Source organism: Pinus tabuliformis, chromosome 9 (genome assembly GCF_031772625.1).
Source record: "Pinus tabuliformis cultivar Carrire ecotype Pingquan chromosome 9, CPIR1, whole genome shotgun sequence".
Taxonomy (NCBI): domain Eukaryota; kingdom Viridiplantae; phylum Streptophyta; class Pinopsida; order Pinales; family Pinaceae; genus Pinus; species Pinus tabuliformis.
The window spans coordinates 1,227,181,115-1,227,253,203 of record NC_142307.1 but is presented as its reverse complement, the minus strand read 5'-3'; the positions used below and the strand labels follow the sequence as shown (position 1 = coordinate 1,227,253,203).

At 34.5% G+C, this 72,089-nt stretch overlaps 1 protein-coding gene across 1 annotated transcript; it reads left to right on the top strand.

The window, feature by feature from the left end:
- Nucleotides 1-15,493: 15,493 nt before the first annotated feature.
- On the top strand, nt 15,494-23,995 carry LOC149152961 (oxalate--CoA ligase-like; the record flags this gene model as incomplete). The annotated part of the gene is made up of 5 exons (XM_089443648.1): nt 15,494-15,745; nt 16,056-16,156; nt 22,291-23,258; nt 23,333-23,436; nt 23,551-23,995. Coding segments are annotated over 5 exons (1,644 nt in total), but the record flags the coding sequence as incomplete, so codon positions are not given.
- Between the last annotated feature and the right edge of the window lie 48,094 nt (nt 23,996-72,089).

Here is a 72,089-nt window from a genome sequence, read left to right as displayed (position 1 = left end):
ATTTATTCATCACTTAGAAATCTAACTTCCTAAAAATGCATGACCCCCTATGTCTACTTAATTACAATGATTTTCTCTTGGGTTGAATGCTCCTGCATTAGACTCCCAAAGTAGAAAATATTCATGATCTCTTGATCATGTTTCTTCTGGTATTTGTCTTCCTGGATCCCATACTTTGTTCTGTAACTGCTCAAATGCTTTGCTCCATTGCTGCTACTGTACTTCTATTGTCTTCTGCTCCGTCTTCTTCTTCTTGTCAATCAGGTTCAAACTCTCATTGATCATGCTTCCTGTTGCTACCATTTTCCTCCATTTGTAATGCTTCATCATCAGCGACCACATATCTTCAATCTCTGTCTCCAGTACATCCTTGGACTGGTCCATGCTCTGCTTCTTATCTTTGTCTCTTTCTCTTTGCTTTAGGTTGTTGTTGCTATCCACTAATTCTTCAATCTGTTGTTGGTTACTTTTAGTTTGTAGTTGTTGGTTCCTTACTTGTTCTTCTACTCTTGCTCTCGTTCCAAATTTTTCTTTGCTTGCTATGCTTACTTCTATGTTGACTCTTACGCTGACTTTTGCTATGACTCCTATGTTGGCTGCCTCCCTATCATCCTTACCCTCTTTCATGACTGAATCATGATTGTACAACACTCCCTCCAACAATTTAACATCTTTGTTCCATGGATTGAATTCTTCCACATAATCTTCTTCTCTCATCTTTATTTGGTTGTTAATCTTTTTCAAATCTCCTCCAGCATCTGCAACAAAACCTGCACTCACAAAACACTTGTTAAAATAAAAAACATAAGGCTTCTGTGCCTTATCTTCCTTTGGCAATAATTCAGTTTGTTGCTCTTTTTCGTTCTCCTTGTCAGTACATCAGTATGTTGTTTTGAATTCTCAAAAGAACTCATGAGACTATCCATTAGTCTCTCTTCCACACCAACCTATCCTAATCATGTCTTCCTTCTCTTGTTCACCGTAGTGAACTCCTTCCTTTGTAATCACACTGTCATACTCTGAATTTCTCAGCAAATATTCCAGCAATGCAATTTCTTTGTGACACTTCATAAGTATTTCATCATCACTTATGTTTGCTGCATTTATACACAAACTATTAGTTTGGAAATCATAAGCTTCAACATTATCAACTATTGCTTCACATATCAGCTCTTCATACTAAACTTCATCTCCTTCTTCCACAAGAAATTCTTCCTGTGTTGTCACAGTTTCAAATATCAAGGCATTATTAAGTTCTTTTTGCTGCAACAATTCACTGCTTCTCTAATTTAAGAGACATTCTTCATCCTCCTTTACTTCAGAGTTTTTATCTTTTAAAAGATACTTCTTCATATTTCTAATAGCTTCAACAGATTGCTCATCCTCTGCAGAACAATCCTTTATTAGTGTTCTTTCTCCCTTTGATAAGTCTTTTGCATAGACTTCTTCCTTCTTAACATCTTTCAGTAGATGTCCTTCTTCCTCAACAACTTCCGTGGCTATTTCCATTGTGCCCATCATCATAGTGAACTGATGATCCTTTACTATGTTTTCAACGAACATAGTCTCTTCTTCAAGTTTGCCTTTAATCTCTTGTTGTTTACCTTCTCCAAGAGCTATCCTTGTCTCGCCATCTGCATTAACATTCTCTTGTATTTGTTTTTCATCAATAACATTAATCAAACTCATTTGATTACCTTTCTGTGATAGTATTCTTTCATTCTTCATTAGAATAAGAACCTGATTCCTCATCTCTATGACAACTTCTCTAGACTCCTCCATAGACTTTTTCTTCTGTATGCAGTCAAATTCTTCTTCTTTTGAGAAGTTTTCTTTGTCACCTTTGACTTCCAGATCTTCATCTAATATGAAGATATCTTCAATAGGTTTATTTTCTCCTGCAATACCTGCCATCATACACAAACTATTAGTTTTAAAAACATAAGACCTTGTGGTCTCACTCGATGCTTCAGCCATCATATCCCCTTGCTGTTCTAAATCCTTCATATGATTCATAAATTCTTCGATTGTCTCCTCTTCAATCTCCTCAAGCCCTTCACTTGGTTACTTGATATATTTCTCCAGCTGTATATGAGACCTATCTGTCTCATCTTCTTCAAAAACAGAATTTAGATTCTACTTGTCTTCTTTCTGTTTTATGACAATATCATCAAATTTTCCTTCTTTACATGTTTCATCTACAAACATACACAAATTGTCAGATTTAAAACCATCATACCTTTTGGTCTCACTTGAAGTCTCAGTCTTCAAGTCTTCATCTTCAGTCAGCATCTCCTGATGTTGTTTTGAACTATCCTAAGAGTCCATGAGATCTTCACTTGACCTCCATTCTTTATCTTCAGTGTAGTCTTCACTTTCTCCAAGAATTTCTCCCTGTTCTGGTTCACAAATGTACTCTTCCATTTCCAACTCAACTTCCTTGAGTTTTTCCCTCAGCCACTTTACTTGCTTTTGTTGTAGCCTTCTCTGCATCTCATGCCATTCCACTGGCTTCTTCCTTAATACCCAACCTAGTCTCTGGTTTTCTTCAAGTATCCTCCTTAATGCATTGAGTTGTTCTTTTAACTCTGCAATCTCTTTGTCAATTTCCTCTTGACTCATCCTCTTGCCATTTGCTTTGGCATCCTCTTTCTTCATCTTTCTTTTGTTGTGGCTTCTCTCTGAACCTCTGCTATGACTATCAGTAGTCATCTTCTTCTCCTCTTTCTTCATGAGCTCCTTACTCATCTGCAACAAGCCTCTGCAACAGCTAGTCCTCCTCGTTGCAATCTTACCTCACTAAGCTCTCCTCACTCAGTCTTTTGGTAAGCACAGTCCTCTATTTGGAACCTCCTCTTGAGCAACACCTTTGCTCCTTCTAGGCTTCTGCAATCTCTCACTCTCTCTTGAGAACACTTTAGCTATCCTCTCTGTCCAATCTCTTGTTGGATTCTTCAGGTTCACTACCACTTTCCTTCAGAGTGTTTTCCTTACTCTCTCTTCAAGAACACATCTGGTTCTCCTCTCACAACTTCTCTTGTTGTCACCTGTGCATTAGTATATATACATACATTCTCAATTTAAACAGAACATAACATATTACCTCCTTCAAGATCCCAGCATGATTTTGTTTCATCCTTCCACCTATACTTTGAATGGATTTCCTCTATCTCTTTCATCTGCAAGTTCTGATACACATCACCTCTGTGTACCTTCCTTCTATCAGATTAGAATCTAATCCTTCATTCCCTGCATAAACACTTTAACACATATTCTGTTCTCAATTCTTTCTCATATAATTTCTTTGTTCTGTTTTGACCAATTGTTTCAACTTAATTCTACTATGATACCACTAATGATGCAAGGTTACCCCCGCACATACCCACAGTTTGTATAAAAATGCATAAATACATCAGTCTCAGGTATTTAACTCACAAAGGAGTCAAAAATTCACACCATACATGGTTAAGGCCCCTTGTCACTGGTTCCTTTGTATCAGAACTCATTCACCCCGCTGAAACCTCCTATCGGGACTTTAAACACTCCTCAAGCCTTTGGTTATGACTCTATTAGAGTCATCTTTCTAAATCCTTCTATCGGGAATTAAAACCCTCTTCAATCCTTTATAAAACCCATAAGCCCGCATGTATATCAACCTTTCCCTCTTAACCTTTGGTTAATATATATGTAACACATAAAACCCTTATTCAGTTATATTTCCTTATAAAACTGTTTACAAAGGAAAACCTGCATTACATACCTTTCTCCGCCTTTCGTACAACCTCTGCACAGTTATCGAGGTTATACCCTTATCACAATCGCAATCAGCTATCGGAACTTTCATAAGCCATACTTACATACCTCATCACCCCTCTGATTCTGATATGTGACTATCAGAATCGTTAAAACATTGCTTAAGCCTTAAAAGACTTATCGCAACTCTTTAACATGATACAAAGGAGATGCATTAACTTCCGCCTCGAACCATTTAAGGCGGACTTCAAATATATAAGCCGTGACTATATTTATCGTTAGGTTTGCCTCCTTCGAACCTTTCCACTATAACTTTCAATCTCTGCTAGCGCCTATATGTGATAAGCAATCACTTCTGGATCGTCGATCTGGACTCTCAATCCAACGGTCCAGGATCCATCGCATTATCGTAATCGCTCTTTATATACGCTAATCTGATCAGTCCTTACAGACCTTATTTGGATTAGACCACTCTATCTAATATTTCAAGTCTGGAACTCAATTCTGACTGTGTTTTGCGCCATTTCTTAGTGTAAACTGGGTTTTACACTTGCGGGACTTAATCTTTATGAATAATTCTACCAATGCGATATTTCACCTCGCTCCTCAGTGACATCATCTGGATCGTTGATCTTCCAGATCAAACGGCTCCTGTGCATCCCTCTTCACTTCTCTGTTCTTCCACTTAACTTAAATTTTACGCCATTTCTTCGGATTTCTATGGTTTTTGAGTTTCTTCAAGGTTTCGGACTTTCGCTTCCGTTGCACACTATCTCTGAGCTTAAACTCTCTAATGAGTTCTCACTTCGCTCCTTCTATCCAGAGCTTCACTCTGCCTCTTTAATTGGATTCTAAGATCCTTTTTTGATTCCTCTGAATCATTCTGCTCTCCCTGAGCATTCTATTGAACTCTATCTGTAACCTGTTACAAAACCTACGAGTTCACATGAAATCAATCATAAAACACTAAATTCACAAACTCTGACATAGTGAGGAATAAAACTCTGTATATATATGCATAACCAAAAGATTACATTCGAGATTTCTCTGTCTCGCACTGGCCTATTTTTCTGCCATTAATGGCCTTTCCCTACAACTCTACCCGTAGGCTTACATATATGCCAGTCAGTTCTATTGAACTCATCTTGGTTCGACTCCTAAATCTATTGAACCAACTCCTAGATGTACTCTATCCTCTATGTCCACTTCTAACTCATTAAATTCCTAAAAGCTCTCCTTAGTTCCTTGAATCATGGAATGCCTAAAGTGTCATAATTGACTTTAGACCCCTTTTTCATTATTACCCACTCACGTCCCTCCTATTCGAGAGTATTTACAAGATATCTCACACATCTAATTTATTCCTATTCTATGCACTCAAAATCCTAATATTACATTTATTCATCATTTTGGAATCCAAGTTCCTAAAAATGCATGACCCCCTATGTCTACATAATTACAATGATTTTCTCTTGGGTTGAATGCTCTTGAATCAATGCTGAAGATGTTACCCAAATTGATGATGACGACAACCCTTTACCAAATGTAGGATTGGTTGGCATACCTTTAGATGACATTGTTGCATGTGATGATGATGATGATGACGACATTGATCCATTACCCCGTGAGGCTCAATCTTATAGGGATCTCCTTGATATTGAAGATCATACTATATGATCATAAGCTTTGTATTTTTGTTTCTATATTTTGGCTATTGGGCATTTTGAATTATGTAATACTTTAGGCTTTTGCCTTTTTAAGTTTTTTTCTAATATGAACATCAATATGATTTTAAGTGGCTTTTAATTTTGCTTTTAACTTTTTATGGCTATCTCTTGAATGATGAATCATTTAGAAATTTAATTTGATATGTACATTTAATCTTTACACTTTAAAAAAAGTAATATATATTAAATTTTAAATTTTAATATATTATATTATTGCCATTCCCAATTTGACCTGTCCTGTAAATTTTGGCAAAGCTTCTGGATACTCCTTCCCACATATCCAAAATATCCACATACCGGAATCTAGTGCAACATAGGTTAAAAGTAATGGCGTGACTAGAACTTCAATTAGATTAAAAGTTACAAAATTGCCTATAAAGAAACCTTAAAATTTAAACTAGATTGAAAGTTACAAAATTGTATATAAAAGAACTTCTTGAATTATGATCTTTACGAAGTCAGGATTCGCCATTCGAGTGCAACTATGCAATGGCGCGGGAAAGTGAAGTCACCCATCATAAAGCAGTAGCCTTGGACAGCGTACAACTCTGCCGTTATTGCCCTTCGTATATGTAGTATTCCTGCCGTTACTCAATTAGTAAAATTGTAAATGAATTGGCAATTGATGTAGTATTCCTCCAAATCTATTACAACCAATTCTGATTTACAAGAATTCTGAATGATGTATACGTGAAGCAAGATCTTTTCAAACTGAAATACTTTTCTCCCAAGTCTTGGTGATAATTCTCTTTACCATGCAACGAGGGACCACTGTCATCCTGTGTCTTTTCAGATGACATACACGATTTGTAGGGAATGTATTGCATTAGCATGATGACAATTTTTGTTTTCTAACTATACAATTTGACAAATTTAGGAAGGCGAATGTGGGACAAAGTAACAGAATTAATCATAACTTAGCGCTTAAACGGTATATTCACCAACCGATTTACTACCTTGGTTTACAAACCTTTGCTTTTACGATATCATAATCATATATTTGAATGATATTTAAAGGTAGGCCGTATAGAGACCAAATAAATATGTGGATAAAAGCAGAAGGTGTCATTAACGATTATGAACGTAACCCGTATGCAGACCAAATAAACATGTGGATAAAAACAGATCTTTTCGTTAACGATTATGAAATGAAAAGATATAATAAATCAATGGCCGTGGAAAATTTCCATGTAATATATGGAGATACTTTTAAATATAAGTAATCCTAATTACGCAACTTCATTGACATTATAGAAAATTTCTATAAACATTCATAACATAGGGAAGAATTTTGTTTCATTAAATTAGTTTTAATTTATATAACTTATTATGGTGATAAAAATGAGTTGGATGATGAAATTATTATACTTAAATTATACTTAAGTTATTATGGGAATAATAATGGATTTTAAAGTAATAAAAAAAATCGATATATATAAAAGGTTTAACTTTGTTATATTATTGAAAATCTCAAAATTATGATTCAACTCCACTCTAAGAAGCTAGAAAGTTTTTCTTGCAAAGCGAATTAAGAAAATAAGAAGCTATGATATTATACCATTAGAGGACATTAACTACATACAACATTGATAAAGGTTTTCAACTAACTGAGGATGCTAGTTTGAAGTGTTTGTCACCAACTTGGTTTTACATTTGAACAAGAGTTCAATAAGAAATGATATTACTGATATAATTTAGAATGATTTATCATGTGCACATGATGCATCAATCTTTGTAATGAAGGTTTAGGACGTTTGAATTCTAAATCAACATCTCTTTCATGACAATCTCCCTACAATATAAGATGGTTTTTTTAATCCGCCCATGCCGATGTAATAGGCACTAAAATAGTGCATTAATCTCAAGGAAGGTGATGATAATGTTATAAATATATTTGTTTCTCCATAAACTAAGATAAAGATAGCATTCTACATCATATATACATTAGCATAACATTTTGTCATGAATCTGATTTTGGAAAAAAATAACATAACAAGAGGCTTTTTTGTTCTTTATGTATAAGTGGATGAAGAACATATAACGAATTGAAAAATCTAAACCATTCAAAAAGTGAAATTGGCTTTCTCAAATCTTAATGGAGAAAATTTGAATGAACAAACGCAATGAAAAATTTAATTTCACTTTTCTAAAAAAAAAAATGAATTTTATAGCCTATCAACATTGAACCAAGCATCACATGCTCCACTTCTCACTTATTATTATTCTCAATGGGACATTCATATATTGGACAAATATTGAATAATATAGTTTGCTAAGATATTTCATTATTGTGTTTCTTAACATTGACACCAGATAACTACACTTAGTTTCTAAAATAATTTTTAGCTGATCAACGTGTTATCGCAATATATTCTCTTAACCTAATGCCTCTACTTTTATGGATATAATTTCGACTTTTTAGATTTAACAAACATGGATGCATTTTCTTTTATTTAAATTATTGTTGGAACTTTGTCAATGAAATAGATCTTACAATCAGTTGGATAATTTCATAATGAAAGTCCCTGTCGTCACACTAGTATGGAAGAATCACATAGAGTTCCAAAAAAATGGATCCCAACAACCAAATCTAAACTCGTTTAAGTTCAGATATATCCATTTTAGGATGAATAAGGTTCCATCAGCATTCAACTCACTTCTAACACACATCCTCACACAAATGAATGCAATGGTGGACATGTGGGCTAATAACCATGGGCGCCTCAAATCTCTTTTATATCCAAATATATAATACTTGAATATATAAAAAAATATATATATTTGGAAATTCAACTTTATCTAGTGGAATCATATTAAATATTCACATAAAAGAGGAGCAAATTTTTAAGTATAAATCCGCTGGGAAGTAAGATTAGTTTTTTATTGTGATAGTCGTGTCGTACACTTTATAGTCTTGTAGTTATCTAAATAAATAGTGATCAATAATAAGTAATAAATACTAAGAAATACTATTAAGTAATAAATGTTAGTTAGTACGAAGCAACGAAGGTTGAACAATAATGTTTTCCATTAATTGTTATTCTACATGTCAGAAACTACCACAAATAGTTAATGGCTTTGTTATACCTATTTATGGACGGCCTAGGTTGCAGGTCGCAAGAGACTTTAACTTGGAAATTTTTTATTGAAAGGGTTTTCCCTAACAAATCATTTTTAATGATTGTATTTTTTTCATTAGTACAGTTTTTTTAAGACATTTTTGTCTCATTTGTTAATGCAGAAGTACTTTTCCACGCTTCTAATTCTACTTAATTCATTTTAATGTATTTGGTATTTTTAAAGTTACTTTGATTCCCAATGTTTCCAATGATTTATACTATATATCATTCATTAATGAATAAGGATGTGGTATATATTCTCAAAATAAAATTGGTGGGTTTTAGTTAATTTAAGGAATGCAAATTTTGTTTGGAAAGTCATACTAGTATGAAGATTAAAGTCTTGAGGATTAATAATAGTAGTCATTTTTGTTTTTCAAAGTTTGTTATGTTTTGTATGAGAATGAAATTAAAATAAATAACACAATTCCATATATCGCTTAATATAATGGAGTTAACATTTACATATTTTTTATTATTTATAACAATATTTTTTGATTTAGAAGATTTAGAGATACATTAGATGGATGTGAAAAACAATGTTTCTACATAGTGACTTGGAGAAGATCTATATGATGCAGCCATAACACTATATTATATCGCTTAGTATAATGGAGTTAACATTTACATATTTTTTATTATTTATAACAATATTTTTTGATTTAGAAGATTTAGAGATACATTAGATGGATGTGAAAAACAATGTTTCTACATAGTGACTTGGAGAAGATCTATATGATGCAGCCATAACACTATATTGAAAATAGGTAAAGCGTCATTGGTTTACAAATTAAAGAATTCTTTATCATCTTAAATAGTCTCCCAGAATGTGGTACCAAAGTTTAATTATTTTGTGTTGGGATTGGGATTTTTGAGGTCCAAATTATAGTATTGTTTATATTACAAAATTGTGATGGGTATTTCTTTCTTATCACTTTGTATGCAAATGATACATTTTCTTTTGTAACAATAAGGATGTGATTCATAATTTAAAGTCTCATATTTGAACGCAATTTGACATGGACTTTCATACCAAAAAAATTATCTTAGAAATAAAGGTCAAGAGAGACAAGGCCAACCTAAAGATTTAGATGAGCAAGAGTAAGTATGTAAACTTTGTACTGCGACATTTTATCATGGTAGATTGAAAGCATTAAATTTTTTTAATTTTGTGAGAAGTCACCTGTGGACATGGGGGATATGGTTTTTGTTCCTTATTCTAGTATAGTTAGTAGTCTAGTGTATATTATGGCTTATACTAGACCGACATTTCCTAAGTAGTGGGTGTCTTGAGTTGTTTCATGGCTAATATTAGACATGAACATTGGGTTGTAGTGAAGACACTTTTTAAGTATCTATATGTTACTTCAAATACTTCACTTTTTATCGTACTGATATTTCAAGTGACCAACACTTAGTGGATATATAGGATTATGCGGATTTTGATTTTGAAATGGATGTAAATAGAAAAAAAGATACTAGTATATATGTGTTTGACTATTTGATGGAGTAGCAAGTTGGATGAAGACATGACAAGTCATGATTTCACTGTCCACTACTGGAGTATATGGTAACTACTCATGCATATAATGATTCCATTTGCCTTATGAAATTGTCTCCAAATGTAGATACAAGTTCAGAAGATAATATAATTCAATGTGATAATAAAAATGTCATTTGTCTAACTAAGAACTAGACCTTTCATGCAAGAAAAATCATATTGTTATCTAGTATCATTTAATTTGTGACATGGTAAAGGATAGAAAGGTGAATTTAGAGAAAGTTGATGCTAGGGAATGTTGACACATACTATAATGTTGTAGATACATTGATAAACTGGTTAGTATGAGAAAATTCAAGTGACGTTGTGAGTTTATGGGCCTCGCTACTACTACTAATGAACTAACAATTTGGTGTATTCTCATTTTGAATCTTGCAAGGTATATGACAAGTTGGAGAACAATGAGCTAGGTGTATCATACTCTTTGCAATTTTGTAGTAGAGAAATTACCTCAATAAATATTGATAATAGTAGGTAATAAAACACTAATGAATATGAGGGAATAAATATTGATTACTAGTATGTTATAAATATTGATTAGTAACATGTAATGAATGCTGAGAAACAATGGTTTCCCAATTAAATTGTCGACAGCTTTAGAATGTAGAATTGGAAAAACATTAATTTTTTATAGTTATTTTATGCCTATTTATTTAGTTCATTAGATCGAGGTAGTAAGAACCTTTAACAATTCCTATGTTGCATAAATTTCTCTAAAACCTTTAGTACCCTTGTTGAGAGCATGGAGTCATTGTAATGCATTGCAACCATTTACTAGTAGTTAAAAGATACATTGAAGATGTTGTGGAGTTCGATTTTCCTCTTCTACAAATATTTTTTTTCTCAAAAATTAGTAATTAATAGTCATATGGTTTTTAGTTATTTATTATTTTAATTGTGTTTTTCTAATTTCATGCACATTCTTATTTTATAATTAGCATAAGAAGCATATTATATACCTATATTTCCTTTGATATTTTAGTCTTAATCATTATTGTAAACACTATATCAACTCCATGTAAAGAAGAAAACAAATTATTAGATATTCTTTTTTTTTTAATTAGAAAAAATGAAAATTGGATTAGTTTATGGGATCATACCCAACAAACACCATTATAACCTTTAAATACCTTCATACACTCAAATTAAAAAAAATATTTAAACTTTTATTTTCATAATATATATAATAATTCATATCACAATCATCACCAACTAAACAATATATTAGAAGGAGAAAAGACAATAATGTGATTTCTTTAAAAAAAAATCTCATTTTATAGATGTTCCATGTTTCTAGTATCTTCCCTTCCATTGAGATATCCACATCCACTTTTATGGCTAAATAAATGATATGTCAATAACTAATATATAAATATAATTCAGTTTCTTTAGTAAAGATAAGCTTATGTTTAGTTGAAACACATATTCTTAAAATTTAAATATAAACTATTCATCAAATCTAACTAATCAATATCTATGTAAATATAAATATAACTGGTTTTATTTTATAAACATAAATATAACTGGTTTTATTTTTGATTGTATATATTTGAAATAAATAAATATATTAGATATCATTTTTGAGATTCAATCACATTAATTAAGTCATTCATCTATAACCATTTCCATGAAAATTAATCATAACTAACTAATTTCTTAAATAAATTAAAAAACATAACTAAATTATTTAAATAAATAAATTCATTTATATATTTAAAAATATAATTCATTTATATATTTAAAAATATAAATTTTAATTATTCTTGAAATAAATATGTGGTATTATTCTTGAGGTATGACATTAAGTACATTCCACATCATTACAGACGAAGAACAATCACTTTTATTGGTACTTGTTAATATTCAATTAATAATACTACTATTTGTAATATAAATATGGTGCAGAAGTTTGTCATATTCGAATTGAGCAATAATCCTTTTATCTTTATTTTTCTAAGTTGTAAGTAAGTTTTGAAATAAAATTCCATGAAGATTTCATTTGATAATTTAGGAATTTGAATCAGTATATGTATTATTAGAAATCATTTTGATAATTGAAACATATCTAGAAGATAAAAATGACAACCCATGTACACATGGTCAACAATAGTGTTTCAAATTTTTCAACAATTATAACTTTCGCTGAAAATGTGGCTTTGGATATAAAAGACATTCCTTTAACCATTAATTTAGTTGAAAACTTGGCTAATGTGAAAATTGGATATAAAGACACTGTTAATCTTCCTTTTGACTATTATAATGACCAATTTTAAAATTAGATACTAAAACCTCATTAATGTTACCTTCAACCATTATAATCAATATTACCTACTTCAATTATCTTGTAATTGTTCTTAAATTAGAATAAATATTATTTCATCCAAAATATAAAATATTACTCTCAGATATTTATTTGTTAAAAAGACAATGTCTACAATTACTAAATATTTATATCATAATCTTTTAAATAAAATAATGTTATTCTTTTATATTGATCTTTATAATATAACAGAATTTGTCTTTTTCATACATTCAATCTATTCTATAATTATTTTTGAGAATATATATATATATATAATTTGAATTATATATATATATATATATATATATATATATATATATATATATAAAATTCAAATTATATATATATTTTATTATATATATATATATATATATATATATATATATATATATATATATATATATAATTCAAATTATATATATATATATATATATATATAACTAATTTAATTATAAATATTAAATAGTGTACATTTATATAAATATAATTTATTTAAAAACCTATTTTAATTTTTAATGATTACCTGCGAAATAAAAGATCCACAATTTTATATTTGTATAGTAATAAAAATAGATAGTATAATTTAATATTATTTTTAAAATGATAATCATTATTATAAAGTTATGTATTTTTTTACAAATCAAATTATTTAAAATATTATTTATTTTAATTTATTAATATAAAAAAAATCAATTAATAATAATGATAATTTAATTTTAAAATTACTAAAATTAATATAGGAAAACGTTGGTTTATAAAACCAGAAATTAAAAACTTCATTTACATAATAATTCAAATGTTAAATTTATAAAAATATATTACTCATAACTATATAGTAGTTATCATCCGTATCAAAATTTAATTAACTCAATTTATAATCATTATCTTTTACTAAAATACTAATTAATATTATAATTTTAATTAAATATTAAATAATTAATTATTAAGTACATTATTTTATTTATATTGGTTTAAAAAAGTTATTTTTAGTTGGATTTCAAACTTTTGTGGTTAGTTATTGTTGAGTTAAATTTCAAAGTATCTACGATAGTGGTCATTGTACGTTTGGAATCCCAAATGGGATCCATCATTAAGGCTTTTTGAAAGAATGATAGAAGAGCTATAGTGGAAAATGAATAAATAGTAAGTTGCTGTCATAATAGCTTTTAAGAAATTCAAGGTCCAAGTGTGCAATTTTAATCCTTGTTTTTCGAGTAAATTAATATAATTCCATGTATCCCCTCATTATCCCCTCTTTATAGGGAAATAATATTGGAGTTAAAACCTGTGGTTAGTTTTTATTAAGTTAAATTTTGGAATATGCATAGTAGTGATTATCTTTGGTGGATGTTTCTAGTCCTAAAAAAGATCCATCATCAAAACTTTTTGAACGATAGAAAAACTATAGTGAAAAGTAAATAAATAATTGAAAAAACAAATGATAATTTTTATAGTGAAAAGTAAATAAATAATTGAAAAAAAAATATAATTTTTTATTTTTTTTAAAATAAAATAATAATATTTTGTCTTTTTAAGCTTGAACGTTGATAATTTCACATAAATTTAAATATTTAAATCACACGAGAGAAAAGCAGGAAGCATAAATCTTTAGGTGGTTACCTACTTCAGAATCCGCACACCAAGTCCAACAACACTTTATTATACATCCTCTTTATTGCGATCCTCGTTATATACGAACGTGCTTCATTTTTATTGGGAAAATTCTGAACATTTTTAATTTGGATTTTCGCTCCGCAATTAACATGATAATTTAGTCATGCAATATTAAGTTTTAGCGAAATTACATTTTTAAATTGTATTTTCTAATATACAAATATAAATCATCATTATATATGAATTTGCTTCATTTTTACTTGGAAAATTCTGAACATTTTTATTTTGAATTTTCCCTCCGCAATTAACATAATTAACATAATAATTTGATAGATTATGGTACTGATATGTATAATTCCAAACCATAATTAATATGATAATTTGGTAGATTATGGTATTGATATTTATAATTCCAAACCATAATTAACCTGATAATTCGGGAGATTATGGTACCGATATTTATAATTCAAAACCATAATTAACATGATAATTTGGTAGATAATTAACACGATAATTTGGTAGATTATGGTACTGATATTTATGATTCCAAACCATTTTTTTTAAATAGAAATTTAAATTTTACATGAAACCAATGAAAGATACCAATAAAAAAAATTGATTATAGAATATAACGCTTAAGCCATACTTCTGGCCCTGCGCTTGATGAACATAATATTAATTATGTAATTATCTCACGGCAAGCTTAAACTACCGCTTTTGTCTCGTCTTAAACAATCGACAAATGTCAGCCCACGTAATGGTTGAAATCACGAAAACCACCATCGACACGCATGCAGCGATTTGGGAGCATAAAATAAAGAAAATGAGATGCTCTGGATGTGGAGCGAATGAGTGGGCCGCCTCCTTACGATTAACAACAAACATTATGATGATCGATCAAATTTAAAATTAAGTGGGTCATTTTATAAGCAAAAGAAACAGCGGTACTGGTGAGCAGAGTGAGGGTGAGGTTCAATGGGGCACGCTCCTTCTACCTGGCAACAAGACCGTGCTCCATCAAATGTTGGAATGGAAGGTGCAGCCAACTTAGAATTTAGGTTACCCCTCGAAATGCTGGAACGCATTTATGTATATAAATATGAAGGGGTGTGCCCTTCGAATGAAGACACAATATTGGACATTGTCCACATTGGACGTTTTCATAGTTTTTCAGTAACGTTCAAGTTCATCTCAGCTACTTTCGTTTTGTTTTTACTTTATTGATTGCCCTATACATTTTCGGATTTCTCCGCTTCAATATTTTCTCTGCCGTGAATTCCTGAATTCCTCCCTGTCCAGTGTCAACAGAGGGAAATTTATACCTCTCGTGTTGTCGGGATTTTGAAAAATTGTTGCTGGAGTTTTTACATCTGGTGGGTTATCGCTTTTATGTGCCTGATATTGCCAGTTGTGATAAACCTGTGAGCGATCCTCTCTCTATTCCTATTCAAAGGCAAGCAAAGGAGAATTCCGTCCTCTGACTCTGAGTGCGCTTCTAAACAATGCCTGCGACGAGTTTCCCCAACACAAGGCTATCATTCTGCCCGGGAAATTCGAAGTTACATACGCGGAACTGCAAAGGCTCGTCAATATCTGTGCCGCCGAGTTAAGAAACGCCGGGATCGGAAGAGGGGATGTGGTGGCTCTCACCTTTCCTAACTCTATTGAGGTAAAGATTCACGCTACGCTTTTCCCTTTGGTTTAAACAATATTCCTACAACTTTTTAACAGAATCTCTCAAGTCATTGTTGTTTTCTCTGTCTTTTATCCCAAGATTCCCTGAAATTTTGGTTTTCCTCTTTTATCCCCCCTTCATTCTGTTAGATCTCTTACAGTTGCAGATTGTGCCCGTTTTTTTTGTAATCTGCTGTTTTGAAGGGAAAAATAGTCATCATTAAAGGATAGTTTAGGTAATTTCATGACATGATGGGTCAGGTTCATATTTCATCGCTGAATATGTTAGTGCGTCTTTGGCGCAGTTCGTGATACTGTTCCTTGCGGTGATAAGGGCCAGAGCAGTTGCAGCACCACTGAATTCTGCCTACACTGAAGAGGAATTTGAGTTCTATTTAGAAGATTCTGTTAAATTCTAATTTTGAACACCGCGGCGGATTCTGGAAAACCACCCGGTCTCCCCGCACCGCCCTTCACCAAAGGCGGTATCCGTAGCTGAGGCTCCGACACAATCACACTCCGCCACGCGTCCTTAGTACGACGCCGAAAACCGCTCTCCCCGGACGCTAAAGTCCGTTTGTTTTGCGCGAGGTTGGCTCCTGAACCTCGTTGGATCAGCCAAGTGTTCTGGGCGCGCGATCTCAGCCGTCGATTTCCCGAAGGTGCACGGGCCTGCGTCAAATCACATTTTTGCGTGGATTGAAAGTTTTTTTTGTCGTTTTCCTCGTTGACCGCCGTGGAGGAAACGTTGTGGTCTTTAATGCATTTACGTAGTTTTGGTGGCGGCCTTTAATATAGTTATGGGCATGTGTTTAATATAGTTATGGGCACATTTTTTATATGTTTGTTTTACATATGTCGTAAAAAAAATGTCTATGTTATATAGTTTTTTTTGTGTGTTGTGAGTAGTGGCTACGCACTATAGTGCAATTTTCTTTCGTGAATGCACAACAGTGCGATATAGAAATGGATATGTAATGTCTTGATTTAGCCATTGAAGAACAGAGAGCTGTTTTTGTAATATCCACAGCAGTGGAAAATCTGTGACTGCAACAGAGTTTGTTTTGTGAATCCCTCTTTGCACAGAGGTAGAAATATGTAACAGAAAATTTGTTTTAATGGAAATGTTCTTTGTGACTGTGTAATGTTGTCTTATGAGTCATTTTTTTTTTGAAAGGATCCCTGTCAAAAGATCGTGGACAGAGTAAACAGAGCATCGTCTCTGTAGTGAATATTTAAATTGGTTTTTGGTATTTTCTCCATTGAAAAATAACCAACAGTGGTATCAGAGCAAGGCTTAGGCTCTTTAAAGAAGTTAAAGAAGCTGAAGGGAGAAGGTTGTTGCTGCAGCAAAACTTCTCAGGCAGACAGAAGACTCAGACAGCGAAGGATTCAAGTATTCCCCAAAAGCATTTCTCTAGTTATTGCTGAAGACAGTCAGTTGTTTTTTTAAAAAATCACAGTCAAGGATTTAAAACCATAGTTCAAGATGCAAGGAATGGCAAGCACAAGCATGGGTATGTTCAACACCCAACTCCCACACTTTAATGGGAATAACTATGACTACTGGTCTATAACCATGAGAGCTTTGTTCATCTCTCAAGATATATGGGAACTAGTAGAATATGGGTTTGAGGAACCAACAGATGAAACAACATTTAATAACCTAACTCAGGGAGAGAAGGACCTATTGAAGCTCAATAGGAAGAAGGATGCAAAGGCCATTGTCTTGTTGTATCAAGCAGTGGACCAGAGTATATTCCCAAGGATAACAGCAGCTACAACATCACACAATGCATGGAAAATCCTAAAAACTGCCTATCAAGGCATGGAGAGAGTGAAGACAGCAAAATTGCAAATGCTGAGAAAGGATTTTGAAAACTTGAACATGAAGGAGTCAGACAACATTGAATCATTCTTCACTCATGTGATTGGTGTAATTACACAAATGAGAACTCATGGAGAAACAATTGAAGATAGAAGAATAGTGGAGAAAATATTGAGGGTCTTACCCTCAAGGTTCGATGCCATAGTCACCACCATTGAAGAGACAAAGGATCTCTCAAACTATTCAGTTGATGAGCTACATGCATCACTGATAACTCATGAGCAGAGGTTGAGTAGGAATGAAAACTCATCCCTTGAGCAAGCCTTCAAGACCCAGATGTCCTTTGGAAGAGGAAGGGGTCAAGGAAGAGGAAACCGAAGAGGAAGAGGCAGAAGCCAGAACAGAGGTGGAAGGAACAGCCCGTCAAATGCACAAGGAAGAGGCAGCAATCCAAATCAGAACCAAGGTCAAGGCAGCAGCCAACAAAGAGATCAGTATCAGGCTCAAGGACAAAGGTATGATAAATCTAATGTTCAATGCTATTATTGCAAAAAGTATGGACATTATGCTAGTGATTGTAGAAAGAAACGGCATGATATGAACAGCAGACAAAATGCAAATGTTACAAGAGAAAACAACAGTCAAGAAAATGTCCTGTTAGCTTGTAACATGGCTGAAACACATAGTGAGGACATATGGTTTTTAGAATCAGGTTGCAGCAACCATATGACAGGGAATATAGCCCTCTTTTCAGCCTTAAATCAGAATTTGAAATCAAAGGTCACACTAGGAACTGATAGTAAAGTGTCTGTTATGGGAAAAGGGGAGGTAAAAATATTTACAAAGCAAGGAGAAAGGAAAACCATAGCAGATGTCTACTATGTCCCCGGAATGAGATGTAACCTCTTGAGTATTGGATAGCTTGTCCAAAAGGGTTACAATGTTTACTTTGTAAATGATGTGTGCACCATCAAGGACATACCACCCAGCAAAAGATGCATTGCTAAAGTGAAGATGACAAAGAACAGGATGTTCCCTCTCCGGATCAGGGCAGACTTGAAGAACAAGAAGGAAATGGCAGCAGTCACCCAAGAGGCCTTCCAAAGCGTGCCAAAGGATGAAAATTGGTTATGGCACTTGAGATTCGGGCATCTAAATTTTGGAGGTCTAAACTTATTGAGCAGAAAAGGAATGGTAAAGGGATTACCATTGATAGCGAAGCCAGACAGCCTTTGTGAAGGTTGTATATTGGGCAAACAACATAGAGAGAGTTTTCCATCAGGGAAAAGTGTAAGGGCAAAGGCACCCTTAGAGATTATCCACTCAGATTTGTGTGGACCAATGCAAGCTCCATCATTAGCTGGCAGCCTATATTTCTTGACATTCATTGATGATTTTACAAGAAAGACTTGGATATATTTCCTCAAGAACAAAAGTGAAGTCTTTGAGAAATTCCAAAACTTCAAAGCACTTGTGGAGAACCAAAGCGGGCTGCACATAAAAGTATTGAGAACTGATAGAGGAGGTGAGTATATCTCAAATGAATTCCTAAAGTTTTGTAGAGAAAATGGAATACATAAACAGTTCACAACTCGGTACACCCCACAGCAAAATGGAGTTGCTGAAAGGAAGAACAGAACCATCATGGAGATGGCAAGGAGCATGTTGAAGGCAAAGCATTTGCCAAATGAGTATTGGGCTGAAGTTGTACATTGTACAGTTTATATTTTGAACATGTGTCCTACAAAGGCAGTCATGAACAAAGTGCCAGAAGAGGCATGGAGTGGGAGAAAGTAAGTAGTCACCCACATGAGAGTTTTTGGGTGTGTGGCCTATGCACACATACCAGATCAGCTAAGGAGGAAGTTGGACAGCAAAGGGGAGAAGTGTATCCTTGTTGGATACAGTGATGAATCCAAAGACTACAGGCTGTACATCCCATCTACCAAGAAGTTCTTTGTCAGCAGGGATGTTCAATTCATTGAAGAGGAAGCTTGGGATGGAAGCATAGAGAAAACAGTGAACATTAAAAGTTGTTTGCCTCATGATGAAGATGAAGAGGAGGTGGCTAAAATGAATCCCCAAACAGCGGCACCAACACAAGAACAGCAAGGTACACCATTGAGGATCAATGAGAGTGCTTCTCCAAGCACACCACAAGGAGGAAATTCAAGTGCATCTTCAAGCACTTGCACACCAAGTGAAAGAGGTAAGAAATTTAGAAATCTAAGTGACATTTATGAAGAAGGAATGAATTCCTTGTTTGCCTTGTTTTGTCATGTTGATGATCCTATTCATTTCGAGGATGCAATTAAAGATAGGAAATGGATAGAAGCTATGGATTAGGAGATGAATGCCATAGAGAGAAACAAGACATGGGATTTGGTTGAGCTACCGAAAGGCAAAGAAGTCATTGGTGTGAAATGGGTCTACAAGACCAAGAGCAATGCTGAAGGCAAGATTGAAAGGCATAAAGCAAGGCTGGTTGTCAAAGGATACAAGCAGCAGTATGGGAGAGATTATGAGGAGACTTTCGCCCCGGTTGCAAGAATGGAAACCATGAGAGCAGTGTTGTCCATAGCAGCACAAAACAAATGGAAAGTCTACCAAATGGATGTGAAATCAGCATTCCTAAATGGAGTGTTAATGGAAGAGGTTTATGTGGAACAACCTCTCGGATATGAGAAGAAAGGTGAAGAGCACAAAGTGTGCAAATTGAAGAAAGCTCTTTATAGGCTGAAGCAAGCGCCAAGAGCATGGTACAGCAGGATAAATTCATATCTATTGGATAATGAATTTGACAAATGTGAAGGAGAACCCACAGTCTACATCAAAGAAAAGGATGGTAAAATTTTAATTGTTGTCTTGTATGTAGATGATGTTATTTTCACTGGAAATGATATTTATCTTATTGAGAATTTTAAATCAGTCATGAAGGATGAATTTGAAATGACTGACATGGGTTTGTTGAGATACTTCTTAGGCATAGAAGTAGATCAAAATGAAAAATGAATTTTTATATCTCAAGCAAGATATGTAAATCAAGTTTTGGGCAGATTTAACATGCAAGAGTGCAAGGCAGCAATGACTCCCACAGTGATGGGATTAAAGCTCAGCAGAGAGGACAACAGCAAGGATTTTGATCCTAGCTTGTATAAAAGCATTGTGGGCAGCCTCATGTATTTAACAGCAACTAGGCCTGATTTAATGTATGTTGTTAGTTTGATTTCTAGATTTATGGAGAGGCCAAAGGAGGTACATTGGCAGGCAGCAAAGAGAATTTTGAGGTATGTCAAAGGTACCAAAATGTTTGGAATATTATATAGTGTCTCAGAACATTCAGATTTGGTTGGATACACTGATAGTGATTGGGCTGGAAGTGTAGATGATCGGAAGAGCACCTCCGGTTATGTTTTTAATATGGGTTCAGGAGCCATTTCATGGGCTTCTAAGAAGCAGTCCATTGTAGCATTATCTACAGCAGAGGCAGAATATGTGGCAGCGACAGCAGCAGCATGTCAGGCAGTATGGATGAGGAGGATGTTGAGAAGCTTAGGCCAAGAGCAGGCAAAAGCGACAGTGGTCTTTTGTTACAATAGCTCAGCTATTGCTTTCTCAAAGAATTCAGTGTTTCATAAGAGAACGAAACACATTGATACAAGGTTTCACTACATCAGAGAATTGGTGAACAATGGCGAAATCATCCTAGAACATTGCAGGACCCAGGAACAGGTTGCAGACATCTTGACAAAGCCAATGGTTCAGAAGAGTTTCGAATTTTTGAGAAAATGCTTGGGAATGACTGAACACGCGGCTGTTAAAATTAAAGGGGAGTGTTAAATTCTAATTTTGAACAGCGCGGCGGATTCTGGAAAACCACCCGGTCTCCCCGCACCGCCCTTCACCAAAGGCGGTATTCGTAGCTGAGGCTCCGACACAATCACACTCCGCCACGCGTCCTTAGTACGACGCCGAAAACCGCTCTCCCCGGACGCTAAAGTCCGTTTGTTTTGCGCGAGGTTGGCTCTCGAACCTCGTTGGATCAGCCAAGTGTTCTGGGCGCGCGATCTTAGCCGTCGATTTCCCGAAGGTGCACGGGCCTGCGTCAAATCACATTTTTGCGTGGATTGAAATTTTTTTTTGTCGTTTTCCTCGTTGACCGCCATGGAGGAAACGTTGTGGTCTTTAATGCATTTACGTAGTTTTGGTGGCGGCCTTTAATATAGTTATGGGCATGTGTTTAATATAGTTATGGGCACATTTTTTATATGTTTGTTTTACATATGTCGTAAAAAAAATGTCTATGTTATATAGTTTTTTTTGTGTGTTGTGAGTAGTGGCTACGCACTATAGTGCAATTTTCTTTCGTGAATGCACAACAGTGCGATATAGAAATGGATCTGTAATGTCTTGATTTAGCCATTGAAGAACAGAGAGATGTTTTTGTAATATCCACAGCAGTGGAAAATCTGTGACTGCAACAGAGTTTGTTTTGTGAATCCCTCTTTGCACAGAGGTAAAAATATGTAACAGAAAATTTGTTTTAATGGAAATGTTCTTTGTGACTGTGTAATGCTGTCTTATGAGTCATTTTGTTTTTGAAAGGATCCCTGTCAAAAGATCCTGGACAGAGTAAATAGAACATCGTCTCTGTAGTGAATATTTAAATTGGTTTTTGGTATTTTCTCCATTGAAAAATAACCAACAGATTGCGGGTGCAAAATGCTTATAGTATCCACGGAAGGAAATTCGTCGGCCGAAATGGCAGCCATAAAGCTCGGTCTCTCTGTGGCCGCATTACAATTCGATCTCGATACCGACAGAAATGGAACAGTCGAGTTCCATCCGAGATCGAACTTCGTGGGATCAGAGGGCAGCGATGAGGTTAGCGACACCGACCTGAACCTGGAAGACTACTTGGCATTATTTCTTCACACGTCTGGCACCACTAGCCGGCCAAAGGGAGTCCCGTTGACGCAATTAAACCTAGCGGCATCCACGAAACACATCATAGACGTGTATGAGCTTTTGCCCTCCGACCTAACCGTCATTGTCTTACGGCTCTTTCACGTCCATGGTCTCGTAGCGTCATTGCTCTCGTCCATGGTTGTGGGCGGAAGCGTCGTAATTCCGTCTGCCGGTCGATTCTCGGCCTCAACGTTCTGGAACGATATGAAAACCTACGGTGCTACTTGGTACACAGCGGTGCCTACCATTCACCAAATTTTGCTAGAGAGGCACATCACAAAGCCTGAGAGCGAGTATCCAAAGCTACGATTCATCAGAAACTGCAGCGCCTCTCTGGCTCCAGCAATACTGGAGCATCTGGAGCAAGCCTTCGGCACTCCTGTTCTTGAAGCTTACGCAATGACAGAGGCTTCTCATTTGATGACGTCAAATCCGTTGCCACATCGTGGTGTTCATAAACCGGGATCCGTGGGCAAGGCGGTAGGGCAAGAATTAGCCATTCTGGATCACAACGGAGTTGTTCAGAAACAGGGATGTAGCGGTGAGGTCTGTATACTGGGTTTGAACGTTACACAGGGTTATCAAAACAACCCAGAAGCCAATAAAACCGCTTTTCAGTTCGGGTGGTTTCACACCAGAGACCTCGGTTACCTTGACAGCGATGGATATCTGTTTCTGATTGGGCGAATTAAAGAGCTTATCAATCGAGGAGGTAAACACCAATAAGCTAGGAGAGGCTTGAGTTTTGATTAATTTGTGAATTAACGTTTTGAAACTATTTTACAGGCGAGAAAATATCACCTATGGAAGTAGACGCTGTGTTACTGTCGCACCCAGCAGTGGCCGAGGCTGTTGCTTTTGCGGTTCCTGATGACAAATACGGAGAAGAGGTGATTTACTCGCGTTCAGCACTATTTTTCCTAGATTTAGCTAATATATTTATTAAAAAAATTGTGATTTAATTAACGAAATAGATTCCTCTGAATCTGGTTGTGACGTGACAGATCAACGCGGCGGTGGTTCCAAGGGATGGGGTCACTGTAACTGAAAGAGAAATAAGGGATTTATGCAAGAAAAATTTGGCCACTTTCAAAATACCGAAAAGGGTATTCATTACGGACTGTATCCCGAAAACTGTAACGGGAAAAGTCCAGAGGCGACTGGTTGCGGAGCATTTCATAGCAGTTGTCTCATCTGCGAAGGTCCCTAAATTTGGGGCATAACTTATCTCCTCTCGTAGTCAAGTAGAGCCGCTCCACCTTTATTTACTAATCCATTTTGTATGCAAAATCTCACCTCGTCTCATTTCGTAGATTCGATCGTTTGCCTTGCACTCCCAGGCGAAGGAAAAGAATTCTTCTACTGACGCATTGTGTGATTTATTTCCGATGTGTATGGTAAAATAATAAAGACGATTTACGATTGTTGTCCTCGCATATCATCTGAGATTTGGAGTAAGATGATATGTCCAATTGTAATGTAATCCATCGATATCAAAGTTCTATATTTTATTGGAAAAGATTTTATAAATTATTTCCAACAGCTGCGTAGCAATCACTGGAAGATGGGCTTTTCTACCTTACAGAATTTTGGTGCGATAGATATTGTGGCCTGCCTCTCGAGCGAGAATACCAATCACAGTGAGAATACCTACGAATAACTTCGGAGTCACAGTCAGAAATTGGAAGTCTCCGAATTAGCCTGTGTGGGATTCTCTAGTTACCATGCGCCGTCTCGTTAATATCCATCCACCTTTATAGTTAGCGGACAATCGTCAATGTGGAATCTTGGTCTAAATTAGCTTACCCTCCCCGATGGAATTGGGAATACAAAATTGAATCAATGGGAGTTTCAATATTAAAATTTTAATTATAAATAAGGAAAATAGTGTAATGAGAATTATTTTATTAAAAAGTAGTTTACGATTTTGAGAATGATCATCTATTATAGACGATCATAGACTTCCTAAGCTAGCTTTAAATTCTAGCCAAAATCACCTAAGGCTCAATCGAGGGTGGCATAAAGACACAAGGGCCTGGTTAAACTATTGGGAGATCAACGAAAATGATGCATTGCAAAATATAAATAACATTAAAGATATTGTTACTTCTAAGTTCAAAGAAAAAATGTGGTGTGAGAAAGACTTAGCGGCTAAAAGAAAATTAAGTTATTATAAGAAGGTCATCAACCCCACTCTAGAAGATCAAAAGTATCTCTCTATTTTAACTAGCTCAAAGAAGAAAATTAATATAGCAAAGATTAGAACGAATTCTCATGAGCTCCATAGTGAAACAGGTCGTTGGGCAGTTCCTAAAACGCCATGGACGGAAAGGATCTGCCATATATGTGAGAATAGGAACATCGAGGATGAAAACCACTTCCTCTTAGAGTGCCCCGCGTATAACCACATTAGATCTCAGTTTCACAATTTTTGTTACAATACTGACCTTCCTAGCCTTTTACAATGTCAAAATTATAGTGAGCTCGGGAGGCTTCTCTCCAAGCTTTTTGAGCATAGGAATAAAATCTTAAATCAAAATAGATAATTTGTTTCTTTAGGTCCGATAGACCATTATTTGGTCTCAGCGGACGTTCATCATCATCATCATCATCATCAGTTTTGACATTTTCCAAATTTATAATATTTTTCGTTTTCTAAATGAAAATGACAAAATCTTCATAAAATCTAGGAAATAAGATATTTTAATGACTTAGTCATACATACTGACATAGTTGTATCAGTTTTTTATTTATATGATTTTTTAGAAATTACAATTAACATGAGTATATAAAAAAAATATTTAAAACAATAAAGTATATAATTGTGATATATACTTCTATCACTTTTGTATTTATATAATTTTTTAAAAATTATAATAAACATGAATATATAGAAATTATGTAAAACAATGAAGTATATAATAATTGTGATATGTATTTAGATAAAATACATTTTATTTAAATAATTTTATATCAATAATATGAAATAATTCATATTAATAATATATAATATAATATATATATATATATATATATATATATATATATATATATATATATATATATATATATAAGTATGGGCTCTCTCGCATGATATAAACACAGTCTTGCGGAGGATATATAAACGTAGTCTCGCAGCGGATATATAAACACAGTCTCGGGGAGGATATATGGGTTCTCTCACATGATATAAACTCAGTCTCGGTGATATATATATGGGTTCTCTCGCATGATATAAACACAGTCTCGGGGGTGATATAAGTCTTACAAGTTATATAAACAGTCTTAGTTCTCGCATGATATAAACGCAGTCTTGGTGATATATATATATGGGTTCTCTCGCATGATATAAACACAGTCTCGCGGAGGATATATAAACGCAGTCTCGCAGCGGATATATAAACGCAGTCTCGCAGCGGATATATAAACTCAGTCTCGGTGATATATATATGGGTTCTCTCGCATGATATAAACACAGTCTCGGTGATATATATATGGGCTCTCTCGCATGATATAAACACAGTCTCGCGGAGGATATATAAACGCAATCTCGCAGCGGATATATAAACACAGTCTCGGAGAGGATATATGGGTTCTCTCACATGATATAAACTCAGTAAACTCAGTCTCGGTGATATATATATGGGTTCTCTCGCATGATATAAACACAGTCTCGCGGAGGATATATAAACAGTTTCGGTGATATAAGCAGTTCAATGCCCGAACTTCATGCATAGAGTTCTCGCATATATATAAACAGAGTTCTCGCATATATATAAACAGAGTTCGGTGATATAAGTCTTACAAGTTATATAAACAGTCTCAGTTCTCGCATATAAACAGAAGTTCTCGCTGTCTCGATGATATAAGTCTCGCTGTTTCGGTGATATAAGCAGTTCAATGCCCGTTAAGCAGTTCGGTGATATAAGTCTTACAAGTTATATAAACAGTCTCAGTTCTCGCATATAAACAGAAGTTCTCGTTGTTTCGGTGATATAAGTCTCGCTGTTTCAGTGATATAAGCAGTTCAATGCCCGAACTTCATGCATAGAGTTCTCGCATATAAACAGATCTCGGTGTTCTTGTCCCGGCTCCGGTTATATATATACTCTCACATATAGTCTCGGTGACATATATAAACAGTCTCAGTTCTCGCATATAAACAGAAGTTCTCGCTATTTCGGTGATATAAGTCTCGCTATAGTCTCTTGGTTTTAAAGCTCGCAATACAAAGCTTGGAGATCTTGGCTCGCACATCAGGTTTGGATATCAGGTGCACACATTCCTTATCTTTTTCTTTTTTAATACATATTTGCTCATATAATTTCAAGTATGAATACTTCACCACAGTTACCAAAGATTACCAAGGGCAGACCTAGCACAGTTACTCTACAAGGCCTCTATGAGTATATAGAGTCTTTAGAGAAACGCAGAGAAGAAAGAGAAGCCAAGTTACAAAAAGAGTTAGAAGCCGTGCTGGAAAACAAATTTGCATCTCTTGAAAACACTATCCAGAAACAAATAGAAAATAAAATAGAACTACTGGAGAATAAAATGGAGGCAATGGAGACTAGATTGCATGTTATAGAGAAACAAAACCAAGATACTAACCAACCATCCCAGCAAGGAGACGCTGATACCTTAGAGGGTCTTAAAATGAAAGACATGATTAAAGAATTAGAAGAAAAAGTTAATAGCCACCTCACTCTAAATAGTGTGGTAGATAAGTTAGATATTAAACTAATTAAAGACAAAATGAAAAAATTAATAGAATTAGACCACGAACGTAACAAAAGGACGTTAAACCTTATAATCTTCGGTTTAAAAGAGGAAGAAGATGAGGATACTTTAGCCTTAGTCCAGACAGAATTACATAATAGATTACAAATTGAAATAGTTTGTCTCACAGAAGCAACAAGGTTGGGGAAATTAACCGAGAATAAAGGAAGATTAATCCGCATAAAGGTGAGCTCTACTGATCATAAGCACAACATACTTAGTAAAACCTCAAGTCTAAAAGGAACGGGAATATTCATAAATGAAGATCTCATTCCAGAAGATCAAGCAGAATTAAGAAAGGAGGTTCAAAAGGTAAAAGAAGCTAGAAAGGAAGGAAAATGGGCAATAATCAAGAATAGAAAAGCCTTTATTCGAGACAAAAACCAAAAATATAGTAATCAATAGCAATTAAACATGCTTCGGATCCTTTCTTGGAACTGCTGGGGCTTCCCATGGAACAAAGGCCCCAAGCTAAGTTGGATTTCAAATGATGTTGATATTATTTTGCTTGTTGAAACTTGGGAGCACGAAGAATCTAAGGTCCCTAACATAGATGGCTTTACGTTATGGTCTACATGGAACAAGCGATCCTCCCGTAGAGGCATTGGGGGAATAGCTTGTTACATTAAGAAGAACATCTCCCCCTATGTTAGGCTTTATAAAAACGACCCTTACAACCAATTTAGTTGGATAGAGATCAGAGACATTAATAATAAAAAGTCCTACATAGCAATATGCTATTTCCCCCCCATTAATTCTAACTTCTATAAGAAGAAGAATCTAGATAAAACTAACCCTTACAATAGTTTAGAGAACGATATTTCTAGCCTAAGGAACAATGGTAATATCCTTTTAATAGGTGACTTCAATGCCCGAACTTCAAGCAACCAAGCTATTATTTTAAGCAATCGTTCCAACCCTAATCCTCTTTGGTTAGACGAAGACCCTACCCTGGCTAGTAGGTACAAAAGGAGCTCTGAAGACCTCGGGAAAAATTTGTTTGGGTCAGAGCTTGTCAAGCTCTGTAGTGCTCAGGATCTCATAATTTGCAACGGTCTAAAAAAGTGGCCCAATTCCAGCAAGATGACTTGCATCCATGGACTTGGTAGCAGCGTGGTAGACTACGTTATTTCCGATCTTCCATTATACAACGAAATGATAAACTTTGACATCTTAAACGACCACGAGCCTGACTCCGATCATAGGCCTTTACTTATAACCCTCAATTTTGTCATGCATAGAGTTCCCATAGAAAATAATACTTACAACCAAAAGAACTTAATATTTGATAAAAATAAAAAGGACCTCTTTCTAAATGAATTAAAAACTAATTTGCCTCCTTTATCTAGTATAGCTAACATAGAAGACCTATATCATAATTTTACTACAACCCTCTCATATTCTATTAAAAAGTTCTCAATTGAAGTCTCAAATAATAAAAGAAATAGTAAAACCAATCCTTGGTATGACAAAGATTGTAAAAATGCGAGGAGAGAAATTAAGGAAGCTGTTGATGATTCTCTTAAAATGGACAAGATAAGAATATACAAAGCCTTAATTAAAAGGAAAAAGAGGCAGTACATTCGTCAAAGATAGGAGAATCTCTTACACCTCTCTAAGGTAGCTCCTAAAAAATTTTGGAGGCAGATTCTGACTAGGAAGACTAAGGATAATAATAAAATTGCTCTTCACGATTGGAATTCTTATCTTAAAAAGCTTTATGAATCTCCTAATGTCACGGATAATTTGGAAACCCTGCTCACAACGAAAGAAGTCTTCTCTTTAGAAGACATTAAGTTTGGGGTTAATCACCTCGCAAATGGGAAAGCTAAGGACATTGAAGGTTACCAGGCAGAAATCTTAAAAATTGGAGGCCCTGTCCTCATCCCCCACATCCACAAGCTTTTCAATCAAGCTGTTAAGCAAGGGTTCCCTAAACCTTGGACTGAGAGCCTCATTATCCCTATTTTTAAAAGTGGAGATACAAATAACCCCTCTAATTATCGAACAATTATGATCAGCCCTCTCTTAGCCAAATTATATGGTAGTATTCTGGAAAAAAAATTAAGCATTTGGCTTGAAAGTGAAGGTAAACGGGTTAAAGGCCAAGCAGGTTTCAGAAGGCATCACTCAACAACAGAGCACCTTGTTACGCTAAGGATCATTGCAGAGGAATGTCGTAATGATAAATCCAATTTATTCTGCTGCTTTGTAGACTTTAGAAAGGCTTTCGATACGGTTCCTAGATACAACCTTTGGAATAGGTTAGAAGAGCTAAAGGTTCCTCTTGAGCTAAGAGCTGCTGCTATAAGGCTATACGAGAATGTAATTGCCAAGCTAAAGAACAATGAGGGGTGGTCAAAAGATATTAAGTGTAACATCGGAGTTAAACAAGGTTGCCCCCTCTCCCCTACTCTATTTGGCATTTACATCGATAAGCTCGAAGGTTATTTAGAAGAAGCAGGATGTGGTGGCACAATCTTAGCTGGGATAGTCATTATCCTTCTTCTCTATGCTGACGATATTGTTCTTCTGGCAAGGTGCCCTTCTGATCTTGATAAGCAACTCAAGCTTCTCAAGGATATCTGCTCTACCATGGGTATGACTGTTAACACAGACAAAACAAAAGTTATGATTATCAAATCTAAGAAGGACACTTGCGCTAATTTTACGTATGACAATAATAACTTGGAGGAAGTGTATTCTTACAAGTACCTAGGAATTGATATCCATCACAAGCTCAACTGGAACCATAGCATTGAGAAAAGGATCAATGGGGGATGGAAAGCTTATTTTGGTCTTGAAAATAATTGTAAAACAACAAACCTCGTAATGTGGGATAAAAAGAAGTTCCTCTTTGAAACTTTAGTCACTCCTGTTATCTTATATGGCTGTGAAGTTTGGGGCTGCAGCATCTCCAGAGAATCATGGAGGAAGATTGAGCAAATCCAGAAGCGTTTTATAACTTATAACCTAAAAATTAAAAGTAATACACCCTATCCTATTCTCCTTATAGAAGCAGGTCTTTCTTCTATTGAGAGCCTGGCTATGCTCAGGTTTCTGATGTACAAGCACAAGCTCAATAACATAGACAATCATAGACTTCCTAAGCTAGCTTTAAATTCCAGCCAAAATCACCTTAGGCTTAACCGAGGATGGCATAAGGACACAAGAGCCTGGTTAAACTATTGGGAGATCAATGAGAATGATGCTTTGCAAAACATAAATAACATTAAAGATATTGTTACTTCTAAGTTCAAAGAAAAATTGTGGTGTGAGAAAGATTTAGCGTCTAAAAGAAAATTAAGTTATTATAAGAAGGTCATCAACCCCACCCTTGAAGATCAAAAGTATCTCTCTATTCTAACTAGCTCAAAAAAGAAAATTAATATAGCAAAGATTAGAACGAATTCTCATGAGCTCCATAGTGAAACTGGCCGCTGGGTAGTTCCTAAAACGCCATGGATGGAAAGGATATGTCATATTTGTGAGAATAGGAGCATCGAGGATGAAAACCACTTCCTCTTAGAGTGCCCTGCATACAACCACATTAGATCTCAATTTCACAACCTTTGTTACAATACTGACCTTCCTAGCCTTTTACAATGCCAAAATTATAGTGAACTCGGGAGGCTTCTCTCCAAGCTTTTTGAGCATAGGAATAAAATCTTAAATCAAAATAAATAATTTGTCTTTTTAGGTCCGATAGATCATTATTTGGTCTCAGCGGACGTTAACCATCATCATCATCAATAATATGTTTTCAAGATGTTATAAAATTGGTTGTAAATGATTCATTTTTTCATTATTTAATAAAGCTTGAGAAGTCCATTTAAATAAAAGTTAATTCGAAATTTAAAAATGATAAAATGTTATTATCAAAATTATATATAATTTAATCAAATCTAAACTCTTCGTAAAATAATTATTTATTTATTATATTCAATCTTCATTATATATTATTAATTTTCAAAATAATTAACATTACAAAAATTATAAAATATTGTAATAACACTATACATGAAATTTCTTATTAAAGCTTAAAGATTTATTGAATCTCAAACACTTGAATTGAGCTTCAACCTATTATAAGGAGACTTATTGTGCATTACTTTTGGTTCCATGTATGCTATGGCATAATTATTTATTTGTTTGTATCTTAAAAATTAATATACGGGGTTGACACGTTTATGCCAATTATCACATATTTATTTATAGTTGTGTTTCAACTGTAAATACCACACAAAATGTGAGTAAATTTATTTTAACATACATGACAACAAATGATATGATTATTGTCTTTTTGCTTAGTTATTATACACCAGTGCAACTAACGATAATTGAGGTTGGTGATGATTTCAATGCTAATCATTATATTTGTATGCTGGTTTCTAATTTTAGAGGTGGTTTGTGTTGTCGAGTCTAGTTCGTTTGTCAATTATTGTGGTTTTTTTTGTGGTTTTTAGAAGTTGAAAGGTCATTTTTATTCTTAGGGGTATTTATTCCCTGAATTTATATTCATGGAATGTCTTGAGTTAGGAAATATCATTTATTTTGAGACTTGAAAATTGTATAGGGAATTTGGTAAGTGAAATGTAAAATTTTTTAGAAATGTTTGGGGTCGCTTGTTAGATAGTTGCTTAGCATTTTTTGAAACATGTGTGGGTAGAGTTACACATTTAATGGTGCTAGGCTGTGAGGGGTTTGTTGAAGGTGGTGAGTCTCCATTTGCCCCTTCTATAAATTTGGTAGGTTCTAAATTAATTTTCAGGAGCTTTGGGAATGATTCGTTGGTTTTAGGTTTAGGGAGTCAACCTAGAGCTTTTGTTGGTGTGCATTTTCTTGCCTATTTTTCTTTTGTAGGTCGTAATTGCCAAACATGTCCCCTTTTTACTAGAGTGATGGCCCCTAGATAGCGCATGTGTTGTTGAAGAGGAGGAGGTAGCCATGTTACTTCAAGACAGAGAAGGGTTGTTCCCTTCTCTTATGATTATGTAGCTACATAGTTTAACAGTATTCCTCAATATCTGAGAAAGGAAATTAGTTGGTTGGAATATCAAGACAAAATGGAATGAGAAGTTCATTTTGACTCAGCGTTGCTTTACAATGCTTGGAAAAAGATTCCTGGCTCTATTTGTTGCAGGTGCAAGAAGAAACAATTTCTAAACTCATTAGCTTTGCATCAACAAATGGTCACATTGCTAATATTCGTCCTCAAAGATAAGCAAGCAGAAATCTATAATGTTTTCTCCTCCCTAGAGGAAGTTAAAAGAATGTTTTGTAATCAATGATTCTGCTTGGAAAACTTGGATTCTCATTTGGCACATGTTGAGGGTTACATTGTGAGTGATTTTGAGAAAGGAGACCTTAAATTGGATCCCCTATGTTCAAGTCCTCAAGGCCATGAAAAATTTCTTCTTCTGAGAATGATTAGTGTTGTTGAGTTTTAGCAGTTTTGTTACGACTTTTGTTCGTGTGCTCAATCATGTTGTTGCTAAAAAGTTTCTCTCATTTATGAGTATGTTGTCTAGTTACTAATGCTTTATAGTGATTCTAGCAGGACTTCATTCTTCAGGTATTGGCATGAATTTCTGTAATTGGCTATTGTGATATTTTTGTGGCCTCTCATGTTAATTTTTTCTATTAATGGTGCATGTCCATAAGTAGTTTATTGTCAATTGGAGCTTGCATGTAGCTTCTATGACTTTTAAATCTCTTAGTTATGGCAATCACTTTGTTCTCATTTCTAATTTTCTTGTATTGGATGAAGAAGTGTTGGATTAGGCCCCACTAAATAATATTTTCGACTAATCATTGGTAAAAAATAGCCCATCGTTTAGTGGATGAGATGGAATATTGGGGGGGGGGGGGGTGGTCCACGTTTTAGCCCCTCCATCCAAGAACCCATGTTAAATAGGCGAAATATACAAAAAGCTAGGGGGTGTACCTCGATTGGCATATAGAGAGGGGCACTCCACTATCATGGTTCCACCCCTCCTGGAACCTTGCCCCTTCACGACCAAGCGTCGTGATTATATCTTGCAATGGCTTGGGTTCAAGGTCATGTAAACTTGGCTCTTAGTTTCATTATAGTTCTGTGGGATTGTAAATAGGGACTGATAAGCATTTTCTAGAGGGAAAATTCTGAACCAACTATGTATGACATGTTTTTTTAATTAATATAAAAGCGTTAATTTACAAAAATAAATGTTAATCATTATATTTATTTGATTGAGTTTTTTTTGAAACAAAAAATGATGTTTACAATACATAGAAATCATTTAATTCGATGATAGCATGACCCACTCTATGTGATCTTAGAAGAAATATCACCAAGCCTAAATTATGACATCAAGTCACAAAGTTTTTTTGTTTTTTTTTGTTTTGTTTTGTTTTTGTTTTTGTTTTTTGTTTTGTTTTGTTTTGTTTTGTTTTGTTTTTTGTTTTTTTTTTTTTTTTTTTTTCTGAATATCACCATTCACTTGTACAATTGATCATTTAATTTGAAGACAACATGACCAATTATATATGCATCTAAGAAGAAATATCACCAAGCCTAAATTATCACATCAAGTCACAAAGCATTGGTTTTCTTGATATTACCATTCACTTGTACAATTGATCATTCAATTTGATGATAGCATGACCAATTATATATGCATATGAGAAGAAATATCACCAAGCCTAAATTATCACATCAAGTCACAAGGAACTGGTTTTCTCAATATCACCATTCGCTTCTACAATTGAATCATTGGATATTTGTTTAATAATGTTCCTAAGTACAAAGACCTCACTTGTATATATGCAACGGTTTCACAAAATATGGTTCATATGTGAAACATCAATCTCCAAAGCACGTATAAATGTGAATTCCTTTTTGGAAATAATGCAAGTTTCTTGGGATTGAAGAGTCTAAGGATAAGGTGTTGATGGGCATGGTTCAGAAGCCTCAACTACAACATTTTCGAATCTCGCAGGGCTAGGTGAGATAATGGGACTACTGTGTGTGGTTGCATATAGACCTACCTATTTACATTAAGGCTTGTTACAAGTTGCAATTATATACAATAAGAAAAACTAACCTTACGAGAAACACTTCTACAAGAATAAAACTTTGAATTATAAAAATTGAAAAAGAGTTATCCTATGCAGAGAAAAATTAACATAATTTATAGACAAATTTAAAATTGTACACCATAGGCCATAGGACCTTGCATGTAAAACGATGATGTCGGATGACCAATATGTAGGTAGAAAGTCTCATAATATGCTCAATATTTTAAGAAATTATGCATGAAAGATAAATGTATGCTAAATGATAAAGTAGCTAAAAAGACTGCTTTTTAATAAAAATAAGAGTACACAACCAATTGTTTCTTCGAATTTCTATGAAAATTCAAACTAGAAATAACTTTACCAGCCAAAGATGTTACATATCCATACAAGGGAAATTGAGTGCCATGAAAGAAGAAAAATAAGAATAAAAATGTCTAGGTTTGACCCTTCTAATAAGATTTTTACAACCAATACTCTACAAAAGATGCACTAGTTAGCACTGGAAAAATAACCAAAACTTCTAACACTACAACAAGATACAAGAAGTATGAAAAAACCTTGTAAAAAACTAAATAATATTTCTTGAAATCACTCCTTCCTTGTCACTTCTCAAGACATTTCTATTCCTATTGAAATAATTAGGTCCTTTAACTCATAAATGGGGAAGTAAAATTGTTTTGAATGAAAACTCAAAAGTTTAGCATACCTCTCTTCACTCTTTTTTTCACATCCTTCTGTCAAATTCCTCTTGCTCCTTTTGTAATCTTTCACAAGTAGGTAGAAGGAAAGTACCCCAAATTATTTTAATTTTATAATTAGTTTTTTCTTCTTTAGTTTCAGGAGAAGAGGGTTAATTGAAGGATACAATATTTTTAAAATTATTTATGAGTAGGTGGGGCCCCAATAGGCTCATATCCATTGTAAAACAAAAAACATAACCTTGTGAATCACATAGCCATGAAATATAAATTCTACCATAGTGGCATAACAATGATAACAAGCATTATCAACCATAATATCAAAATTATATATATATATATGTCCATCAAAGATATGCATCAATAATCCACGTGTCGCCCTCATTTCATGTCCAGAAAGACCCCTATGAAAGAAAAAGTCATTGTTGCCATTGTGTATATATGAAATAAAGTCTGAAAAATAAATAAAAGTAAATCTAACCAAAGTGTGACTTAATATAGCTTTGGGTCTCTATCTGAAATAATGACTTTTGCCTTCTTAGCATTACTATCTCCTTGCTTAACCATGGTCAATTTTCATATACTAAAAACTTAAGGGATTATAAACCTAAAGGAATAATATTAAGCCCTTGAAATATAAACCCTTAGATTAATAAACCTAAGGGATTGATAAACCATGGTTGACCATAATTACCTTATTATGTCAATCTTTGTCATAATGTGACATTGAATCATGGTTGAGACAATGATTGATTTTTATATTGAGAAAATTTGTCGCAATATAATGTTGAACAATGACTAACCATCACTAACCATGAATTTTATAAAATTTGATTCACTATAGTTAATTTTCAATCCCAAACCATTTAAAATTGTTGTTGCATATCATCCAAGATTTGGTGTCAGATGATACGGTGGATTGTAATGTAATCCATCGATATCAGAGTTTTCTATTTGATTGGAAATAATTTTACATCGATATCAAAGTTCTATATTTTATTGGAAAATATTTTATAAAGTATTTCTAAGTGCTGAGTAGCAATCACTGGAAGATGGGCTTTTCTACCTTGCCAGAATTTTGGTGCGATATATATTGTGGCTTGCCTTTCGATCGAGAATACCAATCACTTCGGAGTTACAGTCAGAAATTGAAAGTCTCCGACATAGCCTGCGTGGGATTTTCTAGTCACTATGTGCCGTCTCGTTAATATCCATCCACCTTTATAGTTAGCGTACAGTCGTCAATGTGGAATCTTTGTCTAAATTAGCATACCTCCATATGCAATCGGGAATGCAAAACGGAATCAAGGGAAGTTTTCAGATTAAAATTTTAATTATAAATAATGATTTTTTAAAATTATAAATAAAGAAAATGGTGTAATGAGAATTATTTTATTAAAAATTAGTTTACTATTATGAGAATGATCTTCCATTATATGTTTGGAAATTTTCCAAATTTATAATACTTTTTGTTTTTTAAATGAAAGTGACAAAATCTTAAAAAAAATCTACGAAATAAAATATTTTTTTTTCCCTTATTGAGTGAAATTACATGCTGTACATAAATAAAATATTTTAACGACTTATTCATACATATTGACAATCTGTCACTTTCTTCATTTATATATTTTTAAAAAATTTACAATTAACATGAATATATAAAAATTATGTAAAACAATGAAGTGTATAATTGTGATATTATGTTTAGATGAAATACATTTTACTTAAATAATTCTATAGTAACCAAAAATAATTTTATTTAATTAATTTTATGTCAATGATATAAAATAATTTATATTAATAATACGTAATAGAGTAATATGTTTTAAAGATGTTATAAAATGGGTCATAAATGATTTATTTTTTCATTATTTAATGAAGTGGTTTAAGAAATAAATTTAAATAAAAGCTAATTTTAATTTGAAATTTAATAACGATAAAAGGTTATTTATCAAAAATATATAAAATTTAATTAAACCTAATTTTTTCACAAAATAAATAATTATCTATTATATTTAATCTTAATTATATATTACTAATTTTTAAAACAATTAACATTACAAAAATTATGGAATATTCATGAGAACTGAACTTCTTTCGATAATAAAAATATATAAACAGACCTGAGAGAGCAATGGCGGAAGCGGTGGCAGAAGCGTATTATCACCAGGACGAAGACTTTCTCCGGCAGCCCATCACACCTCCAGTCTCCCCAGAAACCCAACTTCAGACCCTAATTCATGAACACAGTTTATTTTTTGACAGGCTAGTGGAGTTGATACCGGTCAGATTTTACTTGCCCAGCGAAGACCCACCGAACCCCGGGTACTATGGCATGAGCAAGGCAGAAAAACTTGCAGCCAGAAAAGCAACGAAGGAGAATCTTAAGAAAGCACGCCGAGATCGGCTGGATCCAGAGACCTATGCTAGTACTTTGGAGCTGGTGAAGAGGAATGCTGAAAAAGATGAACAAAAAAAGCTGAAAGATGAAGAAGATGTCCAAAATGCATTTATCGCATGTAAAGATCACGGGGCTCTGCAATCCCTCGGCGCAAACGAGATGGAAACCGCGCATCTTAGCGGGGGCATGAAGAAGGAGATTTTCCGGTACAGTTGGAAGAACAGAGAGGACGAGAAGCCCAGGAAGGTACTTGTTCGAATCCACGAAGAAGAGAGCGCGAATGTGGTTATCGATCTGGAATATGAGATTCGGGCATTTGTTTTCATTTCCAGGCTTGGCCACGGACCCCGTCTCCTCACTTCCTTCCCCAAAGGTCGCATTGAGGCTGTGGCGAATGCCCTTCTGGATTTGTTCATAAAATGTGGAAGGGTTAAGATTGCATGCGAGCTGTTTGACGAAATGCCTGAACGAGATGTCAAGAAAATGGCTTCGTGGAACGCAATGATTTCGGGGTTCATGCAGAATGGGCATGGCAAGGAGGCAGTGATTTCAGGATCTGCACAGAATGGGCAAGCTGCGGAGGCAATAAAGATCTTTATCCAAATGCAGGCAGCTGGAAGGAAGCGAGTCACGAAGACATACCCCAGTATGCTCCCGGCCTATGCCAACTTAGCAGCTCCGGAGCAAGAAATCGAGACAACCCGCTTTTCTATGGAGAAGATAAGCGATGGAAAGCAGCAGTCGGATCTCTCAGCCTCGTTCCAGATCCAGATCAGGCTCCTTTCTAGAAAAACTCTGCTACAATGGGTAAGCGCTTCAGATCTAGTGCAGAACCTCAAGCAATCTCTGGAATTTAGGCTGGGGATTCCCTCCGCTTCTCAACGACTCCTCTGCGAAGGTAAACATCTTGAGAATCTGTATCCCCTTTCTTTTTACAGCATTAGAAGAAATGCCTTTATCATTCTTACCCTCCGTTTGAGAGGGGGAGCTGTGGGACAGTCATCTTCAGCTACGGCTTTTTCTTACAAGGATGCAGTCCACGCTCAGAAGCCCAAGAAAGCTGCTCCACCAGCTCAGGCTACTAAACCGTTCTTGGTGGACAAGCTGGAGGAAACCCCCTCCATTGAAATAACGCATCCTTCGCTGGATGATCAAATCCAAAAATATGCAGAGCATGGAATTATTTGCAGGTTCAATGGACTATGGCCTCGCACAACGGATCTCTACCAATGGATCTACTCACACTGGACCAACAACTGCAAGGTTCTTCTTTGCTCAAAGGGTTTCTTCATTGTAGTTTTTGCTTTCAGCGAAGATTACCAAAAAGCATTAACTGAAGGCCTGTGGTTTTGGGGCTCAGCAGGACTATTCCTCACCCCTTGGTTCCCAGATTTCGATCCTTCTTTAGCGATCATCACAAAGCTTCCCATCTGGGTCAGACTTCCTAACCTCCCGGCGAATCTATGGCACTTTGCAGTATTCCAAGGAATCAGCGACTCTCTAGGCCGCTTTCTAACAACAGACACCTCTAGGGGGGAAAAAGGCATATACACCTTCGCCAGAATTTGTGCAGAAATAGACATGAGCAAAGGTCTACCGGATCAGATTAATCTCAAAATTGGAGACTTCCATTGGACCCAGTCCCTAGACTACGAGAACACAGCCTTTCGATGCCGAAATTTCCATAACACAGGGCACATTCAGAACTCTTGTCCCTCGCGGCCTGCCCAGAAGAAGAAAGCCAATCCTAAGCCGAAATCCAAAAGTTGGAAGCCTCATGATCCTCCTCCTATGGATGATTTGGATTCCAGCTCAGATGAAGAGGCAGGGGATGCAGAAGGAATGGAAACAAAGCAGGCTCAGGACCCGCCTTCGACTGGTTGTGAGGATTCTTCGATCCCTCCAAACTCACAAAAAAGAACTCATGAGTCCTCTCCCTCGGATTCAGACAAGGAGTCCTCTCCGTCAGCCCAGCTTAGTTTGCAAATCATGCCAGTTCAGCAGAGTCATCTTGATTGGGTCAAAGTTGGTAAAAAGAAAGGGAAAAAATGCCGAATAGTTGATCCTACCCACGTTGGGTAGAATCCTTTGTTTCTGCGCCTGTTTCTCTGTTCCTCTTGTTACTTCTTGTTTAGCAATGTTCTCTTCCTAGTTTCTCTCAGGGGCCGAGGTGGATCGTCTTTCCTTTCCGGTTGCCCGTTCTCTTGCTTCTCTTGGCTGTAATGTCATATTGTACCATATTTTTTTTTAATAGAATTAGTTTTTACCGAGAAAAAAAAAACATTACAAAAATTATAAAATATTTTAGTAACATTAAACATAAAATATCTAATAAAAAAATTAATTTTCAAAATAATTAACATTACAAAAATTATGAAATATTGTAATAACATTACACATGAAATATCTTGTTAAAGCTTAAAGATATATTGAATCTCAAACACTTGAATAGAGCTTCAAGGAATTATAAGGAGACTTACTCAGCATTAGTTTTGGATCCAGGAATGCTATGGCATCATTATCTATTTATTTGTATTTTATAGTTTGGGATTCAGGAATGCTATGGTATAATTATCTATTTATTTGTATTTTAAAAATTGATATACGACCTTTACACGTTTATGTGAATTATTACATATTTATTTATAGTTGCTTTTCAATACCACACACATAAAGTGAGTAAATTTATTTTATCATGTCTAACAACGAATCATATGATTATTGTATTTTTTCTTAATTGTTATAAAAAATGTTAATAATAATAATTGAAGTTGGTGATGCTTTGAATGTTAATCGTTATATTTGTGGGGTGGTTTCGAATTCCATAGGTGGTTTGTGTTGTCATCTAGTTTGTTTTTTTTTTAAAGTGATTTTGGGTTTGTTTTGGTAGTTTTAGAAGTTGATGGGTAATTCTTATTATTAGGGGTCTCTATTTTCTGAATTTATATTCATGTAATGTCTTGAGTAAGGAAATACCATTTATTGTGAGACTTGAAAATTGTATTGGGAAATATGGTGAGTGAAATGTAAAATCCTTTAGAAATGTTTGAGGTCGCTTGTTAACTAGTTTCTTAGCTTTATTTTAAAACATGCATGGGTAGAATTACACATTTAATGGTGGTAGGTTGTGAGGGGTCTATTGAAGGTGGTGAGTCTCTATCCGCTCCTATAAATTTGGTAGGTTCTAAATTAATTGTCACGAGATTTGGGGATGATTCTGTTGTTTTAGGTTTAGGGAGTCAACTTGGAGCATTTTCTGCAGTGCCTTTTCTTTCCTATTGTTCTTTTGCAGGTTGTAATTGCCAAACATGTCCCCATTATACAAGAGTGATGCCCCTTAGATAGTGCATGTTTTGCTGAAGGGGAGGAGGTAGCTATGTTACTTCAAGAAAAAGAATATTTGTACCCTTTTCTTATGATTTCGTAGATACATATTTTAATGTTATTCCTCCATATTTGAGAAAGGAAATTAGTGGGTTGGAACATCAAGAAAAAATGGAATGAGAAGTTCATTTTGACTTAGAGTTGCTGGAAAATGTTTGGAAAAATATTCATGGCCCTGGTTATTGCAGGTGCAAGAAGAAACAATTTCTAAACTCATTAACCTTGCATCAGAAAATTTTCACCTTGCTAAGATGAGAACTTAAAGATAAGCAGGTGGGACGCTATAATGTTTTGTCCTCCCTTGAGGAAGTTAAAATAATGTTTTGTTATCAATGATTTTTATTGGACAACTTGGATTGTCATTTGGCACGTGTTGAGGGTTACATTGTGAATGATTTTGAGAAAGGAGGCCTTTTAGATCCCCCATGTTGAAGTGCTCAAGTCCCAGAAAATTTGTTCTTATGAGAATTATTAATGTTGCTAAGTTTTAACACTGTTGGTGGGAGATTTTTTTCCTGTCCTCAATCAGGTTGTTGTTGAAAGGTTCCTTTGATTTACGATTATGTTTTCCAGTTAGTAATGCTTTCTAGCCATTCAAGTGGGCCTTCCTTCTCCAGGTTTTGGCGCGACTTTTGTAATTGGCTATTGTGATATTTTTGTGGCCTCTCATGCTAATGTTTTCTATTAATGGTGTGTATCCATGAAAAATTTATGGTCAGTTGGAGCTTGTATGTAGTTTCTAAGAGTTTTGAATCTCTTAGTTCTGGTAATGACTTTGTTCTCATTTCTAATTTTCTTATAATGGATGAAGAAGTGTTGGATTAGGCCTCGCTAATCATATTTATGACCAATAAATGGTAATAAATGGCCTGTCATTCAATGGATGAGATTGAATAGTGGGGGGTGGGTCGAATATTGTGGTTCCACCTCTTTGTTTTGACCCCTCCATCCAACAACCCATGTTAAACTGACGAAATAACCTAAAGTGAGGGGCGTGTACCTCAATTGGTGTATAGAGAGGTGGGGGGGTTGACTATCATGCTTCCACCCCTCTTGAAACCTTGCCCCTTCACGATGAAGCGATGGAGTGCGATTTCTTGGGTTCAAAGTCACGTAAACTTGGCTCTTAGTTTCTCTATGGTTCTGTGGGATTGCAAATCGGGATTGAAAACAGTCTTCCTGAGGGAACATTCTGAATCACCTGTGTAAGACATGTTTTTTTTATTAATATTAAAGCTTTAGTTTACAAAAAAATGGTTAATCATTTTATTTCTTTTATTGAGTTGATTTTGAAACACAAAATTATGTTTACAATACAAAAAAAGTTATTTAATTCGATGATAGCATGACCCACTCTATATGATCTTAGAAGAAATATCACCAAGACTAAATTATGACATCAAGTCACAAAGCATTTGTTTTCTCAATATCACCATTCACTTATACAATTGATCATTTAATCTGAAGATAGCATGACCAATTATATATGAATCTCAGAAGAAGTATCACCACGCCTAAATTATCACATCGAGTCACAAGGCATTGGTTTTCCTCATATCACCATTAAGTTGTACAATTGATCATTCAATTTGATGATAGCATGACCCATTCTATAGCATATTAGAAGAAATATCACCAAGCCTAAATTATCACATAAAGTCACACGACATTGGTTTTCTCAATATCACCTTTCACTTATACAATTGAACCATTGGGTATTGGTTTAATAATGTGCGTAAGTGCAAAGACCTCAGTTGTATATATAATATGGTTTCACACACTATGGTTCATATGTGAAGTCTTTATCCCCAACGCAAGTATACATGTGAATTCCTTTTTTGAAATAATGCAATTTTCTTGGGATTGAATATTCTAACTAGAAGGTGTTGATGGGCATGGTTTGGAAGCCTCACCTACAACATTTTCGAATCTCGCAGGGCTCGGCGAGATAATGGGACTACTGTGTGGTTTCTTATAGACCTACGTTTTTATGGTAATATATGTTACAAGTTGAAATTATATACAATAAGAAACACTAGCCTTACACGAAACAATTGTGCAAGAATAACACTTTTAAGTATAAAAATTGAAAAAGAGTTATAAAAAGATGATGTTGGGTGGCCAATAAGTAGGTAGAAAGTGTCATAATATGCTCAATATTTTAAGAAATTATGAATGAAAGATAAACATATGCTAAATCATAAAGTAGCCAAAAAGATTGTTTTTTAATAAAAATAAGAGTACACAACCAATTGTTTCTTTGAATTTCTATGAACTATCAAAACAAAAATAGCTTTAGAAGCCAAAGACGTTACATATCCATACAAGGGAAATTGAGTGCCATGGAAGAAGAAAAATAAGAATAAAAATTTTGAGGTTAGACCCCTCTAATAAGATTTTTATAATCAATACTCTACAAAATATGCACTAGTTAGCATCGGAAAAATAACCAAATCTTCTAATAGTACAACAAGATACAAGAGGTCTGAAACAACCTTGTAAAAAACCAAATAATAAATCTTGAAATCAATCCTTCCTTGTCACTTCTAAAGAAATTTCTACTCTTAATGAAATAATTAGGCCCTTTAACTCGTAAATGGGAAAGTATAATTGGTTTGAATGACAACTCAAAAATTTGGCCTATCTCACTTCACTCTTTTTTTCCACATACTTCCTTTAAAGTCCTCTTTTTGTTCCTCTTTCTGTTTTTGTAACCTTTCGCAAGTAGCTACAGAGAAACTACCCCAAATTATTTTAATTTTATAGTTAATTTTTTCTTCTTTAGTTTTAGGAGAAGAAGATTAATCGAAGGAAACAATATTTTTAAAATTATTTATGAGTAAATGGGGCCAATAGGTTCATATCGATTGTAAAACACAAAACCTAACCTTGCTACTCCCATAACCATGAAAGTGGCATAGAAATGATTACAAGCATTATCAACCATAATATCAAAATTATATATATATAATCCTGGTGTCGCCATCATTTCATGTCCAAAAGGACCCATATAATAAAAAAAGTGACCATTTCCATTGTGTATATATGAAATACAGTTTGAAAAATAAATAAAAGTAAAGTCAACCAAAGTGTGACTCAATATAGCTTTGGGTCTCTATGTGAAATAATGACTTGTGCCTTCTTAGCATTCCTATCTCCTCCCCGTATATCGAGATGCAATTAAAGGAATGAAATGTCCCTTGTTCCTCCATTGTCAGTTCTATGGGTGCCGGTGTGAGAATAGGTAGAGATATTTTAGTGGATGAAGGCACAAGTAAGCCAGTTATATGAAACTTTCCCCTTTCCGTTTGTGCAGGTAATACTAGTGGTTTTTGTGCAGGAGAATGCAACATGTAATAAAGCATAAAGAATTTTTTGTAATGCAGCAAGTTGTCGGATATCATGATGGGAGCTTGAAGGCCAATGAGAAATACTAGAATTTGTTGTAAGAGGGTTAGGTTCCCATACATCGTGAAGTTGGGGCTACTAATGAGGAAGTGGACGAGGCTTAGGGATCTTTAAGATGCTTGAGTGTAGCTAATAGGAATAACTTGATACATGTGGGATAGGAGGAGGTCCTCCTAGGTACATGTGACTAATATGGGTTAGCTAAATGAACGTATCATTATTTTAATTAAAATGAATAGAAACCCAATTCTCTTGTTTGTATTTTCACTCCAAATCACATTAGCTCTCCTTTATAATCCCCTTTTTTCCTCAAGAACCTACGGTGAAGAAACTGATTTATTCATAAGTAATGAGTTCAATCATGACAACATACACCATGTATTCATGATAAATAAATAAATTAAATAGTTACCCGTATAGCTCTTATACACAACACTATGGGTGCTTGAAATAACACATAAATAAAAGGAGAGGTAAGGAAGAACAATTAGTCTTGTTCATGTATATGCATTTAGATTAATGATTGTTTAATGTACATGAGCAAAGAATATACCTGTAAGAGCATGGTATTTTACAACGTGCAACAATAGATCAATAGTTGAAAGGGTAAGTGCAATTCAAGGCCATTGTTATAACTTGCTTATGAACAATGGAAAAAGTGGAAAATGGATGTAAGTAGGTTTCTTGGATAAGTATGTTACTGTAGCCAGATAAACTTCAAATTGAATATTGTATGATACTAAGGGGAATTTTCTCTTTTTTATTTTGTATATATATGTGTGTAAGAGAGATAAAAAATAGCATGAGATGTAGTGAGCGTGCAATTGTCTATTTTTAAAATAACAAAATATAGTTAGGTAGGATGTACTGTAGACAATTGTAATTCTAGAATTAGGAATGAATCATTTCTAAACCCTCATTAAAAATTAAGGTTCTACTAATCACAACCTTGTTCTTTGATATCTTTTAATATTGTCTAGGAACATTTTTTTTTGGAGATAGAAAGAGGTATCTTTGTACCATGGATGCCCTGCAACTTCTACATGATCATAGTTAATCAAAAAGAGAGTTGACAAACCATCAAAATTTTCAGAACTAACACTTGGTTTAGGTGTTTCCCAAATACAAAGCGAGATGACATCCCTTTATAGTTTTGGTTGTCATGATTGTTGAATCGTGTTCCTAGATCTTAGCAAGCCAATGAGGTAGTTACCCAGACAATGAAGTTTGAGATAATAGAAATTTTATAGCAAGAAAAAGACTCTTACCACTATGCTCTTTGTCAATATATAATGCCAAAAAAATTAGATATCCTTCACTATGATGTAAGTTTCTTTCTTGATCGAAGAATATTTTAGTTCATCATCAAACAAACTCTGACTCATAAAAGCTATTGGTTGTTCCTTTTCATGATCATCTTTTTGAACGGGGGTTACAGAAATGGTTTCTTCCATAGCATTTGTATATATAATGAAGTATTAGGTGAAATTTATTTTTTCGAATACTAGAGTGAAAATTATAGAATCTTTGAAGGCCATGGAGACATTTTCCATAGTATCATTCCAGTGAAAAGTCAAATCCTACTTAAGTAGATTATAATAGATTTAACGGTTTTGGAAAAATAAAAATGAATCCCGGAATGAAATTAATTGTGCCCATGAAACATTGAATTTATTTCTTTGACTTAGGGGTTGGTAGATTCTTGATGGCTTCAATCTAGTCTAGATCAATGTTGAGGGCATCTTCTGAAAGTATATGCCCAAGTAGCTTGCCAACAATGACAGTAAAGATTGAATTTTTTGGATTCAAAGAGATACCAAATTTTCTACAATTTTGAAAAATTTATCTTACATGATCGAAGTGATATATTTGGTTTTTAAATTATACAATTAATTCGTTGAGATATATTTGAATAAATTTCCAACAAGTTCATTGAATGCTACTTGCATAGCTGTCTCGAAACTAGCACTTACATTTGTTAGTCCAAAAGGAATTCATTCATAAGCAAAAGTGCCCCCAATGAGTAGCAAAAACAGTTTTACATTTGTCAACTTTCTTGAGACATATTTGATTATAGCCCTAAAAATCATCAGGAGGTTACATCTTTTCTTATCCCATGACCTGTTGTAGGATAAGCTGCATGTTAGGGTGAGGAAAGTTATTGTTTATGCTCACTTTATTCAAAGTGTGAAAGGCATATGTCACCATTATTTTTCCTCATAAACACAAGATTTGTGACCAACTATGAGTATTTAATAAGAAATATAATGTGAGTAGCTAACAACTTTTATTGCTTTTTCTTGATTCTCACTTCAAGCACAGGATTAACTAGTCTTTTCCTTCGTCAAACCTATTTAGAACTTTCGTTCATAGGAATAACACATTCATTAGGGTCAAAACAATGTAAATATTTGTAAGACCACCAAAAGACATCTTTAAATTCAAAAAATAAATAAAAAAACATATTTTTTTTCATTTTTGAACATTGGTACCCAATCTATAAAGTCTTAGGGTCTTCTAGGCTCCCCATATCTAGGGGTATAGTTTCTCATATTTTTCTCTTGGAATATTTCTTATTTTCCTTGTTTTTATTAAATACATTGCTAGAAGAAAATGAAGTTTCAATTGGGGAAATACTTATTCTTGTGGAGAGAGATAATATCCTTCTCATTTAAGGTTGATTTTACAAAAAGTTGAATATGCTTTCATCATAAAGAAAAACTTGCCAATCTACTTCATTATTTGGAAACATGGGCGATACAAAGATTGAAAAATACAATTAGGTCTTTTATGAAGAATATTACTTTATGGACTAGCTATAATAATAACTAAATGATTAGCCTAGACATTTAATTCCCTATGAATAGGCATTTTATTAAATGCAAGAAACTGAAAAATCAGTTGTCAAGTAGCTTGTGCATAACACTTGATTAGCTTATTGGAGGGAGTGTAAACTTTATTAAATTAATATGTTCTAAATTTCAAAATACTATGAGATGATTATGTCCTAAACTAAAAGTGCACTTATTGTTGAGCAATAAAGCCTCGAATTCAACTATATTATTCCTACAAATAAACTCAAGTCTAAAAGAATATTCTTACATCTTTCTGAGGGGTGAGTACAAGACAATTCCTACACCATTTCCCTCACTTGAACACACACCATTGAAATGAAAATTCCAAAAAAGATAATTTCTATCAGTGGGAGGAGAAGGCTTATGCTCTTCATATGAAATAAAGATTAAACACCAAGATCTTCTTTAACATAGCTAATGTGAGGTTGAGGGACTATTTCAATAAATGGAAAGATTCTTCCTTCCCTTAGGAACATGATATATTTTCCATCCTTAAGTAAAGACATGTGCGTCCCATCCATTGACATGTAACCACCTGTCTTGGCTTACCAGTCTCTCCCTAAAATGATCGAACAATTGTTGACCTACATGTCAATCACTTGAATGTTATAGGTGGTTCTTATTTCAAGATGTACAGATAAAACTAATGTGACATATTTAACCTCACGAATGCTATATTGTTGAGTGTTATAGACCATCATTCTTTTAGAATTTTCTTCCATACATTGAAGACCTAATTCCTCCATTATGATCTTAGACATTACATTCAAGCTTGATTTTCTATCTTTATGCAACCTTGGGCAATTTATCACAAATTTCCATCGAAACATTAAAAGGAGGATTCTTAATGAGATAATTTAGGTTATTTTAAATGAATAATTTATCCTCGAGGGGCTCTTATTCACACTTTGTTTCAATTAAATTGACATTGCAAGAATTTTACCTTCGAAGATGGATGTTGCTGTTGCTCATTAATAGTGGTCATCTCAAGTAATGAGGCATCAACTATAATGTTGGCCATTTATTTTAAGATATTGAAATGAGACAAAGTTGAAGAAATAGGGGAGGTGGTATTTACATTTGAACGAGACTAGATTGTTGGAATATTTTTTTCCATTTGATACTTCGGATGGTTGATTCTTACCTTTTTTTCTTTCCTTCTATGTGAACTCCTTATTTTTTTCATCATAACATCATTATTGGCTATCCAATATAGGGTAAAAATAATATATTCTTGCCATTTACGAAATATTATTTCTAGTGCACTCTTTTTAAGTTCACATTTATTTTCTTCATGGTAATCTTCACAAAAATTACACCATGGACGATATAGAAGTACATTTGGTTGAAAGGTTTGAGGCATATTCCTCATTAGTGCTAAAGCTAAACTCTTGACATGTGGTTGGGTTATGATTTTATTTTATAAAGATACAATGCCCTTTCTCATGTCTGGTACAAGTTGAAGTACATAAGAAATATCAGCATGTTTGTTGGTGTCTTCTAATGGAAGACCACTCCTATTCAATTGCTCTTCGTATTTAAGACAAATTTGTAGAGCTGAGCTTAAATTATGAGCACTTTTCTCTTCAATTCTATGGCAATAAGTGGAGGTAATGTAGTGTAATAATGCATCATAGATGCTTTATTTTGTGGTCTTATAACCTTAGGGATCTGATTGTATAGTTTAATAATGCAAAGATTAAAATACTGAATAGTCTCTCTCTTAGAGTAAATGACATTATTGTATTCACGAAGTAAGTCTATAGGGCTTTGGGGTTGACTATAGGTGGCCTTGAATCAATAACGTAAATTAAACCAGATAGAGAAAGCTTTTGGAGGCATCTCAAGAAATTTGTTACTACTTTACCTTCCAAGGAATTAACGAACAATCGCATGTAAGGGTCATTGTCATTTGCCCCAATATTGTGGCAAACATTAGAAAAGGTGATCAAGTGCCCATTTGTCATGATAGTAGCATTAACTGAAAACATTGAAAAATGATCCTTAAGGTTAGGTAAAGGAGTATTAGTCGGGGTTAGATTTAATGGAGAAGACACATGCCAACGGGTGTTGTTGGCATCTTCTTTAAATTGAAAGATACCATACTTATAACATTCATGGAGATGGTGGTAGACTTAACATGATTAAACAAGAAAAAAATATACCAATTTTAGTGTATGATGATTGTTGGGTGGAAAAATATTTCTTTTGGTTGAGAGCAACAGATCTGGCTCTCACATTAATTGTCAATTTGAGGTTTAGCTAATAAATTTAGAAAAATTGAGATTTAAATGACGAAATAGATTACTTTGAATGTGGTTGTGACGTGACAGATCAACGCAATAGTGGTTCCAAAAGACGGGGCGACTGTAACTGAAACATAAATGAGGGATTTATGCAAGAAAAAATGGGCGAGTTTCAAAATACCGAAAGGGTATTCGTCACGGACATTATCCCGAAAACTGTAACTGGAAAAGTCCAGTGGTGACTGGTTGCGGAGCATTTCATAGTTAACAGCTGCTCCAACTCTATTCACTAATCCATTTGATATGCAAAATCTTACCTCGTCTCGTTTCATAGTTTGGATCATATGACTCACATTTTGTGGCGAAGGGAAAGTATTCTTCTACATGCGCCTTTTGTTATTCTTTTATTTACGATGTGCATAGTAAAATAATAGAGACGATTTATGGTTATTGTCGCATATCATCCAAGATTTTGACTAAGGATATGGCTGATTTGTTGGGTATTTTTGGGTGGGAAAATACCAAAAACCGAACAAATAAATAAACTCCAAAGAGCCAATGCTCTGTTTCCTTCTGCCACAGGATCTTTTGTGCACAGGGAAGCTTTTAAAAAAAATCTTAGAACAGAGTATTACACAGCCATAAAAACTTTTCTATTCATTAAAATATAAAGCCTGAAACAACATATTTCTTCCTCTTTTACTGAGAGGGATTTACTAAAAATTACATTCAGATAAACTCTGTTACATATTCATCCTCTTTGCTGAGAGGGATTCACCAAAATTACTTTCACCCATCAAAAACAAAACTATGTTTCCACCTGAGAATTCACTGTGCTGGGTTTACTGCAGTAAAACCCCTTTTCACATTCACTGTTGTGAAAAACATTTTACACTTACTACTGTAAAAATAAATTTACATATGCAATAAAATTTTACATTGCATTTCATTTTCAAAAATAAAAATTCACAGTCATTCATATTACAGTGCGTTTTTCCATTCGTTTAATCAACACACAAAAATACCTTTCAACTCCTAGTTATTCATATGTTTTGCACTGCTGTGCATTCACAAAACTAAACTCCCATGCATCTTCTCTTATGCACTGTTGTGCAATATCTTTTCCTGCTTCACGCTGGTTAAAAATTTTTTTACACACATGTGCGCTCCCTTGTTTTCTTTTTCATATGCACTCCTCAATATTCTTCACACAAAATATGAACATTCATTGCCCCTTATCACTCTACGCACAGCTGTGCGATGCATACTCTCCTTACATTATACACTACAACATACATTCTTTTCATTGTAATGCATATGTATAAAAATGGTCAACGCACAAAACAAATAACATAAAAAAACATTTTTGTGCCCATGCTTCCGTGTAAATAAAATTTAAGGTTCTACCAACAACTTACGAACCCATTTAATTCTCAGCATGACGGTTAATTCATTCACTGACAATTCGGCGGTCAACCAGACTTTTTTTTACTCCACGTAAATGTTTAAATGCTGGCTCGAGTGCAAGTTTAAATGATGGACGGCGGAGGACGAAGAACCCCATCGGACGGCTGACAAGAATATCGGAAGCCAGTTTGCAGCCGAACTTTAGCCTCCGATAAATTACGTTGGCTTACGTCAGGCGAGTGACACGCGTCTGCACCAAGTTTTATCGGAGTCGTTCGCCGGAAGATTCCATTGTCGGAAAGTTGGTGCGATAAATTTCAGGCGGGTTCGCTGAACGGTTTTGGTTTGCCGTCGTTCGTGCTTGCTGAGTCGGCTGCCCACGTCCGCCTACAGCTTGCAGTTGGAATTAACATTCCAACACTCCCCTTTAATTTCAACTGCTGGGCATTCAATCTTACCCAAACACTTCCTCACATAGAGGGATTCACCAACACTGTTGTTACAAAGACATCTTCCTCACATAGAGGGATTGACCAACACTGCTTCAGATGCAGTTCCACAAACAATCAAAGTTGTCTTCCTCTTAACAGAGGGATTAACCTGAAACTGTGCTTAAGAGCACCTTCCTCATGACAGAGGGATTCACCATAACAATGTGCTGAAGAGCACCTTCCTCTTGACAGAGGGATTCACCTGTGACTATGCTGAAAAGCATCATCCTCTTGATAGAGGGATTTACCATGTGTATGCTAAAAAGCATCTTCCTCTTGACAGAGGGATTTACCATGACACTGTGCTGAAAAGCACCTTCCTCTTTAACAGAGGGATTCACTAAGAACTTCACTTCCTCTCACGGAGGGATTACTGCCAAACACTGCTTTAGATGCAGTTTCAAAACAAAACATTCATTGCACTGCTGTGTGTGCAAACTCATTACAATGTTCTTTTATGCTGATGCATATTCTCTGCTGCACTGTTGTGCCATCTTCTTTACTGTGTCTACCCCACACTGCTGTGTCTACACTTGCACTGCTTGTGCACTTTTCAAAGACAAAATACTCTGTCTTTTCTGGAACAATTACACTGTCCCAACTTACAAATTTACACTGCTGTGTGTAAACATTTCTTACATTCACTACTGTTGCATATGTTGCATTTCAATTCAATGAACAACACATTCATTACACATACATTTACTGCTGTAAAAAAAATTCTTTTACCTGTGCTGCTGTCCATAACTTCTTGCTGCTGCATTTTTCATATTCACTGCTGTCCATACCCATAACCATAGACTGTCATCCCTGGGTTTTTATTTGCTGCTGCGTTGCCTCTGCAATTTGCACTGTGGCTGCCTTTTGTTTCATCATACTGCTGTGTGCCCATACACTAACTCTTTACTCTCCATTACTTGCACATAGAGAGAAATCATCCTCACGTTGTTTTGCGCTGCATTCTCCACACCACAAAAAAAATTAACGCGGGCTGCTGCCTTTTCTTTTTACACCCTTGCTTCACACAATCTTCATCTTCATTTTTTTTATTTTCATAATGCACTGTTGTGCAATTCCTTTCGATTTTCTGCTGCCACACACATTCTCATTCACCGATGTGCATTAAAAAATCTGCTGTCCATGTTTTTCTTTAGGCATTTCTGTGCATGTTGCATTGCATACAAAAAAAAATATTACATTTTTCACTGCTATGTGAAAATTTTTATTGCATTCTCAGCCACTGGGCATTTATGCTCTGCTGCGTTTTGCCTTCTTCTCATTTTCTTCTCATTGCTTTGCATTTTCATTCCCAATACAAAACATTTCCTTCTCCTGTGTATTATACTCACTCTGCTGTGAGTATATTCTCTCACATTTCATAAAAGAAAACTACATTCCATTGCTATGCATTTCAATGCATGTACTCCATAAAAAAATTCAAAACTGCTGTTTTATGTTCTATCTTCCCACTTCTATGAGGGTCTCCATGCTTTGCACACTTCTTATTGCGCTGCTGCACTTTACATTTGATCTCTGTCCCCTTTTCTTCTCTGCAGTTCTATGCATATTGCATTGCATATGTGACAAAAAAAATTACAGTTTTCATCATCGCTGCATTTTACATTTCAGAGAGATAAACAACAAAAAGATTTCATTTGCGCTCTGCTGCGCTGCAATACATCCTCCACTCAATCTCCATGCCTTGCAGACTTTTCTTCTCTGCTTTTATGGCAGATTTAATTCCATATCTTTCCCTTATGAAAAGGTCTTCATCAAGGAGTGACTGTTAAGACAGTTCAGCAACAAAAGTTACAAGCTCCCCTTTAATGTGTGCTTGTCTTCTTTTGGCAGACTCTTCTCAAAACAAATTTAGATCCACTGGGGAGTTCAAGGGGTTTTCAGATTGCCTTTCCTTCCTTCTCCATACTTGTGTAACTTTCTTCTTTTGCATGGGTCTAGCTTGTGTAAGAGCCCATGTTAAGTTACAGTGACGTGCCATATGCCCAATGTTATGACACTTGAAGCATTCAACATTGTTCATGAATAACATTTCATGATTTCTTCTAAAATTGTTTCTTGGAGATTTTCGGAGACCACAACATTTGTCTTTATGAAATGCTCTACAGTCTTTTGCCCTATGACCAAAGTTTGAACAAGCATAACAATAACCAAAAAATGAACTTTGGTACCTGAGAGATGGAGGTTTCCTTGATGTACTTCTGAAGCCTTGCTGCCTTGAGATCCTTTGATGATCACCATTGCTTCTTGCCTTCTTGCCATCAGCTACATTTCTTCTTGGAGTTGGATTTCTTCTATTGCTGCCTTAATTTTTCTCCTTGCCTTTGCTGGAACTAGGAGCATCACACCTTCTTTGTGGCTTCTTCACATCTCCTTTGCTTAAAGCATCTTCATTTTTGTTTGAGGGTTCACCTACATACCCGAGTCCTGATTTATCAAATGGAGATCTGTGATAGCTGAGCATATCATCCAAGGCTTGAGAACTCTTCATGATCTTGTTCATCCCTTCAACCTTCTTCCTGAGGAGGACAATCTCTTCTTCCAACTTTTCACATACATTATTTTTCTTTGCTAGTTGTCCCTTAGTTTCTTCCTTGCTACAAGTAGCTTCAGCTACTGCTATTTTAAAAGAGACGATATCTGTCTTCATTTTGGAGATTTCTGCTTGACTGCTCTCCATTTTCTTCTCAGCTTCTTGTGCCTGCTTCCTGGCTTCTTCTAGTTCAGACTTAAGGGAGGAGACCTCTGCCTTGCACTGTCCAATTTCTTCTACAAGTTTGTTCACTCTCTTGTGTCTTTGTTCAAGTTGACTTGACAAGACATCTGCCTGCTTCTTTGCTTCATTCAGCTGATTTGTCATGGATATGACTTCTTCATGATGTTTCCTCTTGCATTGGTCAAGCTCCTTCTTGAGCTTGGCTAGCTCTTCATCCCTTTCTTTTACTTGAAGCTTGATGAGGTCAAGCTTTTCATTCTCAGCTTCTATGATGGGTTCTTCTTGACTCATTGTCATGGTCAGTGCTCCCTTTGCATGAAGGTCATGCAGTCTGTCCCATATATCCTTTGCTGATGTATATTTTCCAAGATTCTTCTTCACAGAATCAGGCAGTCCATCCAAGATAGTCTTTGCTGCTTGTGCATCATACTCCATGGATTCTTTATCCATCTTGTTGTCATCAATCACTGACTCCCAGACTTCAATCCCCTCAAACATTAGGAAAGCCCTCATCTTTATTTCCCATACATCAAAGTTTCCATCAAACTTTGGGGTTTCAAATAGAATGTATTCTAATGGATTGCCTTCTAGTTTAGTAGAGGGGGGAGACACATTTTTAACAGACCTGGAGGCTTTCTTCTTTGACCTTGCCATTCTTATCTAGGCTTTAAATACTTGACTGTGTTTTCTTTTAAATCACTGACTGTTCCTTTCACAGTAACAGAAAGGAAAGCTTTGAAAAATACCTTAAATCTTTTGGCTGAGTCTTCACACTGCTGGAGAAGTTTGACTGCTGCAACCACACCTTCCTTCAGCTTCTTTGAGTCTTCAAAGAGCCTGGATTAGCTTTGATACCACTGTTGGGTATTTTTGGGTGGGAAAATACCAAAAACCAAACAAACAAATAATCTCCACAGAGCCAATGCTATGTTTCCTTCCGCCACAGGATCTTTTGTGCACAGGGAAGCTTTTAAAAAAAATCTCAGAACAGAGTATTACACAGCGATAAAAACTTTTCTATTCATTAAAATATAAAGCCTGAAACAACATACTTCTTCCTCTTTTACTGAGAGGGATTTACTAAAAATTACATTCAGATAAACTCTGTTACATATTAATCCTCTTTGCTGAGAGGGATTCACCAAAATTACTTTCACCTATCAAAAACAAAACTATGTCTCCACCTGAGAATTCACTGTGCTGGGTTTACTGCAGTAAAACCCCTTTTCACATTCACTGCTGTGAAACACATTTTACACTTACTGCTGTAAAAATAAATTTACATATGCAGTAAAATTTTACATTGCATTTCATTTTCAAAAATAAAAATTCACAGTCATTCATATTACAGTGCGTTTTTCCATTCGTTTAATCAACACACAAAAATACCTTTCAACTCCTAGTTATTCATATGTTTTGCACTGCTGTGCATTCACAAAACTAAACTCCCATGCATCCTCTCTTATGCACTGCTGTGCAATATCTTTCCTGCTTCACGCTGGTTAAAAAAAATTTACACACATGTGCGCTCCCTTGTTTTCTTTTTCATATGCACTCCTCAATATTCTTCACACAAAATATGAACATTCACTGCCCCTTATCACTCTACGCACAGCTGTGCGATGCATACTCTCCTTACATTATACACTACAACATACATTCTTTTCATTGTAATGCATATGTATAAAAATGGTCAACGCACAAAACAAATAATATAAAAAAAACATTTTTGTGCCCATGCTTCCGTGTAAATAAAATTTAAGGTTCTACCAACAACTTACGAACCCATTTAATTCTCAGCATGGCGGTTAATTCATTCACTGACAATTCGGTGGTCAACCAGACTTTTTTTTACTCCACGTAAATGTTTAAATGCTGGCTCGAGTGCAAGTTTAAATGATGGACGGCGGAGGACGAAGAACCCCATCGGACGGCTGACAAGAATATCGGAAGCCAGTTTGCAGCCGAACTTTAGCCTCCGATAAATTACGTTGGCTTACGTCAGGCGAGTGACACGCGTCTGCACCAAGTTTTATCGGAGTCGCTCGCCGGAAGATTCCATCGTCGGAAAGTTGGTGCGATAAATTTCAGGCGGGTTCGCTGAACGGTTTTGGTTTGCCGTCGTTCGTGCTTGCTGAGTCGGCTGCCCACGTCCGCCTGCAGCCTGCAGTTGGAATTAACATTCCAACATGATTGTAATGTAATCCATCGATATCAAAGTTCTACATTTTATTGGAAGATATTTTGGAAAGTATTTCTAATGGGTGTGTAGCAATCGCTGTAAGATGAGATTTTCTTCCCAGAATTTTGGCGCAAACGTATCGAGCGAGAATACCAATCACTTCGCAGTTACAGGCATAAATTAAAAGTCTCCGAGTGGACAGAGAATGCCATTAGCCTTCGTGGGATTCTCTACCTACCATGTGAGTTCGCGGTAATCCCCATCTACCTTTATAGACATGAACTAAGGTTCCCTCTCATCAATGTACACTCTTTGTCTAAATTGGAGGGTCGTTCCCTCCAAATGGAATTGGAAATGCAAAACTGAATCAAAGGAAATTTCCATGTTAGCATTTTAATAATAAAAGTTAAGAGTCAATAACGAGAATTCTTTTATTTTTCAATAAAAATCACTTTAGTATTTTGAGAATGATCTTCCATTATAGATTTGGACATTTTCAAATCTTCATATTTTTCATAAAACCCACCGGATAAAATATTTTAAAAACATAGTCATACATATTGATATAGATTAATAGTCATACTATTTTTCTGTATATAAATTTTAAAAATTGCAATTAACATGAATATATAGAAACATTTTACACATATATACATTAAATAATGAATATATAATTGTGATATAGTATTGAGACAAATATATATTATTTAAATAATTTTATACTAATAACATAAAATAATTTTGATAGAATGTTTTGTTAAGGTAAAGATTTATAAAGATGAGTTGTTCAAACCATTGTTGGTGAGGTTGGTAATTTTGGCTTACTATATTGGTTTTCGAGGGTCTACAAGGTAATGTGATTATGCGTAACAACTCCGATTAATGTGTTTTAAATTAGTTATAAATGACTTCTATATTTTATCATTTAGTCAAATTAAAGAAAAAATAAAGTTAAAAAACAAAAGTTTAAACTAAAAAGAACTTTAATATTAAATAGAAATAATAAAATTGTATAAGATTTAGTCAATCTTAAATTCTTTATAAAATATATAATTACCTATTATATTCCATCTATATCGTATATTATTGATTTTCAAAATAATTAATATTTAAAAAAGTTATAAAATATTATAATAAAATTATTATGGAAAATTTTGATTAAAACTTGACTCAATTTTCAAAATAATTAATATTTTAAAAATTATAAAAAATTATTATAAAAGTGCAACGAAAACTTTAATTAAAATTTGATTTAATCCCAAACATTTAAATTGAGCTGCATTTTAATTTCTTATAAGAATTATTGTAGATTAATTATATTATGGTTATAGTTATTTATTTATATCTGAAATACTAACACATCAATTTTATAACATAGTTAGTTATCTAATTATTTATATCTAAAATCTTAATATATAAGATTCCATGATTATCATATATTTGATTTGTTTATAAAAAAAGTGTCTTATCCTATTTAATAACAAATTATTATACCATTATAATTATATTTTAGGATGATAAGTATAATTTTAATCATAATATTTGTTTGGTTAAGTTGATATTGAGTCGAAATATATATGTAAATGATTTTAAGATACAAAAGCCTCATTTAATTTGATGATAGCATGACCCATTTTATATACATCGTGGAAGAAATATTACCAGCCCTAAATTATTACATCAGGTCACAACGCATTCGATTTCTCAATACCACCATTGACTTGTACAACCGATCCATTGGGTATTGGTTTATCAACGTCCCTGGTACAAAGACCCCGACTGTATATATGCAAAGCTGTTAGAGCAAATGGTGCGCAGCGAAAATAAAAGACAAACACAGCATATAAATTCATACACAAACGACACAAAGGTTTAATGTGGTTCACCCAACCAATCTAGGCTACGTCCACCAAACATAGGCATCGGCAATCTTTATTATCAAACAGGAGATTACAAAATAATCAATTTCCTCACAAACTATCTCACACCCCAATCCGTATGGACATCTATTTTATAGCTAAGAGAATCTAACTGTCTCATAAATCCTCTTTCAACAAATATAGGATGCATTAACTCTCTCCCAACAAAATAGAGCTAATATAGCAACAAAATCTTATTTTTGTCACCTACTGAGATTTTTGCCTAATTTATGAAAACCGAAAATCTCAACAATCTCCACCTTGACAACAATTAGCCTGATACCCTGTTTCTTTATTATTTATTTTTTCTGCAAGCCAAGAGAAGCCAAACACCAACACAGCTTCTCTAACAAAACTGGTTTCGTGAACATGTCTGCACAATTTTCCTTTGTATGCACCTTTTCAAGAGAGACTCCCCTTTCAGTGATAACCTGTCTTACAAAATGGTACTTTATTGGTATATGCTTTGATTTACTATGATAGGCCGGATTCTTAGCCAAATGTATTGCACTTTGACTATCATAAAGTAACTTGATGTTGTCCTGTAACCTACCAAACTCACCAAGCAAACCTTTCAGCCAAATCGCTTCTTTGCAAGCATGAGAAGCAGCAATGTATTTTGCTTCAGTAGTGGATAAAGCAATAATGTTTTGTAGCTTTGACATCCAGCTAATAGCTCCACCTGCAAGAGTAAAGACATACCCTGAAGTTGACCTTCTCTTATCCAAATCACCTACACAATAGGAATCAACATACCCGCAAACAAATTCACTACTCTTATTGTAGGTGATACAATAACTGCTTGTGCCTCTCAAATACCAAAGCACCCATTTCACTGCTGACCAGTGTTCTTTACCTGGATTTGCCATATACCTGCTGACAACCCCAACTGCATGTGAAATATCCAGTCGAGTAAAAACCATCTCATACATCAAACATCCTACTACATTGGCATATGGAATTCGAGACATATAATCCTTTTCTTCATCTGTATTAGGACATAAACTGGAAGAAAGCTTAAAAGGGAAGCTAAAGGGACTGACACAGACTTCACATTGTTCATACCAAACCTCAAGAGTATTTTCTCAATATACTTCTGTTGTGATAGCCACAGCTTACCATTGCTCCTGTCTCTGAAAATCTCCATGCCCAAAATCTGTCTTGCTGCTCCTAGATCTTTCATATCAAATGTCCTTGCCATCTGAGTCTTTAACCTGTTGATTTCTTCAATGCTTTTGCTTGCTAAAAGCATATCGTCAACATACAACACTAAGATAATGAACATTCCATTACTTAATTGCTTAAAATAAACACAATGATCATATTCACTTCTTATATATTTTTGACTCAACATGAAAGAATCAAATTTCTTGTACCACTGTCGAGGCGACTGCTTCAGACCATACAATGATTTTTTGAGCTTGCAGACAAATTTCTTATTTCGATGCTGAACAAACTCTTCCGTTTGTTCCATATAAATTTCCTCATCTAAATCTCCATGTAAAAATGCAGTCTTAACATCTAGTTGCTGTAATTCTAAATCAAGCAAAGCAACTAACACTAACACAATTCTAATTGAAACTATTTTAACAACCGGTGAAAATATCTCATGAAAGTAAATTCCTGCTTTCTGAGAAAACCCTTTTGCAACCAGCCTCGATTTGTATCTGTCCTCTGTATCATTCACACCCCGTTTCACCTTGAAAACCCATTTACATCCCACAGTTTTCCTGTCTTTCAGAAGTTCAACCAGATCCCATGTGCCATTCTTACCTAAGGCCATCATTTCGTCCTTCATAGCTGCTTTCCATTTGTCACTTTTCGAACCTTCTATAGCTTCCTGATAGCACAGAGGTTCATCGTCATTAGCGGTAAATGCAACTGAAGTAACATAATCATCATACCTTTTCGGAGGGTGTTTGATTCTTGTAGACCTCCTTAAGGATGTTTTTGGTGCTTCCAAAATTGGCTGACTACCATCTATAGGAACTTCTTCATGATCACCATCTGAGACCTATTCATGACCTACATCTGAACCCTGTTCATAATCTGATTCTGAAACCTGTTCATGACTAGAATCTGAACTATGGTCATCATGACTATCATTAGAAGTGTTGTCAAACTGAATGTGCTGAAAATCAGATACATCATCCTGTTTCAATTTATTATCTACATCTAACTGTACAAGAGAGGATTCATCAAACTTTACATCTCTGTTGATGATGATTTTGCGGGTAGTAGGATCCCACAATCTAAATCCCTTTGTTCCATCACCATATCCAACAAAGATATACCTTTTTGATTTTGGATCTAATTTAGTTCGCTGATGTTTAGGCACTAGAGCATATGCATCACAACCAAACACTCTGAGTTTAGAATAATCACAAGGGTGACCTTTCCATACCTCTTGAGGAATCTTGCAACCTATCGCTATCGATGGTGACCGATTTATCACATAACAAGTTGTAGCCACCGCTTCTGTCCACAATTCCTTCTGCAAACCAGCGTTACTCAGCATACTCCTTGCTCTTTCTAAAAGAGTCCTATTCATGCATTCTGCAACTCCATTTTGTTGAGGAGTATAAACTGTAGTCTTATGTCTCTCGATCCCTACATCCTTGCAATAGTTTTCAAACTCCTTGGAAGTAAACTCACCACCATTGTCAGTTCATAAACATTTTATAGTTCTACCAGTGAGGTTTTCTACCAATGCTCTAAACTGCTTGAAAACTGTAAAAACATCAGACCAAGGAAAATTTTAAGGATGGAAAATTTTCTTGAAGTTTAAAACATTGGCGAATCTCACTAATCCCTAATATGCAAATTATAAATGTTTATTGATATATTTGTAAAATTAACCAAATTTATAATTATTTTATATATAGTCTCTATATAATGTTGGCGATTTTTAAGGTAAAATAATTTTATATTCTAAAATTTGGGCGAATCGTCTTTTATAAAATTGGAAATTGGCGAATCTTTTTTGTGGAAAAATCATGGAAAATTAGCCCACTGGGCGAACATTAGCCCCTAAAATTTTCCATGCATCAGACTTCCTTTTCAACATGTAGACCCACACTTTCCTAGAAAATTCATCAATAAACGATACAAAATATGACGAGCCACCATACGAGGTTGTAGGTGACGGACCCCAAACATCAGAATGGATATAATCGAGTATTCCTTTACTAGTATGTTTGCCTGTTTTAAACTTTTGCTTACTTTGTTTGCCAAACAGACAATGTTTACAGAAATCTAACTTTCCAGAACTTAGATTAGGATGTAACTTGCGATCAGCCAAAATCTTTAACCCTCTTTCACTCATATGGCCCAACCTTTGATGCCATAGGCGAATGGAACTACTGTCATGTTTAGACACCGTAGACGCATGAACTGACCCTGTTCTTCCTTCTAACTGAAATAGATTTCCTACCTTCTTAGCTTTCATTACTAGTAAAATGCCTTTGTAAATTTTCATTACTCCGCCTTGAATTACAATTTTATATCCATTTGTGTCAAGTGCTCCTAGTGAAATTAGTTTTTTCTTTAAATCTGGTACATTTATTACATCAGTTAACATTTTAATTGTCCCATCAAACATTTGCAGTTGTATACTCCCTATTCCCACAATATTAGATGTGACATCATTACCCATGTACACGACTCCATCATTAATTGATCTATACATCTTAAACCATTCTCTATGAATACACATGTGGTTTGATGCACCGGAATCTAACAACCAATGTTGATCATGATTTGACAAATTAACTGATAACACTTCGTCGCTCATACCTGAACCAGATGCGGAACCTGTATCTGTCGTGTTTGCTTCCTTCTTCTCTGTCGATGAAGCTTCTTTAGAAGTTTGTTTTCTCTTCCAACAATCCTTCTTCAAATGCCCCGATTTGCCACAAAACCAGCACTTTACTTTACACTTCTTCCCTTTTGATTTTGAACGCGATTCACTGTGCTTACCAGAGCATCTTTCTCTAGAACGACCTCTATCCATCATTGCCTCTGATGTAGAGGTGTCAGCATTCGACCGCTTCCTGGTCTCCTCAGACAACAAAGCTCCGATGACATCATCAAATTCAATGGTTTATGATGAACTAAGACTTATATAAGTAACAAAATGATCCCATGACTCGGGCAACGAGCACAATAAAGTTATGGCTTTATCCTCGGATTCAAATTTTACTTCTATACTTTCTAATTGCACCAGTAGAGTATTAAAAACATTCAAATGATCAGTAATCGATGTACCTTCCTTCATTCGCAAACTGTATAGCTGCCGCTTCAGGAGAATTCGATTTGTCAAGGATTTCGTCATGTAGAGCTTCTCAAGCTTCGACCACAGGCCTGCAGCTGTTTTCTCTGACACGATATTAAACAACACATCATCCGCCAAACACAGCCGAATAGCACTCACTGCTCTTTCGTCCATCTCGGCCCACTCATTATCTGTGATGTTGTATGGCTGTTTGGATTTGCCCAACAACGCCTTAGCCACGCCTTGTTGTACCAGCAGATCATGCATCTTTACCTTCCAGATCTCGAAATTGTTTTTTCCATTAAACTTCTCGATTTCAAACCGGGCACTCTGAGTTTTCGCCATCTTGTATCAACCAAAAACAATCTCCAATTCCAACTAGTTAATCAATTAAATAAAGATTTAACACACAATGCCTTCGCCTTTTATAAAAAAAAAACGCTCTGTTGTACCAAACTGCAATTATAAAATAAAAAACTAAAAAACAATTGTAGTTTTACCAACGCAATTGGCGCGTTGGCTATCCTAACAGCAGAAAATCCGCGCCGGAGAGAAAAACGCGTAGAGTGCCAAAATTGGTGCGCCTTTTCCATTCGGATCCGCGCTGACAACGATCTTGGCGCACTGGCGTGATTAATAAAGTCAAATCCGCGCCTGATTCAGCATTTTGGCGCGACTGTTTTTTAATTATCTGGGCCAATCGCAAACAGGAAAAAAACTCCACCTCCACGCAGCAGTTTCCTGAGATTTCTGGCAAACACGCTCCAGCTCCACACGCACAACCTTCAGGTTTTTCACCGATTCGATAGTCTTCAGAATTCATAGTGAAGATCATTCCAGCACTGATTCGATCATTCTAACGCTGCTGAGAGATTCATTGCCACGTTGGGCTCTTTGACCACGCGCTCGAGCTCTTTTGCTGGGACCACGAAGCGCACGACACCACCGGTCGGCCAGCACCACTGTCACAGTAATATACAGTTCCAAACAACGCAATTTCAAAAGTTTAAACCTTGCCTAGAGTCTGTCCCATGCAACAGGTCAACGACTTAAGCCATAATCACAGCCAGTCGTTGCTCTGTTCAACTTGATGCATGCAAGACAGACTTGGGCCCGCCACTCCTTTGCTGCGCCATTCCTCCAACTCGCTCTGATACCACTTGTTAGAGCAAACGGTGCGCAGCGAAAATAAAAGACAAACACAACATATAAACTCATACACAAACGACACAAAGGTTTAACGTGGTTCACCCAACCAATCTGGGCTACGTCCACCAAACATAGGCATCGACAATCTTTATTATCAAACAAGAGATTACAAAATAATCAATTTCCTCACAAAATCTCTCACACCCCAATTTCTATGGACATCTATTTTATAGCTAAGAGAATCTAACTGTCTCATAAATCCTCTTTCAACAAATATAGGATGCATTAACTCTCTCCCAACAAAATAGAGCTAATATAGCAACAAAATCTTATTGTTGTCACATACTGAGATTTTTGCCTAATTTATGAAAACCAAAAATCTCAACAAAAGCTTTCGCCCTAGTGCCAAAGTCCAACAAAAGCATAATTTTGAATTCCTTTTCGGAAATAATGTAGTTCTTCTTTGGGATAGAAGAGTCTAGGAAAAAAGTTGCCACACTGCCCAAATCAATGGTAATTTATACTTGCAAAAAAATGTATCTCAGCCGTTGAAGTATATCCAATATTCAATATATGAAAGTCAAGCTATGAAAGGAGGGGGATAACGAATGAAAATCGTATTTCTTTTTGGCTTAGATTTTTCATGTTTCGTATGTATATTCCCATAAATTCGTTGGTTTTTATTTTATTTTTCTAATACTTTTTAGAAGGAGATTTTCGTGGTAAATGATACATTTCAATTAATAACAAAAAAAGGCATATGTGGTATTGTTCTTGAGCTACGACATTGGGTACATTGCACAGATCATTACAAACGGAAAGGTAACCACTCTTATTAGTCCCTGCCTCCGACATAGCAGGGACTATAGCGTTCGATAAAACGTTGACTAACCATTAAACGTTTCTTTGACCAAACATTTAGCTTGCTTACAAATATTTAAGCAAAGTTTTTGCTGGCAATTTGGCTGCACCAAATTTTTAAGCAAAGCCTTCAAATCGACCTCTTATTGGAAACTTCATGTTTCCTGAGGCAACTTTGGATGTACAAAGTGTTTTTATCCAAAGTTCGGATTGCATTTCTTCTTGGTCTATTTTGTGATATCCAAAGTAACTTTCGCTTCCTATATGCCGCCACTACCATTTTCTTGGATGCCACCTGTTCTTATTGCCCTAAATTTCGTCACAACTCTTTGATGCCACATGTTCTTGGTGAGTTGAGGTAAACTGTAGTCGTTTCTATGGATTTAATTGGTGAGTTGAGGTAAACTGCGGTCGTTTCTATTCTCTTTAGAGCCAGTAAATGTTTTCGTTGTCAGCCGAAGTCTGCAATGGCATGAGTGGCAGCAATGGAGGAGTGATAGAAATGGAGACTCTTTTCTGTCTGCGCCTGTACCACAAAAGACAAGGTAAACAAAACAGAATTATGAAAAAACACTTACAACAGCTTTATATTCTTTAATCTACAACCTTATTGTTAATGAAATGAATTGCATTCTATGTATTGTGTACCTATATGAACCTCTGATAATGAATTAGAAAGCTTACCAAAAAAACAAACATAATTTCTAAGTTCGACACAGTCAAAAGAGATTTGAAATGTTTCAAGTTCTCAAATTTTGAAAAAAAATCAAGTTTCAGTTTGCAAAATTAAAGATAAGCCAAGAGATTCCAATATGCATTAATTGCAAATAGAATTATGAAAAAACACTTACAACAGCTTTATATTCGTTAATCTACAACCTTATTGTTAATGAAATGAATTGTATTCTATGTATTGTGTACCTATATGAACTTCTGATAATGAATTAGAAAGCTTAGCAAAAAAACAAACATAATTTCTAAGTTTGACACAGTCAAAAGAGATTTGAAATGTTTCAAGTTCTCAAATTTTGAAAAAAAATCATGTTTCAGTTTGCAAAATTAAAGACCAGCCAAGAGATTCCAATATGCATTAATTGCAAGACACTTAAATAGGGTCAACTAGAAGATACAAATCTTCGCTCTCAAGTTGAGATTTATATGGTTTTGTTTGCTTTAGTTTATCACATAAAGCCCTAACCGCCAAAAGCACACCATCTTTTTGCCTATAGAGTTTATGGCTTGGAGCTGCCTCATCATACCTGAAAAAAAAGGATTTGCTAGTACATACTTCCAGTAGCTATAAAAAACTCTAGTCTACTTTCATTTGTTAGTTGGCAGGCTTGATTTCTAGATTTTTAAATGCAAAGAAAATAACAAATTTTTACCTCCTGAAAACTTCAACAATAAAAGAGGAATTTCTGGAGGTTTTCTTTTCCACGTTCGCACACTTCTTGTAGCTATATAAACTCTAATATACTTCGTTTGTTAGTTTGCAGGCTTGATTTCTAAGATTTTGAAAGTGCAACGAAAATAACAATTTTTTTACCTCGTAAAAACTTCAACAATAAAAGTGAGGAATTTCTAGAGATTTTCTTTTCCTCGTTTCCGAACCAGTTCAGTGATGAAATCAATGGATGCAGCGCGGGGACTATATAGATCTTCAAATATATCTGACCATGTGAATGCATTGTTAGAGATTTCCAAGAATAAGAATCACAAAAAAGGACTCCCATGACATACCACCCATTTCTTGAATTTTACATGCTAATTCAAAATGCCATCAGATGATCATTTCTTCTACACAGCAGTTGAGTAATATTAGCATTTCTAATAAATATAAAAGATGGCCACTTACCATAACATTTCCTAACGTATTGATGAGGATCTTCATGCCAAAGCTTCTCATCATTGTCATTGAAACACATGAGAGGGAATATGATCTCAAAAAGCACTATGTCAAGTTTTGGCTTTAACAGCCAGTACGTATTGGACTTGGAAATACTAAAATCAAAGCATAGAACATTAGGCACCTTCTTATCCTCGTCAAATGCTACATAAAATGTAGCCCATAACCATCAAACAACACCTTATGTTGTGTTGTCCATCTTGCAGTTTGAGCTATCGCATGCGAGACAAGTTGCAGGGTAGTGGGCCCAAAGAGTTAGACAAATGGTAAATATGTGGGCCCACAGTGTAAAACGTGGTGATTTATTACTACTTTGTATGTGACCGCATCAGGTGATATATCTCTCACAAAATTTCTGATCCTAGCCCAACTGTCGACCTTTCCAAACATATCTGCATAATCCACATAATCCCTTTGTTTCTTCAAACTTGTTGAAGAAGATATTCTATCAAATACATAGTGCAGAAAGGGGCTTCTTGAATATGCTTGACAATCTGCTCAACCAGGCAATAAAACAAAGAGCAAAAGTCAGAATTTCACCAGTGGGACATACACAAAAAGATGATCTTCCTAAGTTCTGCCAGAGAATTTGGAAACCAATTAATCAAATTTCATCGGATTCTAACCCCAAATAAAGACACATCAATACAATTGCATCAAAAAGGAAAAACCTAACAAAACTCAAGAATATTGCAGCAAATACTTCCAAATTAAGGTACAATAAATTAAAAAATTTAATTAAAGTTCAACAATAAAAGAGGAATTTCTGGAGGTTTCTTTTCCACGTTTGCACACTTCCAATAACTATATAAACTCTAATCTACTTCGTTTGTTAGTCGGCAAGTTTGATTTCTAAGATTTTGAAAGTGCAATGAAAATAACAATTTTTTTACCTCCTTAAAACTTCAACAATAAAACTAAGGAATTTCTGGAGGTTTTCTTTTCCACGTTTCTGAACCAGCTCAGTGATGAAATCAATGGATGCAATGCAGGGACTATACAGATCTTGAATTATATCTGAGCAAGTGAATGCATTGTTAGAGATTTCCAAGAATAAGAATCACAAAAAAGGACTCCCATGACATACCACCCATTTCTTGAATTTTACATGCTATTTCAAAATGCCATGAGATGATAATTTCTTCTACCGGAATTGTAAGCACCAGAATTGATAGGTACAGTCAGGTTTCATCAAACAAATACCTCTTTAATTTCTAGAATCAGTCCCACAGTTTTCAAGATCCTCTGTTGAAGTTCTTGCAATGTTATCGCTAATAAGGCACCCGACGGAATTCGAATAGTTAATATGAAAAAGGGGGATAAAAGTGTAATACATGCATATGAGGTCACAGCTGGCACACTAAATGATGATCCATTCTCGCCACAAGTAAAGATAATAATATAACTTTAATCTTCGGTGTTGTCAGATATAACAATGCAAAAAAAGCGGGCCCAGGTTCTCAACCCCGGCAGGGACTACCGCTACAACAGTGGCTCCCTTGTTACTACTAGTTAATATTTAATTGATAAAACTAAATATTCGTAAGAAAAGGTATGGTGAATAAATTTATCTTATTTTGGATGATTTTTTAGAGTGGTAAAGAGGTATTGAAATAAAATTGGAAGGAGATTTTGGGTAGGAACTTGAATCATATGTGTTATAGTGTAGTTTAAATTTTCTAGAAGGGTTCCTCAATTGAGGAGTAATATCTTATTATTTATACTAATATTCGGGGATATATATTAAACAAAAAATGACATAATATATTGAGTATATAATAGGAGTAAAGGGTTTTTATATTGGTAGGTATTAAAAAATAGAGTTGAAAATTATAAAATAATATAAAGGGGTATTAGAAATGTTGGTGAAAAAATGGATACTCATAATATCTAGTGAAAGTATGAATTTTTAAATTAGGTTGGTGTATTGGGTTCGTATTGGTATGGGGTTAATTAATGTGATTTTCAGATGTATTTTCCAATATGTAATCAAAGTAAGGATATTGTTTAGTATGCCATAAACGCAAATAATATGTCAAAGTTTCATTAAGTAAAGCCACATGAATTTTTCATGAAAAATCTCAATCTAATTTATATTTTGATATTTGAAACAAATTTACAGGATAAAAATCACACTTTATGTACACATTGTTTCATGTTTTTCAACAACCATAACTTTTGGTTGAAATGTAATTAATTTGTTGTTAACTTTTGATTGAAATGTAATTAATATCAAAATTAGATATCAAATCCTCCCTCCTTAAAACTATGCCAATTTCAAAAATTGATATCAATACATTTTTAATCTTCCCATTAACCGTTGCTAAAATTGAATACCAAAACCACATTAATGTTACATGTAACCATTTTAATGGGTGTTATCCATGCTTGAAGTTCAAAGCAGTCAATCATATTATTTTTCTCAAGAAATTAGAGTAAATAACCGTTGCTAAAATTGAATACCAAAACCACATTAATGTTACATGTAACCATTTTAATGGGTGTTATCCATGCTTGAAGTTCAAAGCAGTCAATCATATTATTTTTCTCAAGAAATTAGAGTAAATATTATTTTATTTTAAGTATAAAATATAAATTTCAAGTATTAGATATTTGTTTGTTTTAAAGAAGCAAGAAGGTAATGCAAATATTGAGACTTATTTGGCAATCTTTCAGATAGAGGATTATCATTCTTTTTTATGGATCTATGTAACATAGAAATATTTATTTTTCTCTGAATCATTAAACATATTTTAAAATTATTTTTCAAAATTAAATAATGTACATACATGTAAATACAATATGTTTTAATCTTTAATGATTGTTTTTACTATAACAAATCAATTTTTTAAATGTATATATAAGTAAATTATTTTAAAAGGGATTTTATAGTTTCATATTTTTGTTTGTTTGTTCAATTGTGGGAGTCATAGGATGAATTTATGTTTAAAGTTTGGCTTCAGAAACTATGACCTAGGGACATCTATGCCATCAAAATCACATGCAGATCACACCTAGCCTAAGCGACACCAACCCTTAACATGGTTGGATTTTTTCCCACAAAGTTTTGAATTGGTGACTTTCACATCACAAAGTTCCTTAACCATACAACCTGTCATTGTCTATTGTACACCCCATGGAAATATTAGAGTCTAATATTATTTTTGTTTTTATTAATTTTTCCAATTGAGAAAGGTTTACCTTTATTCATAAATAGTGCAACCATATAAATTACATGGTTGGTAAACGTTGATAGACATCAATTTATATGAAGCATTAATATACTTACTGCATGATATATCTAACGTTACTATAAGAAAAACTCTAACTAAATTATAAATTTATTTCAATTATCATCATTATTATTAAATGATAAAAATAATTAGCATATAACTTAAATATATGTACATTCGAAAAAAGCTAAAGGATCAAGTCAACCTTTACCTCTCCTTTACCATGAAGATTCTTAATCTGTAATAGGTTTCGTTATAATACCATGGGTAAATATGATGAATTATCAATACCATATGCCCAAAAAATCCATAACTCACTTCATATGACACATCTTCATATACCATTCGTTTTATTAATCAATTTAATTAAAAGGCGTAACTACTTGGAAAACAGATCTCAACCTTTGATTTGTGTATACTACTATGAATACTTTATAATTCTCTATGGATGTTGAATCTCTACCATCTACTTAATATCTATTGATAATTTAATTAAAAGTATGAAAGATTATTCCAACATAAAGATGCTTATATCAAAATTAAATAATGTAAGTGAATATAGTCAATTTTAATTTTTAATGATCATTTACATTATATATATATATATATATATATATATATATATATATATATATATCTAAACAAAAACAACATCATTTAACATTATTTTCCAAATAAGTATAATCATTATGTTTAAAATGTTTTTTCTGAAGAAATCACATTGAAGATTTTGGTCGATGCATTTCGAACCAACAAGTTTGGTTCATCTTCAGGACACGATGAAGAAGCAAATCTAGAAAGAGGATTAAATAGGGAGACAGGTCAATCTAACAGCTACAAAAATGACTATATTTGATCAGGGGAGGCAAAGGGAATTGTTCTTGTATTATTTAAATAGATTTAATTATTTAATTAATTGTTTATTTAATCAATATATATTAAAATCAACTTATTAACCCAACGGTTATATTTGACTAGGTTTTGATAATATTAATAAATTTATAAAAGTGTTTTATTTATCTTATTAATATATTGTCTTATTATCTCAAGGTTTATATTAATAATATTTAATCAATTAATAAAATGACCATTATTATTATTTTGTTACTGTTTCTCATATATATATATATATTTTAATGTTACTAAATATTAATACTGATACTACTAATAGATATTAACTTTCATATTACTAAATACTAATGATATTAATGTTCATAATATGATACTAAGTATTATTATATTAATAATATTCAAATTAGTATTATTAATATTAATATTAATAATACTAATAGTATTAATTATTTATATTAATATTAATAATACTAATAATACTGATATTAATAATAGTAATATTCATATTAAAAAAAAGGACAAAGGTTCTAGACAAAGATAGAGCACAACTAAGAACAGAGGGCAGGAATCCACTGACTACTAATTTTCCAGCCGTCATCCCTATTAATATTACTAGAAGACCTCTCAATTTCAATGGCTTCCCTAAATTTACGATGATGAAAGTGAGGAATCTTAGTGATCACCTTAGCCTCCTCAATGCATATATGATGCTTGGTCTTCTCAGCATGTTCACCGAAAGCCGAAGATTTGGTCTCCTGTGCTTGATATCAGCCGTGTGTTCCTTAATTCTTCAGTTCATAAAACGACCAATTTCACTAATATATGAGGTTTCACATGAACACGGGATGATATAAACACCTTTCATATCCATAGGGTTCACCTTGTCTTTGAGAGACTTTACGGAGCTTGTAATGGTGTTGAGGGGTCTAAAGGTCAAGGGAATATTATGTTTTTCAGGATTATTGCAATCTTGTCTGTCGTCCCTTGGATGAATGGGAGGTGAACTCCTGAACTGCAATTAATGGGTTCGTTCTTGACCTTGGGACCCTTACTCACTTTGAGGAAAGCTTTGACACCCTGCTGCCTACTATAACCATTATGGACAAAAACATTAAGGAAATGGGACTTTTCTTTAACATGCTGAGAAAACCTATCTTTTGAGAAGGGAAATGGTGGGAATTGGCATAAAGATACTGTTCAGTATGAGTCTTTTTTTGATACACCCAATGGGATAAAGATCCATCACATTTTCTAGAAATGAGGACATTAAGAAAAGGAAGGCAACCATCAACTTCATACTCCATCGTAAACTTAATGGAATTAGAATGATTATTGAAATGTTGGAAAAAGAGATCTAATTTTTCAGGCCCGTGCTGCCATATGGTGCAGGTGTCATCAACAAATCTTTTCCAAAGCCTAGGTTTAAATAAAGTTGAGGATAAAGCTTTGGATTCAAAATTTTCCATGAATAGGTTAGCAGCAATAGGGGATAGGGGGGAACCCATAGCCAACCCATAGGTTTGTTCATAGAACACACCTTCAAAACATAAAAAGTAGAGGTGAGGAAGATCTCTACCAATTTCACTATAAAATAACATACTGTATTTTTTAATTTATTAATATAAAATAGTTCAACAAATAGTAATAATAATCTAAATTTTAAAACTATAGAGTGAGACTAAATTAATGTATGAGATTTTATTTGT